Source organism: Pan troglodytes, chromosome 7, assembly GCF_028858775.2.
Source record: "Pan troglodytes isolate AG18354 chromosome 7, NHGRI_mPanTro3-v2.0_pri, whole genome shotgun sequence".
Lineage (NCBI taxonomy): Eukaryota > Metazoa > Chordata > Mammalia > Primates > Hominidae > Pan > Pan troglodytes.
In genome coordinates this window covers 74,146,782-74,218,870 of record NC_072405.2, presented here as the reverse complement: position 1 = coordinate 74,218,870, position 72,089 = coordinate 74,146,782, and the positions used below count along the sequence as shown (strand labels likewise).

At 40.6% G+C, this 72,089-nt stretch overlaps 1 long non-coding RNA gene across 1 annotated transcript; it reads left to right on the top strand.

Moving 5' to 3' along the window:
* Positions 1-12,929: 12,929 nt before the first annotated feature.
* LOC107976505 (uncharacterized) lies at positions 12,930-49,046 on the top strand. Its single transcript, XR_001720550.3, has 6 exons — positions 12,930-12,990; positions 40,763-40,899; positions 42,508-44,217; positions 45,015-45,048; positions 47,986-48,297; positions 48,579-49,046. It is a non-coding gene; the product is annotated as an uncharacterized LOC107976505 (long non-coding RNA).
* Positions 49,047-72,089: the final 23,043 nt, after the last annotated feature.

The window sequence follows — 72,089 nt, the reverse complement described above, 5'->3', positions numbered from 1 at the left end:
CGGCCAGGCACAGTGGCTCACACCTGTAATCCCAGCACTTTGGGAGGCCAAGGCGGGCAGATCGCTTGAGGCCAGGAGTTTGAGACCAGCCTGGCCAACATGGTGAAACCCCGTCTCTACTAAAAATACAAAAATTAGCCGGGTGTGGTGGTGCATGCCTGTAATCCCAGCTACTTGGGAGGCTGAGGCAGGAGAATCACTTGAACCCAGGAGGCAGAGGTTGCAGTGAGCCTAGATTATGCCACTTCACTCCAGCCTGGGTGACAGCGAGACTCTCTCAAAACAAAACAAAAACACAAGAAACCAAAAACAAGCTGTCAAACCAAATTCAACCGCATATAAAAAGATAATGCATCGAGACAATTTGGGATTTATGCCAGGGATGCAAAGATAGCTTAACATATGCAAATCACTATTTTTTATTTTTAGATTTTTAATTAAAAACTTTTTTTTAGAGAGGATCTCTCTCTCTCACCCAGGCTGGAGTGGAATGGCATGATCATGGCTCACTTTAGCCTCAACCTCTTGAGCTCAAGTGATCCTTCTGCCTCAGTCTCCTGAGTAGCTGAGACTACAGATGCACACCACCATGCCCAACTAAATAAAAAAAAATGTAGAGACAGGTTCTTGCTCTGTTGCCTAGGCTGGTCTTGAACTCCAGGACTCAAGAATTCCTCCTGTCTTAGCCGCCTAAGGTGCTGGGTGTGAGCTACCGTGCCCAGGTGCAAATAAATAAACGTGATACATCTCATCAACAGAATCAAAGAAAAACTAATCATTTCAATAGATGCAGAAAAGCATTTAGTAAAATTCAACATTATTTCATGATAAAATGCTCAACAATGTAGATATAGGAGGAACATACCTCAAATAATAAAGACCATGTATTACAAACCCACAGCTAATGTCTTAGTGAATGGGGAAAAGTTGAAAGCCTTTCTTCTAAGAACTGGAACAAGACAAAGATGCTTACTTTCACCACCCCTGTTCAACATAGTTCTGGAAGTCTTAGCCAGAGCAATCAGCAAGAGAAAGAAATAAAAGGCATCTATGTTAGTCCATTCTTTCATTGCTATAAAGAAATACCTGAGGCTGGGTAATTGATAAAGAAAAGAGGTTTAATTGTCTCATGGTTTGCAATCTGTACAGGAAGCATGTTGCCAACATCTGCTCCTGGTGAGGGTCTCAGGAAGCTTTCAATAGTGGTGGAAGGCGAAGCGGGAGCAGACGTATCACATGGTGAGACAAGAAGCAAGAAGAGGAGGGAGATCCCAGGTTTCTAAGCAACCAGATCTCATGTGAACTAACTGAGCAAGAACTCACTCATCACCAAGGGGATGGTGCTAAGCCATTCATGAGGGATCTGCCTCCATGATCCAAACACCTTCCACCAGGCCCCACCTCCAAAATTAGGGATTATATTTCAACATTAGATTTGGACAAACATCCAAACCATATCAGCATCCAAATTGGGAAAAGAGGAAATCAGCCAGGTGCAGTGGCTCACACCTATAATCCCAGCACTTTGGGAGGCTGAGGTGGGCAGATCATGAGGTCAGGAGATCAAGACCATCCTGGCTAACACGATGAAATCCCGTCTCTACTAAAAATACAAAAAATTTGCCGGGCATGGAGGTGTGTGCCTGTAGTCCCAGATAATGGGGAGGCTGAGGCAGGAGAATCACTTGAACCCAGGAGGCAGAGGTTGCAGTGAGCCGCGATCATGCCACTGCACTCTACCCTGGGCAACAGAGTGAGACTCTGTCTCAAAAAAAAAAAAAAGAAAGAAATCAAATTGCCCCTCTTTGTAGATGACATGATCTTATATTCAGAAAAACCGAAAGATTCCACCAAAAACCTCTTAGAACTGATGAACAAATACAGAAAAGTTTCAGTACACAAAATCAACATATAGTGTGTCTGTAATTTCAGTTACTTGGGAGGCTGAAGTGAGAGAATCGCTTGAGGCTAGGAGTTGCAGATGAAGTCAACATTACAAAAATCAATAGCATTTCTTTATTTTTAAAATTCTAAAAAATCCAATGGTTGTTTTAGAGACATCAGTAGTACTTCTATACACCAATAATGAAATAGCCAAAAAAGGAATCAAGAAGGCAATCTCATTTACAATAGCTACAAAAAAAGCCTGAAAGTAAATTTAACCAAGAAGGTGAAAGCCCTCTACAAGGAGAACAACAAAACACTGATGAAAGAAATTAAAGAGGACACAAGCAAATGGAAAGACATTCCATGTTCGTGGACTGGAAATTACCACATCGACCAATTAATAAAATGACTATATTGCCTAAAACAATCTACAGATTCAATGCAATCCCTATGAAAATACCAAAGTCACTTTTCACCGAATTAGAAAAAAATAATTAGAAAATTCATATGGAACAACAACAACAGAAAGAGCCCAAATAACTAAAGCAATCCTGAGCAAAAAGAACAAAGCTGGAACATCATACCACCTGACTTCAAAAATATATTACAAGGCTACAGTAACCAAAACAGCATGTTATTGGTATAAAAATAGATACACAGATCAATGGAGCAGAATAGAGAACCCAGAAATAAAGCCACATATTTACAGCCAACTGATCTTTGACAAAAGCACCAGGAACATGCACTGGGGAAATGACCCCCCCTTCAATAAATGGTGCTGGAAAAAATGGATATCCATATGCAAATGAATAAAGCTAGACCCCTCTCATCACATACGAAAAAATCTACCAAGATGGATTTAAGACTTAAACATAAGACTTGAATCTATAAAACGAATAGAAGAAAACATAGGGAAAGTACTTCAGGATACTGGCCTATGCAAAGATTTTGTGATTAAGACAAAAAGAAGACAAAACAGAGACAACTAAAACAAAAATAGACAAATGGGACTTAATTAAACTAAAAAGCTTCTGCCAGCAAAGGAAACAGTCATAGAATGTACAACCTGTAGAATGGGAGAAAATATTTGCAAACTGTTCATCTGATAAGGGACTAATATCCAGAATATACAAGGAATTCAAGAAACTCAATAATAATAATATCCCATTAAAAACTGGGCAAATACATGAATAGATAATTCTCAAAAGAAGACATACAAATGGACAACAGGTATATGAAAAAATGTTCAACATCACTAGTCATCAGGGAAATTCAAATCAAAGCCACCATGAGATATCAGCTTATCCTGTTAGAATGGCTATTACTAAAAAGTAAGAAAATAATAGATGATGGTGAGGATGTGGAGAAAAGGGCATTCTCATACACTGTTAGTGGGGATGTAAATTAGTACAACCTCTATGATAAACAGTATGGAAATTTCTCAGCAAACTAAAAATAGAACTACCATAGGTTCCATTAGTCCCACTCCTGGATACCTACCCAAAGGAAAAGAAATTAGTATATCAAAAGGACCTGTTTATTGCAATACTATTCACAATAGCAAAGATATGTAATCAACCTAACTGTCCATCAATGGATAACTGGATAAAGTAAATGTGGTATATATACACAATGAAATACTATTAAACCATGAAAAAATCATGAAATAAGGCTGGGCTTGGTGGCTCACACCTGTAATCCCAGCACTTTGGGAGGCCGAATTGGGAGGCTCACTTGAGCCTGGGAGTTTGAGACCAGCCTGGCCAACATGGTGAAACCCCATCTCTACTAAAAATACAAAACTTAGCCAGATGTGGTGGTGGGCGCCTGTAGTCCCAGCTACTGCGGAGACCAAGAAGCACAATAATTGCTTGAGCCTAGGAGGTGGAGTTTGCAGTGAGCCAAGATTGTGCCACTGCTCTTCAGCCTGGGCAAAAGAGCAAGACGCTGTCTTAAAAAAAAAAAAAAAGAAATCATGTCATTTGCAGCAACATGGTGGAACTGGAGGTCATTATGTTGAATGAAATAAGCCAGGCCTAGAAAGACAAATATTGCATGTTCTCACTCATTTGTGGGAGCTAAAATAGTTGATCTCATAAAGATAGACAGTAGAATGGTAGGTATCAAAGGTGGGTGGGTGCGGTTGGGGTATGAAAAGAGGTAAGTTAAGGGGTACACAAATACAGTTAGATAAAAGGTAGAAGTTCTATTGTTCCACAGCAGAGAAGAGTGATTATCATTAACATCAATGTATTGTATACTTCAAAGTAGCTAGAAGAGAGGACTTGAGTTCTTCCCAATATGTAGAAATGATAAATGCTCAGAGTGATGGACGACACCTCAATACCCTCACCTGACCTGATAATTACACATTCTATGCATGTTACAAAATATCACATGTACCCCATTGATTTTTAAATATTATATATCAATAAAAAAATAAGCCGGGCGTGGTGGCTCACACCTTCAATCCTAGCACTTTGGGAGGTCTGGGTGGGAGAATCACTTGAGCCCAGAGTTCAGGACCAGCCTGGGCAACATGGTGAAACCCTGTCTCTACAAAAAATTAGCCAGGCATGGTGGAGTGAGCCTGTAATCCCAGCTACTTGAGAGACTGAAGTGGGAAGATCGCCTGAGCCCGGGGGATCGAGGCTGCAGTGAGCGAAGATTGTGCCACTGCACTCTAGCCTGGGTGACACAGTGAGACTCTGTTTCAAAAAACAAAAATAAAATAAATAAGCCAGGTACAGCCAGTACCTGTAATGCCAGCTACCTAGTAGGTTGAGGCAGGAGGATTGCTTGAGCCCAGAAGTTGGAAACTGCAGTGAGCTATGATCATGCCACTGCATGGGCGACACAGCCTGGGCGACACAGTGAGATCCTATCTCTAAAACAAACAAACAAATAAACAAGTTAGAAATAAATACAGCATTTAAATTATTAGCATTATGAAATTTAAATATATAGTCTTATTATGTAAACATGTAATATTATTTAACACTGAGTCAGTAGGATTGGAACAGCAGAGAAGGACATATACTCCTGCTTCACTAAACCTGTGCCTTTGAAGGAGAATGCTTCCTATTTGGCTGATGACTTTTTTGTAATTTCTCAAATTCTTCTCAGAGTTCTAGTGTGGCTTTTTAAATTCTTGTTGAGAAAAAAATAATTCTTCTTGGCCATCTCACTAAGTTCTTTCAGCCTCCTAATCTATGATTTGTAGAATGAAGTCCATTCCGACATTGAAGACGTTCTTTTTTTTTTTTAATACTTTAAGTTTTAGGGTACATGTGCAGGTTTGTTACATATGTATACATGTGCCATGTTGGTGTGCTGCACCCATTAACTCGTCATTTAACATTAGGTGTATCTCCTAATGCTATCCCTCCCCCATCTCCCCACCCCACAACAGGCCCCGGTGTATGATGTTCCCCTTCCTGTGTCCATGTGTTCTCATTGTTCGATTCCCACCTATGAGTGAGAACATGCGGTGTTTGGTTTTCTGTCCTTGCGATAGTTTGCTGAGAATGATGGTTTCCAGCTTCATCCATGTCCCTACAAAGGACATGAACTCATCACTTTTTATGGCTGCACAGTATTCCATGGTGTGTATGTGCCACATTTTCCTAATCCAGTCTATCATTGTTGGACATTTAGGTTGGTTCCAAGTCTTTGCTATTGTGAATAGTGCCACAATAAACATATGTGTGCATGTGTCTTTATAGCAGCATGATTTATAATCCTTTGGGTATATACCCAGTAATGGGATGGCTGGGTCAAATGGTATCTCTAGTTCTAGATCCCTGAGGAATCACCACACTGTCTTCCACAATGGTTGAACTAGTTTACAGTCCCACCAACAGTGTGAAAGTGTTCCTATTTCTCCACATCCTCTCCAGCACCTGTTGTTTCCTGACTTTTTAATGATTGCCATTCTAACTGGTGTGAGATGGTATCTCATTGTGGTTTTGATTTGCATAGATGTTCTTTTTATACCTTCTAACTTCGTGTTCCAGCCACAGAGCTGCCATCTGGGCATTTCTTCTCATTGCACTCCCTGGGTTGGTGTCATTTTTTTCAGATGCTATGTAATTTTTCCAGAAGGGTGTGTCAAAATAGTACTTTTATATCTATAAAGCGTTTTTTCCTCACACTTGATTTTGTTGCTGCTGTGAACGGTAGCTTACTTTCAGTTATCTTTTCTAAATGATGAGTGCAGAACAACACTATTGATAAGTTGATCTTTTAGTTGGGAACTTTGCTAAACTCTCTTATTAGGTCTAAGAGTTAACTGCTTTGGAGATAAAAGCATCTACAAATAATCAGTTTGATCTTTTTCCTTCCAGTCCTTATTTTTTTTTTTTTTGTCGCATTGGTCAGAACGTCCAGTACTATGTGGGATAGAATTGTAGGTCCATACGATTTTTTTTCTTCCTAATTTTAAAGACATTGTCTTCTAATATTCAGGGACCCTGTTGAGAAATCTAATATTACGTAAAATTCCATTCTTCTGTAGGGAAACTGTTTTTAGTCTAGAAGCTTTAGGATGTTCACCTTTTCCTTGGAGTCCTGTAGTTCTATAAGGATACACTTAGGTATAAATCTTTTTATTTATCCTAATGGCATTTTGTGCTGTACACTTACATCTTTTTAGCTCTAAGAATTTTCTTCTATTTTCTCCCAGTTAGTTGTCTCTTTTTTCCTCCTGTAATGACTATTTGACTAATATTAGGCTTCCTCAGTTGATCTCCATTCTCCAACTTTTTTCTTGTATTTTCCATGGTTTCATCTTTCTGGTTTACATTCTGAGACATTTTCCCAACTTTCTCTTCTAGGCCTTTTATTGAAATTTTAATTGAGGAAACGATACTTTTGATTTTAAGGAATCTTTCTGGCACTTAGTCCTGTTTTTTAGAGGGGCATATCTCACCTATTGTCTCAGATATTCCTAAGTATACTAATGATATCAACTTCTTTTAATTGCAAGTGATAGAAAATCACTTCCTAAACTGCATAAGGAAAGAAGGAACTTAATGCTCACAAATCTAAAAAGTTCAGTAGTAGGGCTTACTTTGGGTATAGTTTAGTTTGATATAGGAGCTTAAATGATGTCACAAGGACCTGATTTCCATGTTCATCTTACCTTTGCTTGTTGTAGCTCCATTCTCACTCTCCCTTCATGGTAGCAATAGGCAGCAGCAGGCTCAACCCACACAAGCTAATATTCCATGAGAATGAGTGAAGTCCTCTTCCTAGAGTTCCCAGTAGGGGTCTCATTGCAGTGTGCTGTCTCTGACTGGACACATTCCTAAACAAATTCCAGTTGCTGTGGGAATGGAAGTGGGAAGGTGTACACTAGTGCAGCCATAGTCATCTTTCTTCCATTAGGGAAGAGCCTGTCTGACCATAGAGTTTTGGCCTAGGTTGCAGAGTAGATTCAAACACAAAGGCTGACTGTAGCAGGACATGGCCAAACAGAGCAAAATGGGGTAACCTCAGGACAGGGAGTCCTAGCCATAACACATAACAAATACTTTCTGCAATAATATAATATAGATAAATATTGGGCGTTTTGAATAAGTAGGGGCAAAAGGTAAATGAGTATTGGGCATTTTACTGAGATGGAGGGTAGTAAACCGGAGAGTGGTAAGTATGTACCTTAAAAATTGTCCAGAGGTCCCTTATATCTCACTGTTACAGATGTATGTGAGTATGTGTGGAGGGGTAGGCAGAGAAATAAACCTTTTGTGTGTGTGTGTGTGTGTGTGTGTGTGTGTGTGTGTGTTTGAGACAGTGTCTTGCTCTGTTGCCCAGGCTGGAGTGCAGTGGTGCAAACACAGCTCACTGCAGCCTTGATCTCCTGGGCTCAAGCCGTCCTCCCACCTCAACCTCCCAAAGAGCTGAGATTACAGATGTGAGCTTCTGCATCCAGCCTAAACCCTTGATGATTAAAAGTATGTCTGTGTTTATATCTGAAATTTCACCAGTTTTTTTAGAACAGGGAGGTGCTACTGGGTGGATTGAGAAGGTTGAAAACTATTAATCACTCACATTTTATTGAGAATGGTCTTAATCAATTTTTCTATTTCTAGAAGAGATCAGCCTATGCTATACTTACACATATGGGAACATGGGAGAGAGAGAGAAGACTTTCTCAACATGACATCAAGGACTTCAAAGAGGAAGATGGCCTAGGGAAAGGGAGATTGGAAGAACTGGAACTAAGAGGAAAATGAAGACATATCCTCTACTACTTTGATGCCATTTTCTCCTTTTCTCAGAGACTGGATCTCAGCTCTATTCTTTCCTTTTCCCCCTCTTTATTCTTTTAAGTTAACGTAACAAGTAGGACTTTTAGCATAAATAACTAACATGAGTAGTTTATCAGTCCATGTCTACCCTCTACCTGCTTCTGTGAACTGTCAACACAATGTGAATTTTCCTGGTTAGTTTGTATCAAAGTCCAGAGATTAGCCTTTAGAAGCAACTATATGAGGACAAAGGATGGGATGAGTAGATTTTATTTGCTGAATAGGGTGGAAGCATCACCTCCGATGTTAATAATTTTTTTTCCTTTACTTTCCTAAGCTCACTCTGCATGTTACTTTGGTTGGAGTGTTAGTTCCAATTTAGGCAGCAGGCTTTCTTGTAACTCTTTTTATAATTCTCTCTGCTTTAATAGTTTTGGTCGCTGGAAGGATGAATTAATAAATTATTTGGAAACTGAGATATGGGCCAAACCATCTTCATTGTTAGACCTCACCTAAGGAAGCAGCAGCTAGGAAAAACTCTAGATGAAGTTTGTAGACTAGGAGTCAGCTGCTTTGATGACTGCTGGCTGGGGGATGGCAGGCTTCTGTTTCATAAAACGCACATGCTAGATGAGATCTCCAAGGTTATTACCAGCTTTGACATTTTATTATCTGGCAGACAATGTATAGGTTCTGATGTTTACCAAGAATCAGTGCAGACAGTTCTAGTCTATTTCTTTTAAATAAATCTCTTCACCTGATAGTCACATCTCATTAGTGATGAGACCAGGCACTGTAGGCTTTACTGGGGGGCAGGGGAGAGGGGAGAGGACAGGATGAAATCCCCATTTCCTTTATATTTCTATTTATATCACATGTTCGCCATCTCTTTTTGTCTCTTTCCTCTACTAGACTGTGAGCTTCTTGGGAACAGGGGCTGTGCCTTGTTCATCTTCTTCCCCATGTCCAGCATGGATGGTGCCTATCTAACATGGTGCTTACCAAATATCTGAATGCCTAAACTAGATAATTCCACCAACCTTCAATTGTACCGTTAAATTATAACCTTGATATAATTTGCCTTGTTTTTTCCCCATAATATTTGGAAAACCTCTTACTCAGTGTATTCTTATGCTATTTTATCTTTTTATAATTTAATTAAAAAAATTATTTTGTAAAGAAAGGGTTTGCCCAGGCTGGTCTCAAACTTCTGAGCTGAAGCAATCCTCCTGCCTGGGCTTCCCAAAGTGCTGGGATTACAGGTGTGAGCCACCACGCTGCTATTTTATCTTAATGATTAAAAAATAACTTTATGTTAGAAAGAGATCCAGTCTATTTTTCCTAGTTGCAATATCCATTTTCTTTAACTGGCATCAACAGTACTTTGGGGAAGGAGAAAATTTATATGGGGTTACTAGATAAAATTCAGGATGTCCATTAGACATTTGACTTTCAGATAAATAACAAGGATCTTTTTAGGGTAAATATGTCCCAATTGTTTGTTGTGTTTCTGAAATTTTAATTGAACTGGGTGTTCTATTTTTTCCCCCTAAATCTACCAATCCCAGGCTCTACTCTTGGAGTATCCAATATTCCATGTCGAAGCCTTCCAAACGTAGGTTCTAGAATATAATGGAGAAATAGAATCTTGGAGGCCAGGATCTAGCTCAGAAGACATGATCTGTTAGGCCAACACCCTTTTCTTACCACAGAACCATCTAAATTACAACCAAAGGTAAAGAAATATCCAACTGAGAGCACACAGCAGCAGCGCTCTGCTTTCCCCCCCTTTTTTTTTCTTTTTGAGATGGAGTTTCGCTCTCGTTGCCCAGGCTGGAGTGCAATGGTGTGATCTCGTCTCACTGCAACCCCCACCTCTGGGGTTCAAGTGATTCTCCGGCCTCAGTCTCCTGAGTAGCTGGGATTACAGGCGCCTGCCACCACGCTTGGCTAATTTTTTGTGTTTTTAGTAGAGATGGGGTTTCACCAAGTTGGCCAGGCTGGTCTCAAACTCCTAACCTCAGGTGATCCACCCGCCTCAGCTTCCCAAAGTGCTGAGATTACAGACGTCAGCCACTGCACCTGGCCTCCCATCTTTCTTTAAAAGGGATTTATTGTATATATTATGCCTGAGTAGCAACCCGCTCAAAGGTGGTAGTGGGACAATGGGTGTAGAAATACTGAATGGGCAGAAACTGGAAGCATTCCCTTTGAAAACTGGCACAAGACAGGGATGCCCTCTCTCACCACTCCTATTCACCATAGTGTTGGAAGTTTTGGTCAGGGCAATCAGGCAGGAGAAAGAAATAAAGGGTATTTAATTAGGAAAAGAGGAAGGCAAATTGTCCCTGTTTGCAGATGACATGATTGTATATTTAGAAAACCCCATTGTCTCAGCCCAAAATCTCCTTAAGCTGATAAGCAACTTCAGCAAAGTCTCAGGATACAAAATCAATGTGCAAAAATCACAAGCATTCTTATACACCAATAACAGACAAACAGAGAGCCAGATCATGAATGAACTCCCATTCACAATTGCTTCAAAGAGAATAAAATACCTAGGAATCCAACTTAAAAGGGATGTGAAGGACCTCTTCAAGGAGAACTACAAAACACTGCTCAATGAAATAAAAGAGGACACAAACAAATGGAAGAACATTCCATGCTCATGGATAGGAAGAATCAATGTTGTGAAAATGGCCATACTGCCCAAGGTAATTTATAGATTCAGTGCCATCCCCATCAAGCTACTTTAAAATTCAAAAAACTACTTTAAAGTTCATATGGAACCAAAAAAGAGCCCACATTGCCAAGACAATCCTAAGCCAAAAGAACAAAGCTGGAGGCATCATGCTACCTGACTTCAAACTATACTACAAGGCTACAGTAACCAAAACAGCATGGTACTGGTACCAAAACATAGATATAGACCAATGGAACAGAACAGAGCCGTCAGAAATAATACCACACATCTACAACTATCTGATCTTTGACAAACGTGACAAAAACAAGCAATGGGGAAAGGATTCCCTATTTAATAAAATGGTGCTGGGAAAACTGGCTAGCCATATGTAGAAAGCTGAAACTGGATCCCTTCCTTACACCTTATACAAAAATTAATTCAAGATGGATTAAAGACTTAAATGCTAGACCTAAAACCATAAAAACCCTAGAAGAAAACCTAGGCAATACCATTCAGGACATAGGCATGGGCAAGGACTTCATGTCTAAAACACCAAAAACAATGGCAACAAAAGCCAAAATTGACAAATGGGATCTAATTAAACTAAAGAGCTTCTGTACAGCAAAATAAACTACCGTCAGAGTGAACAGGCAACCTACAGAATGGGAGAAAATTTTTGCAATCTACTCATTTGACAAAGGGCTAATATCCAGAATCTACAAAGAACTCAAACGAATTTACAAGAAAAAACCCCATCAAAAAGTGGGCTAAGGATATGAACAGACACTTCTCAAAAGAAGACATTTATGCAGTCAACAGACACATCAAAAAATGCTCATCATCACTGGCCATCAGAGAAATGCAAATCAAAACCACAATGAGATACCATCTCACACCAGTTAGAATTGCAATCATTAAAAAGTCAGGAAACAACAGGTGCTGGAGAGGATGTGGAGAAATAGGAACACTTTTACACTGTTGGTGGGACTGTAAACTAGATCAACCATTGTGGGAGACAGTGTGGCGATTCCTCAGGGATCTAGAACTAGAGATACCATTTGACCCAGCCATCCCATTACTGGGTATATACCCAAAGGATTATAAATCATGCTGCTATAAAGACACATGCACACATATGTTTATTGTGGCACTATTCACAATAGCAAAGACTTGGAACCAACCCAAATGTCCAACAATGATAGACTGGATTAGGAAAATGTGGCACATACACACCATGGAACACTGTGCAGCCATAAAAAATGATGAGTTCATGTCCTTTGTAGGGACATGGATGCAGCTGGCAACCATCATTCTCAGCAAACTATCGCAAGGACAGAAAACCACACACCGCATGTTCTCACTCATAGGTGGGAATTGAACAATGAGAACACATGGACACAGGAAGGGGAACATCACACATGGGGGCCTGTTGTGGGGTGGGGGGATGGGGGAGGGATAGCATTAGGAGATATACCTAATGCTAAATGATGAGTTAATGGGTGCAGCACACCAACATGGCACATGTATACATATGTAACAAACCTGCACGTTGTGCAGATGTACCCTAGAACTTAAAGTATATATAAAAAAAGAAATACAAGTCTTAGATCTTGTTCATGGGCTTCTGAAGAACAAACTTGAAGTGTCTCAAAAAGATTTAAAATTTCTCATATAGAATTGAAAATTCTTTCCAAATGGAAAATTTTTATACATTTCTGATTTATTACGGAAATAATTGAGGGGGTAGGTAGACAAAATTTTTTTCCAGTTTTTTTCCTTGATTCTCCAATGCATGCATTATGACTGACAAGGGTTTCTACTTTTTCCCCCCTTTATTCCTTTCTGGGTTTATTGCTGACTCTAAAACTTGGTTACTCCAAGGAGTACCTGAAGATCCAGGAACGGTTTGGAAAGTGCTGCATGAATCATTAACACTGCTTGATAGTGGGTGTGACAGCCACTTATTAAACATATCCCCTGTCATCACAGTAGCATTTGCTACTGGGACCATGTTCAGAATCTGACCAGGGATGGCCCCTTTCCCATCCTTCTCTGGTCCCAGCCTTTGCAGAGGAGAGCATCTGTGAAGTCGAGATAATGCCACCATTGTGTATTGTGCATTGTGAACACCCTTCTCTTCCCACAGAACCATCTAAATTACAACCAAAGGTAAAGCAGTGCCCTGTTTCCTATCTTTTTTTTTTTTTTTGAGACGGAGTTTCGCTCTTGTCTCCTAGGCTGGAGTGCAATGGTGTGATCTCGTTACTTTTAGTGATTATTGCATAGAGATATAATGTCTTTTGTAGTAATTATTGCTTATGCAATGGCAAAAGCATTTTGTTTTCTCTATCAAGGTTAACAACATTTAAAAGTGAAAGGATCTTAAACCTTGTTCTTAGGATGAGGTTTAATATGTTATATGTAGCATGCTATATACATTAAGTTATGTTGTGTTCTGTCAAATAAATGACTAAGTAATCAATATGACTTTTCACATCCGGTAAAATTTTAGTGGGAAGGACTTTAGATTTGCCTTTGCCTTTGAGTACATTACCTAAATAATCCACGAGATGGCAGCAGAGAAATGTTCATTTAAATTTATCATCTATGGAGAGGTTGCTACAAGTGCACTTTAACAAAAAATAGACTAACCTTTGTAATTTGGTCCTTTCTAAACATAGAGTAACCAGTTAGAATTTTTAAGTCATTTCTCATGTGTTTTATAAGAGACGTAATGAGAGTTTTATTTTATTTTAATTTTTATTGGTCTTAAAGTTGTTTTCCTTGCTCACTACATTTTGCAGCAAGAACCAGGTCTAAATGCCTGGAAATGTACTTGCCGGGCTATGTTTTTCTTTCACAGTGAGCATTCTCATAAGTAACCTTGGAAAAGCTGGGAACAATAAATTTTGGGACATCACTAAGAGTGTTCTTTGTGGTGATTTACAACCTGATGCCACCATCCTTTAGGAACAAACAAGAAAGTGAAAAGAGATGGTTTTCAGGTATTGGAGCCTGAGTTTAGGTGGGGGAGTGGGTGGTGATTGGGGTAAGAAGAGAGGGAGTGTGTGGGGAAAAAGGATATTTCCATAGAGACTGCAGTTTTCACCTAAATTTGTATTATATTTACATTATCAGCTACGTTTTCACTTATTTGTTAGAGGGAGTAATTGGAGTTAACAATAGATAGTTGCAGGTGCTTTTTATTCAGAAGAAAAATTGTTTTCCTATAAATGACCTCAATTTTCTAATTTTAGTGTCATGTATTTCTTATGAAGTGATAAAAGGCACAATATAAGTCTGTTCTATAGATATAATTAATAATAAATTAATTACCACTACTCTGTATCATTTATTACTTTGGATTTCATTATGCCTGAAGCTTGGAAACTTAATTACACACACACACATGCGCACACACACAAGCACACACACACACACACCACATACGCATGCTTGAATGTGCTTTTTGTTTATATAAATAGGACATGCTTGTTGCAAACTTTTAAATCATACAGGAATATATGAAATAGAAAATGAAGAGTCCCACAATCCCTTGAGGTAGTTTGTGAATATTCTTGCAGATATTTCTCTAAGGAAAGATGAACACATTTACATATTTTAACAAATGAGATCATACAGCACTGATACTGCGTTGCAACTTAGGTTTCAAATTTACTCTATAATGGACATCTTTCCATGTTTGGTTTTTATAAGCCACAGATTATTCCATTACATGTTCGTGACATAATGTTTTAAATTAACTCTATTGATGGATATTGTTTTCCATGTTTTTTGTTGCTATAATTACAATGCTGCACGGAGCAATTTTGTATGTTTCTCTGTGAGTATTTAAAATCTAAACTTTTGACCAAATAGCATTTTCAGAAGTGGAACACCACAATTGAAATTAGTAATAAAATCCTATGATGACACCCATATGGGCAGAGCTGGTACATTACACGTGGGAACATGTTGGTGAAGCTCTCTTCTTTTTGAGAGCACTAGGAGGAAGCCTGTGTGTGAACAGCGGCAGCGCGCGCCCGCTCTAGGCTTGCACCAGGCACTCCGTGGCCACGGCTTCCCCAGAGCTTGGCCCTCCGCTGCGGTCTTCACACCTGTGAGGCCCCGATAGTACTGGCTCCAGGCGCACCTCGCTGCGCCAGCAGGTGTTAGCTTTTATCTATTCAGCCAGGCAGGAATGAAATGCGCTGTCCCTGGGGACCCTCTTTCTCTTCGATTCCTCCACGGTGCCAGAGATCAAGGAGGGGAAGGTCTGAAGGCTGGGAAGCCAGGGGCAGGGCATTGTCAAGGAGGGCAGGACTCTGGAATGCGCTCCGCCCGGGTCCAGCAGGGCCGGGACTGTTTGCCTTCGGGGCACAACGGAGGCCCCATCTGTTTGCTCCAGCGTTTTCCTGAGTGGTCGCCTTATGGCGGCCCCCTCACCCGCAGGCCCGCCGAGCTGCGGAGATCATCTCATCATCTCTGCCACTTCACACGGAGGGGCGAACGCTGGCAAAGTATTGTTTTATGACAGAATTTCTCAGCCAAGGGATTCAGACTCATTTATTTCATGAAAAGGAAGGAAAACATTTTATACAAATAATGGAAATTCAAATTTAAGACAACAGGTGTAACATTTCACATTCAGAACTCCTTTTCAAGCCCCAAGAGTGTTTTTTAATCGAATCTTGTATCCCAGTCGTTATATTATCTGGCCTTTTTGAGGGGTCTGGAGGGTGTCTCTGGGATTGCAGCAATGGATGATCTCAACCTTTATCAACTAGGTGATATTTAAAAATATCCTGGGTAACTAGGATCTTGAAAAAGATCCGGACTCTTCCATTTATAAGGTCCTAGGATTTGTAAACAAGACCATTAGACACAACTTTTTCTTACCATATAAGGCAGCCATTTTTCTCATTATTTCTATATTTTATTTTTTATTTTTTTGAGACGAAGTCTCACTCCGTTGCCCAAGCTGGAGTGCAGTGGCTTGATCTCGGCTCATTGCAACCTCTGTCTCCCAGGTTCAAGTGATTCTCCTGCCTCAGCCTCCTGAGTAGCTGGGACTACAGGCACGTGCCACCATGTCCGGCTAATTTTTGTATTTTTAGTAGAGATGGGGTTTCAGGATGTTGGCCAGGCTGGTCTTGAACTCCTGACCTCATGATCCGCCCGCTTCAGCTTCCCAACGTGCTGGGATTACAGGCGTGAGCCACCGAGCCTGGCCCTCATTATTCTTTTACAATAATGTCTGCCTCTTCTTCCTCCATTTTGAACTGCGTCTAGTTTTGTAGACTGGACTCCTAGATGTGGGTCTAGTGTTTAAGAGGCACCCTTTAGGTTCTGAAGGCAGCAAATGCATTGTTGGTGACTACAGAAAAAAAAAAGCAATATGGTTTTGCTGCTTATGAGCAAAACATTGGAAAGTTAAAGCATTGCATGTGCCCTCTGCACTGCAGAGGCTGTGTTTTATATGTTCTGTATCTCTGTGAAGTTTGAATAGTAACAATGGCCAAATAGTAACAATGGCCAAATGTTCTGTATCTCTATGAAGTTTGAATAGTAACAATGGCCAAATAGAAAACTTGTAGTAAATTAATATTTTGAGTTCATTCATTCAACAAGTTTGCATTGAGAAATTGCTGTATGCCAGCTATTGTTCTTGTCACTGTTTTATGAGCAAAAGAGATAAAACTTCTTGCCCTCGGGGTACTCAATTTTTAGTACATAGGGACAGTAAGCAAATTAACCATTCTTAGTATATGAGGTGGTGATCAGTGCCAAGGAGAAAAACAAAGCATGGAAAGGGGATGAATTGCATTGTTAGGTGGGATGTCAGGGTAGGCTTTACTCATGGATGAGTGGGATGGCATTTGAACAATGACCCGAAGGAATGGATGGAAGGGAAAGCAGTGCCCCAAGCAGGACGGATGGCAAATGCCTGGCAAGTATGAGGCCAGGCCTTTGTGGTGGGAGTGGATTGCAGAAGGAGAGAGTATGATGCCAGCTCAGGGAGGGAAGAGGGCTGGACTACATGGGCCTGTGTGGTCTGGACAGGACTTTGCCTTTACTATGAGTAACCTGGGGGAACCATTTTGGATTTTAAGTGGAGGAGTAAAGTGATTTGATTTGATTTTTGAAAAGGTTATTGGAGCTGCTGTATTGAGGACAGACAGAGGGGCAGGAAGGGAGACCTATAGAACTGATTGCTGCAGTCCTAGAAAGACATGACCGTGGCCTGTCCCGGGGGTAGCAGTGGAAATAGAGATTGTGCCTGTATTTTGAAGGTGATGCTGACCTTCCAAATCAATTTTTCCTGATAGTCCAGGATCTACCTAGCAAGCCTCCAAGGAAGGAGAGAATTTCTAAAACAATTTAAGTGAATGGAGAAGCAGAAGAAAAAACTTAAAAGAGCAGAGTGGGGTGGGATCATTAAGGAGATAATCCTGTCAAGGGAGGGAGAGTTTTGGGAGGAGGCTAAGAATTCAGGTAATTCCTAGCATCTTGATGAAGCACACGGTAAAGACTTTTGATGTGATCGAAAGGCCTGTGCGATTCCATTATGGTTTAAGAGTGAAATAGCCCCCAATTTATAGCAGAACGTGGAGAAAATACCTTCGTCAGCAGTAATAAGGCTAGTCTAAAGGCAAAGAGTGTTGGAAAAATATAAGAAACTCAACAAAGCTGTAGTGAGCGAGGGATAGAAGGGAAGGGGTAGTTATGAAAAATTTGTTACAGAAAACATTGGCAGAACTTGGCAACTAATTTAGCATTCTGAGTATGGGCTAGGAGATGAATTCAATACTATTCCAACGTTTCTACTTTGTAGCTTTGAAGAGATGCTGGCAGTCTTTCCAATACTTGGAAACTAGAACCAGGGAAGGGCCACGCATGAAGAGTAGGTAATGTGTCTCTTGAGAAATGCTTAATATAACAGTTCTTATAGAAAAAGCACTAGGCAGAGTACATAAACTCATGGTATGAAAATTCAGGATAAAGGAGATTGGGGGGTTTAGTGGGGTCAGGCGAAGTAATAGCCAAAGAGCAAATGATTTTCTCTTATCCTAATTAGAAAAAGGAAATGGTCATTGCAGTGCTCTTAGATGATAAAAAGCTTCCGGGAGAGGACAGAAAGGCTGAGGGAGGCCGCGATCCAGGCCAAAGTTTCACTGGGAACCAGCTCAAACAGGATGCTGAGAGGCTGATGGTGCCCTGTGGTGTCACAAGTTACAGAGAAGTTTGATGTGGGGTCTCTGGACCATGGGCCATAACAACCCAATTGGCAAGGAAGCTAGACTTTTGTCTTGTCCTCCGAGGATACCAGCAGGATTGGAGATTATTTTATTTTTTTCAGTATTGCTGGGAACAAGTTTTGGGCAGAAAAGAAAAAGAGAAAGATGCAAGTGTGAATTAACATGAGAGAAGAGACCTCCATCAAGTTCCTATCTATTTTTGTATTTTTATAAATAGCCAAGTGATGAATAAAACTGACTAAGTGTTTGCTATAACAGGTCATACAATTGACATTACTGCTATATTTTCACAAAGAAAAGAACTCTGTGCCTTCAGTAACTGCTTGCCTAAAATCCATAATTCCTTATTTGACAAAACTCACATGGCTCTGGTTCTGTGTCATTTGTCAAATTAGATTCTAAGAATACAAAATTGCCAGGCGCGGTGGCTCACGCCTGTAATCCTAGCACTTTGGGAGGCCGAGGCAGGTGGATCACGAGGTCAGGAGATCGAGACCATCCTGGCTAATATGGTGAAACCCCATCTCTACTAAAAAATACAAAAAATCAGCCGGGCGTGGTGGCAGGCGCCTGTAGACCCAGCTACTCGGGAGGCCGAGGCAGCAGAATGGCATGAACCCGGGAGGCGGAGCTTGCAGTGAGCCGAGATCACACCACTGCACTCCAGCCTGGGCAACAGAGTGAGACTCCGTCTCAAAAAAAAAAAAAAAAAAAAAAATTCAAAATTGAGCAAGATATGAATCTTATCCAAAAGATCCTTACAGTTTAACTTGGGAGAGAGAGACATTCAAACAAGCAATTGCAACACGGTGTGATAAGGTCAACAAAGTAAAAAAAAAATGGCTTGGGCTTTGTAGTCGCACAGATAAGCTGCGTCACCGCTGCCTTCCTTGTGTAAACTTGAGAAGTTTACCTCTGATTTTCAGTCTCCTTATTTGAAAATGGATATAACTTTTGCCTTCCATTTTGGGGGAACAATATAGGCCACAAAACAGCATGGACAGTAAGAAGTTTGAGAAAATCAGATATGAGGTTTTCTGAAAGTAAATTTTTACAGTAGGGAATCAGGGAAAGTAGACAGAGGAAAGAGGCCTTTGATCTTTTAAATTTGGTAATGTCTTTATGAAAAATACTGCTATCTGCTAAATACATTACTACATATCATTCCAGGCCCTGGCTTTATAAGACAAGTAGAAATCTCACATTTCAAGCAACTTGACTCTTTCCTGTAGTCTTTATTTCAGCCAGACTGCTACTGTTTCCCTACATGCCTTGCTCTTTCCAGCTTTGGATCTTTTATTTGGCTGTTGTCACCGTACCACTTCCTTGCAAATATCCCATTCATCATTTGAAGCCCATTTCAAATGCCACACAATCTAGGAGAATTTTCTTCGCCCCCAGCCGTCTGAGCCCTCTCACCCCTTTGACCTTCCTTAGCAATTTTCTGCTTAGTGGACTTTCCCTACCATAATTTGCATGCCCGTAGCCCTGGATGAAAAGTTCCTTGGGATCAAGAATGATGTCTTATCTATCTTTGCATGCCCTCAGACCTTAGCTTCTTGTCTTACACATCTCACACATAGTCGATGACATCTAAATATTTGTGAAATTGAGTTTGGTTAGTGAAACAATTTCTTATAGCCACAGAAAAAGAGCTAATCCATAGTTGTAAGAGGTTCCGGATCATTGAATGAAAGCTGCTCGTTCAGCAGATCATATTTGTGAAAAACTGTTAAGTGTATACTTTTGATGAACAGGTTTTGCTGTGTTGCTGAGTTCATGTTGCCATGACAACCTTAACTTTTGGCACTTTCTGAATTTAGTGTCCTACTTAATTTCCTGTATTTGGCTCTGAGAGCCTTATTGTTCTGTCCCTTGTGCTTGCCTATATGAATCTTTAAACTGAGAGTCATTTATGAATGTATCTTATTTTGCTTTATTAGGTAATACATTCTTTAAGATTGGGAACTTGGTCTTATCCTTATGATCCTGACAATACCCAAGTGTGCCTTGTACATTTTAGATAGTCAATCTGTCAATACGTATTTTAGATGAATTGAGAAATCATTGATGTAGTAGGCTGTTACAGTGGCCACCCAAAGATGTTCATGCCCTGATGCTTGAGACCCATGAATATGTCATCTTATATAGTAAAGGGGACTTTGCAGATATGGTCAAGAATTTTAAGATGAGATTATTCTGGATTATCCAGATGAGCCAATATCATTGCAGGGGTCTTTATAAGAGGGAGGCAGGAGGACCTGAACCAGTAGTAGGAGATATGATGATGGAAGCAAGAAGTTGAAGTGATGTGAGAAGGGGACCACGAGTCAAGGAAAGCAGGTGCTTCTAGAAGTCCTGCAAGGAAAAGGAAATAAACTGTACCCTGATACCTCCAGAGGGAGCATAGCCCTGCTGACACCTCGATTTTAGACTTGTGACCTCCAGAACTGTGAGAGGTTACATTTGGTTGTTTTAAGCCAGGTAGTTTTTGGTAATTTGCTATAACAGCAGTAGAACATGAATACAATTGGGCCACTCATTTTAATAAGTTTCAAAGACCCCTGAGAGGAGTTGTTAAGCACCAGTCCAGTTAGAGGTATTATTTTGGTCAGGCTCTAGATAATACTACTTCTAATAGTACAAAAGGATGAAGTGAGAAAGAAGCATAGAGATTATCTTGCTAATTTGAACGTAGTCACTGTCAGAATTCCAATAATATATAAAATAGATATAGAGTTATCTACAACTAACCCACAAAGTTTGAAAATGCCATTTATTCAAAAAACTTACACTGAGTGTCAAATGAGTGCCTTGCATTGTGCTAGAATACTGGACCTATTCAGCACCCAGGTCAGATCTCACAGAAGTCTTGATGGAGATTTTCTGTGGTTAGAGAGGACTTGTACCTTCTGGCCACCAATGGCCTAGTACGTACATATGGCTTCAGGGAGGAATGAATAAGATTTGGTTTATTATGGAGTAGAAATTATTAGGTCAAACCACGTGTCAAAATCCAGAATGGATGGTGTCTTCAGAATCCATGTGAACTTTCCATAGCAGTTTTTCTCAATGTTGACTGGACGTCAAAGTCTTCGATGTGTGTGTCAGGAGGTACCAGTCCATGAGTGGGGAACTGCAGTGATCTTAAACTCACTTGTGATTCATCAATTCACAAACAAATAAACAGATGTCACAGTATTTTTCTAACCAAGACAGCGAAAAATGGGACACTTCCTCAAATGAGCAGTACCTAATTAAAGACCCTTAATATTACTGAAAAAAAAAAGTATAAGTTTTGGCCGGGTGCTTTGGCTTATGCCTGTAATCCTAGCACTTTGAGAGGCCAAGGCAGGCAGATCACCTCAGGTCAGAAGTTTGAGACCAGCCTGGCCAACATGGTGAAACCCTGTCTCTACTAAAAAGACAAAAAAATTAGCCGGGCATGGTGGTGTGTGCCTGTAATCGCAACTACTCGGAGGCTGAGGCAAGAGAATCGCTTGAACCTGGGAGGCGGAGGTTGTAGTGAGCTGAGATGGCACCACAGCACTCCAGCCTGGGCGACAGAGCGGGCCATCAAAAAAAAAAAAAAAAAAGTGTAAGTTTTAACAATCACAGAATCACACAACTTCTATCAGGTGGTAATCCCTATATTGGTCCCGGATGGGAGGCTGCTGTTCACGCAGTACTCACTGCTGACCACATACCCTGCATGCTTTCTCTCATTTCCATTGATGGCTACTCATATTACCACTACCGTTTTAAAGATTAAAAAAAAGAGGCACAGAGGTTAAATGGCTTGGCTGAGATAAAATACCTATCATTTCCACATCTGTTGTTCCATGGAATACTGTGTTTTATGTGCAGTGCATCATTTAATCCCTCTACAAAATGTACAGGGGAGGAATTAATGTGAGTAAACTTGTCTCAAGTCTCAGCTCATATATGACAAATCTGAGACTGTCTCCACAGATGCATCCTCCCCACGACTAGGGCACCCCACTTTTGTCTTCTTTGGGTTGGTAGGGAAAGGAAAAGTGTTTTGTGTTTCAACAAATGGTGGCAAAACAATCGGACATTCACATACCAAAAAATGAACCTAGACACAGACCTTCACCTCTTCGTGAAAATTAACTCAAAATGTATCATAGACCTAAATGTACAATACAAAACTATAAAACTACTAGCAGGTAACAGGAGAAAAATCTTGATGACCTTGGGTTTGATGAAGACTTTTTAGATAGAACACCAAAGGCATGATCCATGAAAGAAAGAATTGATGAGCTGGACTTCGTTAAAATGAATAATTTTGGCTGGGCGCAGTGGCTCATACCTGTAATCCCAATACTTTGCGAGGCTGAGGCAGGATGATCACTTTAGCCCAGGAGTTTGAGACCAGCCTGGGCAACATCAGGGACCCTGTCTCTACAAATAACAACAAAAAATAGCTAGGTGTGGTGGCACATGCCTGTAGTACCAGCTACATGGGAGGCTGAGGTGGGAGAGTTGCTTGAGCCCCAGAGGTCTAGGCTGCAGTGAGCCATGATTGCATCATTGCACTCTAACCTGGGTGACAGAGTGAGGCCCCATCCCCAAAAAGAAAAAAAAAAAAAGAATATCTGCTCTGCAAAAGACAGTAGACAGTGTCAAAAGAATGAAAAGATAAGCCACAAACTGGAAGAAAATATTTGCAAAAGACATATGTGGTGAAGGACTGCAATCCAAAATATAAAAAGAGCTCTTAAAAACTTAACAACCCAATTAAGCAACCTGATTAAACAGCCCAATTAAAAAATGGGCAACAGATCTGAACACACACCTCACCAAAAAAGACATACAGATGGCAAATAAACATATGAATTGATGCTCCACATTACATCTCCTTAGGGAAAGGCAAACTAAAAATAACAATGCGATATCACTTCATGCCTATTAGAATGGCCAAAATCCAGAACACTGACAACACCAAATGCTGGTGAGGATGTGAAGCAACAGGAACTCTCATTCGTTGCTGGTGGGAATGCAAAATGGTACCCCAACTTTGGAAGGCAAGTTGACAGTTTCTTACAAAATGAAACACACTCTTACCATATGATCCAGCAATTGCACTCCTTGGTATTTCCTAAAGGAACTGAAAACTTAGGTCCACACAAAAACCTACACACATATGTTTATTAAACCTTTATTCGTAATTGTCAAAACTTGGCAACAACCAAGATATACACCCAATCAATGGAATATTATTCAGTGCTAAAAAGAAATGAGCTATGAAGCCATGAAAAGACATGGAGGGAACTGACATGCATATTACTAAGTAAAAGAAGCTGTATGATTCCAATTAGATGAAATTCTTGAAAAGGTGAAACTATGGAGACTGTACAAAAAAGTCATGGGTGCTAGGGGTTTGGAGGAGCACCAGGTGGAGCACAGAGGATATTTAGGGCAGTGAAACTGTTCTTTATGATACTACAGTGGTGGACATATGTCATTACATTTGTCCAAACTCATAGAATGCACAACACCCAGTCTAAACTATAAACCTTGGTTGATAATGATATGTCAATGTAGGTTCCTCAGTTCTAACAAATGTTAGAACTATTAGAACCATTCTGGTGGAGGATGTTGATAGTGGGGGAGGCTGTGCATGGGTGGGGGCAGGGATATATAGAAAATCTCTGCACTTTCCACCCAATTTTGCTATGAATCTGTAACTGCTTTAAAAAATGATACCTATTAATAAAACTTTTTGTGAATGATAGCTTCACATTATTCTTTAAAATGAGGCTTGAAGATTCACATGTAGAAAGCTGTACATAATCAGATACAACTCTTTAGTAAACAACAAAGCTGCCTCTGCCTGTCTATTTGTCTGTCATTTAATCTATCAGTCTCTAGCTGGTGAAAATAGTTCAAGATCACTCAATAGAAATAAAAACAAAACCAGAAAACAATTGATAGAGGGGCTAATGTGAAAACCAAGAAACATAAAAATTAGCTTATCCTATCACCTCTGATTTCTTAACCCACATGCATGGGACCATTTGCTGAGCTAGGAATCTGGCAGTAAGTCTCAAGTTTCTTCTTACATATTTGTCCCATCATTAGTAAATATCTATCAAAAACATATATATATATAAAATATATATACACACACACCCATATATACACACACATATATATACACACATATATATATCTGTATAGCCAAAAAATTTATACTCACTTGGCTGAGTTACAAATACAATTATAAATCAGTTATTCATTCCCGGTGTTGCCACCAATACTGCATAAGGGCTGAGCTTTGGAAGTTATGAAGATGATATCCCTTTCCATGTGATTTTTATACATCTTCTGTGTTGAAAACCTTTCTTCTCCAACTCAGTAATATGATTAGTATCAAAATGTGCAGGTCTGAACTATGTTACCATTTGCCACTGGTTCTTATTATGCATGGAAACCCCAGATGATTTCAGTAGGTTTCCTACATGCGGCTCTACCTCCTTGCATTCATTCTTCACTGTTCCTGCCAAAATAGTTTCCTCTGTTTACTGTTTTGATTTGAGAAATGCATTCATTATCTATTGCTGGGTAACAAGTTACCACAAATTTAGAGGCTTAAAACAGCACCCACTTATTAGCCCACAGTTCTGTAAGTCAAAGTCCAGCATGGCAAGGTGGGGTTCTCTGTGTAGGATGAACTCAAGGCCAAAATCAGGGTGTCACTTGGGCTGAGTTCTTGTCTGGAGGCTCTAGAGAAAAATCAACTTTTCAGTTTATGCTTGTTGTTAGCAGAATTCCCTTGGTTGCAGTTGCAGGACTAGGATTTCTACCTCCTTGCTGGTTGTCAGCTGGGGCTGCTCTCAGCAACCAGATCCTGCTCACATTCCCTGCCACGTAGCCCCTCCATTTGCAGACCTGCAATGATGAAGCAAATCCCTCTGATTCTCCCAGTTTCTAATCTTCCCTTCTGCCACTAGCTAGAGAAAACTCCCTGCTTTTAAGGCTTTCAGGTCATTGGGTTATGTACATCTCAATAATCCTTCTTTCTTACAGTCACCTGTGCCATATTACATAATGGAATCACAGGGGAAACATTCATCACATTAACAGTACTGGGGATCCTGCAGGGTGTGTACAGAGAGGGGGGTGAGGAGGCAGGAAATCTTGGTGACCATTTTAGCATGTTGCCTGCTGCCCCACACACAACCCTATGGTGCATTGAATCTGTGAGCTTTAAAAGTCTCTCCAGAGTACCATAGACAGCCTACATTCCTCTGGGCCCTGGTCTGCCTCTGCTATGTCATCATTCTTCTATTCTCAAGCCTCTCTCAAGGAAACACCTCATGGTGCAGTTCCCCAAATGTCCCCAAATGTTCACTAAGCTCCATCACACCAGTCCTTAGAAACTCCAGCTGCTCCAATTCAGATCCGTGGGGATCTTTGGCTTGTACACAAATCCGTGTTGTCAGACACAGGGGAGAGCCCTGCCAATTTTCTCCAAGGATGGCCTATGAATATTGAGATATGTTACAATGATTAAAAACAACACAAAACAACACAACAACCACAAAACTGAAGACAGCACAGTTCTCAAACCTCAGAGCTTATAGTCACTTAACTGAATTACTTAAAATCTTAAGAGCTGACAGTCCTCAAATTTCTACTAAGAGACCAGAAATTAAGTTCTTCCAATCTGCCATCTGGGCCCTGAATGAAAGAGAAAATTGCATCTAATCCTGATTCCAGTTTTGTTCAGAGATTTAAAAAAAAGAAGAAAATAAAAAAGTAAAAAAGGTCTTTTGCAGGCAGAACCTGAGAAATCGTATGGTGTCTTGTTCTAAATTATCATACTTGCTCATTTGTCACAGAGTCTGGGTGGCCTGGTGATGATTACTATATAAAATTATAAGCCAAAAAATGCTTTATTTAGTCTTTGACAATGTGCTTCTTGATTAGAGTTTTAATATTTTTTTTTCTGGATCTGTTAGATCTTTATTAGTTAGCACTTTATGTTGTTATAAATAACTGAAAACTGGCCAGGCATGGTGGCTCATGCTTGTCCTCTCAGCACTTTGGGAGGCTGAGGTGGGAGGATCACCTGAGGTCAGGAGTTCGAGACCAGCCTGACCAACGTGGCGGGACCCCCCGTCTCTACCAAAAATACAAAAATTAGGCAGGTGTGGTGGTGGGCGCCTGCAATCCCAGCTACTCGTGAGGCTGAGGCAGGAGAATCACTTGAATCTGGGAGGCGGAAGTTGCAGTGAGTCAAGACAGTGCCATTGCACTACAGCCTGGGCGACAGAGGCTTCTCAAAACAAACAAACAAACAAACAAACCTAAAAAACTGAAAGCCTGTCTTAAATTACCTTATTATTAAGAGGGGCCAATTAGTTTATGTTGCTGTAAAACAAAGCTAAGTTGGGCTTCAGAACGTGGTGTCGAGGCTCAATAATATTATCAAGGGGGGGGCCATTGTTTTTCTTCCCTCTACTTTGCCCTTTAAGTTGTCAGCTTTATCCCAAGTCTGATTCTCCCTAGTGCTTGCAAGATAACGTCCAGTAACTCTTAGTGCTGTGTGTTTTTACAATTTATTTTAATGGGGAAAAGAATACATCTGAACCAATATTCTGAATTTCATGTTTACTGTCTCTTGTAAAGGCCCATGGTCATCCCTGAACAATGACATATGCAGGAAAATAGAATATGTTGGTTGTTGACGTCAACATAGGATACCTGGAGAGGAGTAAGTTACCTGAAAAAAAAAAAAAATTGTAGTCTTGGCCAGGTGCGGTGGCTCACGCCTGTAATCCCAGCACTTTGGGAGGCCAAGGCGGGCAGATCACGAGGACAGGAATTTGAGACCAGCCTGACCAACATGGTGACACCCCGCCTCTACTGAAAATACAAAAATTTGCCGGGTTTGGCAGTGCACGCCTGTAATCCCAGCTACTCGGGAGGCTAAGGCAGGAGAATCTCTTGAACCCAGGAGGCGGAGGTGATAGTGAGCCGAGATCATGCCATTGCACTCCAACCTGGGTGACAGAGCAAGATTCCGTCTCAAAAAAAAAGAAATATATATATAGTCTTATGTACAAGATACTAAATACTATATAATAAAATTTCTGTATTCAAAAAAAATCTGTAAAAGCATCTTTTTATACTTTTAAGGATTTTGGCATATTGTCACCTCAGCAGCAGTCAGATGAGTCATTTTGGGCATTTGTATACTTTGTAAGGTTTTTATTGGGTTTATATCTGGTTGAAAATCTAAGGAGCTTCATGTGCTACCTGTACTTTTGACCACTTTTTCTAAGTGGTGGGTGATACCAAAATGTTGCAGAAATAATTTCACATTCCCTTAGTAAGAGGCATGAAGATGCTGCCCACAGATAATATCCCAGGAGCATCCACTTAAAAGGCAGACATTCCTCTGGTTGGAAGTAAAGACAGCAGTGGAGTAGAAGGGCTCAACACTGTTGAGAAGCAGTGGGAGAAGAGAGGAGCGCAGCTGTTTGCTCTCTAAGTTAAGGGTTGGATATTTTCAAACTAATACAAATAACTGAGTATTCTCAAAATGTCTCAGCAAGTTGATTCTAATACCAGAGAGTAACTTTTAATAAGCAGAAGAAATTGTAATGGATTTCAAATGTGTTTGTTCCCCAAATGGCAAAATTAGGCCTTCCTTTACCTAGAAATGGGAGTTCCACTTCTGCTCTCAGGATTCTCATTACTAGGAGATATTAATGTAAGTGCTATAATTGCTTAGAATGTATAATTTGGTAAAGAAATAAGGCCAACACCTGAGATAGAGTTGGAACAGGATCTATATGAAAAGGTCCTTTCATGACAGCAGGTGTCTCTCTTTCTTTCTGATTCACACACATCCAGAAACCTTTAAACTACTGTTTGGTGACACCTGACAGAGAGCAAGACCTTTCCTTCCTCTAAAACATAGCTATCAATTTAAATGTTAAAAAAATACCTAAACTTATCTCATCTATGCTCTTTACAAAGCTGCAAAAGGGAATTTTCTGACCAAATACCTGGGCTTTGGTGTAGTTACATTTTTTTCTCTAAATGATATTAACTTCTTTATTTCTCTTTAATGCCTGTACTGCCCCCATCCCTCTGCATGGTGCCAGTGTAGCTCAGTGGACTCTGCAGCCAAATAATGGCCAAGTAACGGCTGTGACTTCTCACCCAGGGCTGACAAACCACAATGTCAAGGGTACGTATTCAATGAGAGAAGATGATTTCTCAACATCTTGCCCTCAAATTCTAGAACTTCCTCCTCAATACTTCTTGGAGATCTTATAAAAAATGTATCTAATCTATTCCCTCCAGTGGGATATTTTACCTTGGTTATTATCACAACTATTTTGCTACGTGCAATGAAATTAGCAGAGATTCCATTTGCTGAAATCATATGTAGAAAGAAGTGCTCTCTGCCTTATTACCAAATGAGTACAGCGTGCCCTTCAATAATTCTTTAAACTCTCAAATGCCTTGGAAGTAATATGCTGGAATATTACTGAGCTGTGACTGAAGCACCATTTGTGCTAAATATGACAGTGCACAAATGATATTCCTCTATAAAAGTTCAAACTACATTAATCTTTTAGGGAGGCTCATTGACTGGGAAGATGGCTTAGATATAAAATAAAGACACCGAGGGCTCATTGAGGAGAGCTTTTCTGGTCAGGATTTCTAGGAACAAGGTAAGGTGAGGCCCATAGTTTAACCCTTTATGATTAGGATGTGAGCAAATGAATGCAATTCCCAGGGGAGAGATGGAAATGATAATGAACTCTTCTCAACATGAGGGAAGACAGGCTTTCAGGTCAGAGAAATAGAAATTAAACGGTATTAAACAGCTGAGCCAAATAGACAATATTATTGGTGCTGGGAATCTGAACAAAAATGTGATGAGTATTCCCAAGTTTATGTTAATAGTTCCAGCCCTTAACCATATTGCCGTTTAGAAGAATGGCAGATTCTTCCTATGTAGTCTCTCCAATGTCATTTTTTTCAGTCATTTTCACTTATCTTAGGGCTGCATAAACAAGAAACAATTGCACAAATGTCTTCTTTTCTTGGATTCTAGATGTGGCCAATCAGTCAGTAGGGTTGTAGTGCATATCAAGAGGGAGGAATGGGTAGAAGATTTAATTAGCATTAACAAAGGTAGCTTCAATGTAAATATGTAATACTGTTCAGGTTTTTAGTATTAGTTTTACTAAAATATATAAAACATATAAAAAACAACATTGCTGTTTTTAAAAATTATAGAAATAGGCCAGGGGCGGTGGCTCATGCCTGTAATCCCAGCAGGTTGGGAGGCCAAGACGGGTGCTTCACCTGAGGTTGGGGGTTTGAGACCAGCCTGGCCAACATGGAGAAACCCCATCTCTACTAAAAATACAAAAATTAGCCGGGTGTGGTGGTGGGCGCCTATAACCGCAGCTACTTGGGAGGCTGAGGCAGGAGGATCGCTTGAACCCGGGAGGTGGAGGTTGCAGTGAGTGGAGATCAAGCCACTTCACTGCAGCCTGGGTGAAAGAGCAAAACTCCATCTCAAAAAAATTTATAGAAATAATATATATTCAATGCATAAGACATGTAGTAGTGTAGAAAAATGCAAATGGAAAATCACCTGTTATCACAATGTCCAGAGAAAATCATCTCTAACTTGTTATTGTGTATCTTGTAGTCTCTCTTCTCTAAATACAGATGTGGTATAAAATGATAGATTGCTTTTTCACTAAACAATGTCATATATTTCCCCATGTCAATAAATAAGTAGGGCAAGGCTTTCCCCTAATGCAACAGCTTATTAATAACCTTTTTATTATAAAATTATTTTACTATTTTTTATAAATGTAATATACAGTTTTACAAAGAAAAAGTAAGCAATGAAAGTGTCTAAAAATTAAAATTTACTGGCATTCCTATCATCCAGATAAGATAAGCCAGAAAAGATATTAGAAAGATATGGATGAGGCAAAATCAACATGATTTGATGATAGAATGGATGGTGGAGGAAGGAGGAGTCTATGATAATGCCTACATTTCTGACTTGAGTCCTGGTGTGGGAAACAGAAAAGAAACTGACTTTGTTGCTGCAGCTCTACCTCTTACTTGGCCACAGTAGCCAACAAGGGCTTCCTTGCTGTTCCTGGAATAAGCCAGGCACACTCCTGGATTTGGGCATTTGCTCTGGCTATTTCCCCTGCCTGGGATGCTCTTCCCACAGCTATCTGCTTGGTCAACTCTTCCTCCTCCAAGTCTGCTTAGCTCTCTTCTTCTCCATAAGGACTCCCTGGTCCAATGAGCTAACTAACCTCTCACACTACCGTACTGATCCTCCTTACCTTCCTTTACTTTGCCTTTTTTTTTTCACAGCACTTATCACTTTCTAAGATACTATTTAATTTATTTACTTACTATGTTTCTTGTTTGCCCATCTCCCCTCAGTAGAATGTAAACTCGAGGACAGGAAGTTTTGTCTGCTTGGTTCTGAAGTACCTAGAATAATGTCTGCCACATAAGTAGCTGCTCAATTAATGTATGTTAGATGGATTAATTAAATAGTATCAGAGAGTTTGAAGACTGCTGAAGGATGAGATACTGAGAGTGGCAATGGGTAAGAAGAGAGGAAAATTTGAAAGCTATAAGACTTAGAGAAGAAATGAACCAGAGATGCCTTTAAGATCCTGCATGAAAATGATTTCCTGCCTTTTTACATTGAATGATCCTGTCCATTTTTTACATTGAATGATCCTGTCCATTTTTTCCAAATAACTTATAGACATAGCCTACTAACTTAGAGAGATTCACGGAACTAAGTTAAAAGAGTCTATTATTTTTAGGTTAAATATATATTGAATACTTGGCGCCAGAACCGGTTGACCTATTGATTAGAGACAAGACAGAGAGTCCATTTATCTGTCAAGTTCTGATTTTCTATGTCAGAAGAATCTTTACAACATTGATTAGCTGTTTCTGGCAACTATAAGTATATTTCAGCACTGGATGTTTCTAAGTAAGGATTAAAGTAGAAATGGTAACTTTTAGCTAACAATTAAAGCAATGATAACGGAGACCAATATTGTAAATAAAGATTTTCTATTACACGAGCTTATGGGACAGGATATTGATTTTGTCGTTAAGACTCACATATTACAGGGAAGTCACTTAATTTCCCCCCAAAACATTTCTGTTTGCCTTTGAGTCTTGCCTGTGGCATGAAGATGGTAAAGAACATCCCTGCCTAGACTCTTCGCTGTCATCAATATGTGGTGTGACAGCGCTAATAAGCTACTTCATGATGCATAAATATTTTGTAATTTTTTTCTGACTTACATATGAAAGATCTATTCAGCTTCAATCTGCAAGCTTCACTTTCACCCTGCCCACTGAAACCCCAAATACTTGCTCTTGGATACTCAAAAAAAGAAGCCAACAGATCAAACCCTAAATGTTGATACTCACTGTAGAGGGGTGAGTCCCACACAGCTGGAAACTCCTTTGGCATGGCTCAAATACCTGACACTTGATACACCTTTTCTTTTTATTAAAAAAAAACTTGGAAATAGATTTTTATTATTTAGAACTTTAATTTCCATTCAAAAGAAGTAAAATATAAATTCAATAAGTTGGTTAAAATATTCCTAAAATGACTCCACATTTATATTTTATCCCTCTGAATTACATGTCAAAATCCTATCTTTTTCACAGGATATCAGTCTCTGGACCATCAAGATCATCAATAATGCAGCATTTCTTTTTATTTTTCTTTCTTTTTCTTTTTTTTTTTTTTTAATTTGAGACAGGTTTTGCTCTGTCACTCAGGCTGGAATGCAGTGGCATGATCACAACTCACTGCAGTCTCTATCTCCTGGGCTCCTATCTCAGTCTCCCCCCGAGCAGCTGGGACTACAGGTACAGGCCATCACGCTGTGCTAATTTTTATTTCTTATTTTTAGTAAAAACACGGTCTCTCTATGTTGCCCAGGCTGGTCTTGAACTCCTGAGCTAAGGCAATCTTACCATCTTGACCTTCCAAAGTGTTGGGATTGCAGGCATGAGCCACCGTGCCCAGGAGCATTTTTTTTCTTTTTTAAACAAATTTTTAAATGTACAACACAGTATTGTTAACTACAAGAACAACTTTGTGCAGCAGATCTCTAGAACTTATTCATCTTGCATAACTGAAACTTTACATCCATTGAACATCTCTCCATTTTCCCCTCCCTGCAGACCCTGGCATCCACCATTCTGCTCTGTGCTTCTGTGAACTTGACTACTTTAAATACCTCATATAAATAGAATCATTCAGTATTTGTCCTTCTGTGACTTGCTTATTTTTCTTAGCATAACATCCTTAAGGTTCATCCATGTTGTTGCATTTCACAGATTTTCCTTTAGTTAACGGCTGAATAATATCCCAGTCAGTGTATATAACAAAATTAAAAATAGAATTACAATATGATTCAGCAATCCCACTTCTGGGTATTTCTACAAAAGAATTAAAATTGGGATCTTGAAGGGACACTTGTACCCCCATATTCATTGCAGCATTGTTCACAATAGTCAAGATATATAGGAAACAATCTAAATGTCCACTGATGGATGAATTGACCCACATTTTCTTACTTACATTGTCAGTCAGTAATACCTTCTTCAACAATAATGTTTTCCTGAGGAGGTTTGTTTTCCCTCCTTAAACTTCCATTCTTCCTACTTCCCCCTAATTTTCCACATCACAGTAAAAGGTATCACATACCCCTGATTACTTCAGCCAGAAATAAAGCAATTATTCAAGATTCCACCATTATTCTCATTGACCATATCCAGTCCAATTAGAAACTCTATCTGTAAATATCTTTTAAGTTTTACTTCTTTACATCTTCAATATGACCCCCTTTATCCCTCTAACTGCCTTCAAAAAAATCTTACCTCTTTAGCCTTTGATCCCTTTAACTCACTCTCTACCCAGCAGAAAAGTAATCTCACAACATAAATTGGATTGGATCAATCTCTGTTTAAGCCCTTCAGTGACTTTTTTTATGTGCACCCCCTTTAGAATATAGCCTGTATAAGACAAAGACCTTTCTTATGTGCCATTGTATTTTTGGGGCTTTGGACAGTGCCTGGTACATAGTTTGTGCTCAGTAAATACTTTTAGAATTAAAGAAGTTTGATGACTTCCTTGTTTTTTTAAAAACGTGAGGTCTTCACCTTTTTTGGAATCATAGCAGTAAGAGTTTAACTGGACCTTAGAGGTTATCTGGTTCAATTCTCCTTTTGTATTAAATTCTACAGTATGCTCCTGGGTCAACATTTTGGAGTTATTTTGGTGCTAGTCCCTGCTTCAGGCTTCTATCTGGTCAGTTTCCAGTGTCTGCTGATTCACTATGGACAGTATCATTTAGATGGGGTTCTCTCTCATTGTTTGCAAAACTGTAGACCTTTCCAGTTTTCATCCCTGTGTGTTCAAATTATCGAGGTAATACTGTAACTCAGTTTCCTTTCGGTTCATTTTCTTGGATTTTTTTTTGTTAATAGATTAAATTTTCTCAGATATTTGTTAGTCTGCTATTCTTCTACTGAAGAATTTACCTGCCTGATCAAATCTGAGTTCCTTCGCTTTACACTAGGGGAGACCGACCAGCTTATTGCCTCTGTACCTATGCATGCCATTCCTCTGTCATGGCCTCTTCTTTTCAGGCAAGGCTTACGATAAAGAGGTGCTTGTTCCCACCTTTGTTTGAGGTATTGCCCTGACACCTTCTTCATGATTAAGGTCAAGACTTATTGTCTCAAAGACTTAATTTCTAACTAATTCACTTCATATACTTACTTGCATTTCTTTAGCTATTTCTTATGAAACAAGGGCATGGATGAGGCCTAATCGGCAAGTATGTCTTTAAGAAATCTGGGATAACAGTGCTAATAGCAGACAACTTATTCCCATAACAGGACTAGGAGTCCTAGAGTCTCCTAGGTCTTCTGCAGTGAAGACAGCTTGTGGGCTTATTGTTGGGCCCCTGAGAGACCTGAGATAAATATATCTCTATGAAGAGGAGAAGCAAAGGTTACTTTGTTAAAAAAATTTAAAAAGGGCCTGCCCTGGCAAGAAAGAGGGTTGTTTAAGGTCATGCATGCTGTGTGAAATTAGGTCTTGACTGGCCTCAGGGCAATGCATTTGTCACATTTTTCCAAATAAGGAATAAAATTCAGGAAAATTTAAAGTGTGTAATCATCTCTTTAAAAATCTTCTACAAATGTTTATATGTATGAAAGCATAACATGGGCATTGGCTGTGTGGAAGCAACTCCCCAGTTTGTACATTTGCTGGAGTGTGGAGTCAAGAACATTGTGAAACTGTCATTTGGAGGCATCTGAGTTGCAAAAGAAAGACCTTAATACATATTTGTTACGTGAATGAATTGGCCTCATTTTCCAAGGAATAAACCTCTTGAAAATTAGCCAGGCGTGATGGTGGGTGCCTGTAATCCCAGCTACTCGGGAGGCTGAGGCAGGGGAATGGCTTGAACCCTGGAGGCAGATGTTGCAGTGAGCCAAGATCGCGCCATTGTACTCCAGCCTGGGAGACAAGAACAAAACTCCGTCTCAAAAAAAAAAAAAAAAAAAAAATCCTCAAAAACCCCCCACAATCTATTGCTAGTCTGTGCTACTGTTCTAGAATGTTCTTAAGAGACGGAAGTTCACAGGATGTGTCCCTTGGGATTTGTGACTATACTATTATGGGTTTGATCACTATGCTTACCATGCCAGTTTGCTAGTGGAGACATTTTGGTCTAAAGAGATACTGATAATTGGACTTGGATATTCTTTACACTCATGGCCTTGGTGCTTCTTTATTACATAGCCATTTTGAGGGTTGCTCCTGTTAAAACTGATGGTAGTCCTCCCGATATGGGGAAATATGTTTTCTCTCTCTCTCTCTCACTTTTAAAAAGCAATAGGAATCTGAATCAGCCAAGCGTGGTGGCTCATGCCTGTAATCCCAGAACTTTGGGAGGCTGAGGTGGGTGGATGACTTGAGGCCAGGATTTCGAGACTAGCCTGGCCAACATGGCAAAACCCCGTCTCTACTAAAAATAGAAAAATTAGCCATGTGTGGACGCACGTACCTGTAGTTCCAGCTACTCAGGAGGCTGAGGTATGATAGCTGCTTGAACCTGGGAGGTGGAGGCTGCAGTGAACCGAGATTGCGCCACTGCACTCCAGCCCGGGTGACAAAGCAAGACTGTCTCAAAAAAAAAAAAAAAAAAAGGATCTGAATCATTCTTTGCAATAAAATAATTTCCTGCTTTGAGAAGTCTGTAATTACTCTCTGAACCATATAAACAGCAATACACAATTCCCAGCTGGCATGTGGAAATTCTCGGTTGTCTCTTGAAATATTTCAAAATGGTCTTCTGTTGTAATACTGGACTAAATTTTTCTAAACAGCATGCTCTTATCCATAGTATTTCACAGAAATGTGACTTAAAATGCCAGCATCTCAGCACATTTAGGCGTATCTGTCCATTGCCTGGGCAAAATAATCACTTTCTTTAATCTTTAAAACCAGCTGTTCACAGACATTAATTGCCATGTCACTTACACTCCTTGAAACATTATCATTCGACAAAGACACACATTTTAATTTGTTTGCTGCGTCTGGTCCTATTACACTTGATATTCAGCCATTGTTGGTGGTGAGAGTTTCAGCAACTGTGGGTGGCTGGCATTGTTGTGCAAAATGTAATGATTGCAAATAGGACGTTTTGTGAATAATTGCATTCATAGGCTATTAGTTTGGAATATAAGTCTTTTCTTAGTCAAAATCATCGGATTTTCAATGAGTGCACAAAAGAACTCAGTGCTGACTTGCTTTTTTGCAGCTGGATGCATTTATTTTTGGAGTCAGGTGGTGACGTGGAGGGCTCTGTATCTTCAGCTGACTTGCCTTCATAATCCACTGACGTTTCTTTTTTTTTTTGAGACAGTCTAGCTCTGTTGCCCAGGCTGGAGTGCAGTGGCATGATCTCGGCTCACTGCAACCTCCACCTCCTAGGTTCAAGCCATCCTCCTGCCTCAGCCTCCTGAGTAGCTGGGATTACAAGCATGCACCACCTGCCCTGCTGATTTTTGTATTTTTAGTGGAGATAGGGTTTCACCATGTTGCCCAGGCTGGTCTCGAACTCCTGGCCTCAAGTGATCCACCCGCCTTGGCCTCCCAAAGTGCTGAGATTACAGGTGGGAGCCACCGTGCCCGGCCTGCACTGACATTTCTTTAAGAAAATAACTAGTAGCATACCCAATGGTTGGGTCAGCATATTTTTCCATTTTCTTTTCTTTCATTAAGATTTTGAGAAACATTCAATAAAGAAGCTATTTCTTATTAAACTATTATCTTTAGACACTTTCACATAAAAATACATAATGTATGTAAACCTATATCAACTCGAATTATAAAAAAATTCTATAGAGCCTAACAACTGATTGATGAATTGATTCGTTTTTTCAAGCATTTATTTATTTTACATTTATAGAGTAGCTACTCTTTTCCAGGCAGTGTGCTAGACTCCAGGAGTATAAATAGAAGTAACATATTTCTATGCTCTATAACCTCAAGAGCTAAAATGGAGAAAAATGTGTAAAGATGTAATTATAATACAGTAGCAGTGAGACAGAAAAATGCAGTCAAAACATTATGGGAACTCAGAATATCTAATGATTAATTCTACCTGAGAGTTCAAGGATTGACTTAACGACAACCTCACAGTCAGAATTCATATTGTTTGTAACTTCTTTCCTCCTATCTTGACTCTAAAGGCAGAGAACAACTTACCTCTGAAGGTCTGGTGACCTGGGTTGAGAAGCGGGTCTTTTTTTTTGTTTTTTGAGACGGAGTCTCACTCTGTTGCCCAGGCTGGAGTGCAGTGGCATGCTCTCGGCTCACTGCAACCTCTGTCTCCTGGGCACAAGCGATTCTCCTGCCTCAGCCTCCTGAGTAGCTGGGCCTACAGGCGCTATGCCTGTAGCCACCATGCCTGGCTAATTTTTTGTTTTTTGAAACAGAGTCTTGCTCTGTCGTCCAGGCTGGAGTGCAGTGGTGTGATCTTGGCTCACTGCAACCTCCCTTTCTTGGGTTCAAGCGATTCTCCTGCCTCAGCCTTCCAAGTACCTGTGACAACAGGCATGCACCACTATGCTTGACTAATTTTTAGTTTTTATTTTTTGTATTTTTAGTAGAGACGGGGTTTCCCCGTGTTGCCCAGGCTGGTCTTGAACTCCTGACCTCAGGTAATCCACCAGCCTCAGCCTCCCAAAGTGCTGGGATTACAGGTGTGAGCCACTGCCCCCAGCCTAGAAAAGGATCTTTTATAGCCCTCTTGGGTTGCTGCAGCCCAGGGAGCGAAGGTGCTGCAGAACACAGGAGCCTTGCTTCCCTCTGCGGGAGCCCAGGTCGTCTAATTCTGTGTTCATCTGTGTTCAACGCTCTCCGCCATTCTCACTTCCTGTCACTTTGTTGGCCTGTTCCTATTTATTTTGGGCTCCAGTGTTTTCTCCATAGATGCTTTCCCTGGCTTCTTAATCTAAATTACTGTCATTTCAAACTGTTCATCAAACTCTTTAACTTTCCTCCATAGCCTTTATCACAGTTTATGATGATAGATTTATTTGAATGTCTACCTGTCCACATGGCAAGAACTGCATTTGTTACTGTGTCATTTTCAGTACCCATCAGATGGTGTGGTATGTAGTAGGTGTTCAATAAGTACTTGTGGGATGAAGTATTTGTGGTGTATACAGCAACACAGTCCGAGGTATAAAGTACCCCAAAATGGAGAACTTACTTCTCTGTTTTAGCCCATTTTCTGTTGCTTATAACAGAATACCCGAGACTGGGTAAATTACAAATTAAAGAAATTTATTTCTTGTATTACGGAGGCTGAGAAATCCAAGGTCAAGGGGCTACATCTGGTGAGGGCTTTCTGCTGGTGGGGACTCTGTGCAGAGTCTCAAGGTAGTGCAGAGCATCGCACGGTGAGGGGCCGAGAGTGCTGGTTCTTGTCTCTCTTCTTCTTCCTATAAAGCCACCAGTCCTACTTCCATGATGCCCATTAATCCATGAATGGACAAGTCCATTCATGACAGCAGACCCCTCATGGCTCAGTTACCTCTTAAAGGCCCAACCTGATAATACTGCCAATTGGAGATTAAATTTTAACATGAGTTTTCGGAGGTGACAAATATTCAAATCTTAGCACCCTCTGAAGTTGCAAACACTGCTTCTTAAATTTTTTGCTGTTTTTTACTTTTTGCCAAGGGGTTTTTTGTTCCGTCATTGCTCTTTGAACTGAGTTAATTCTGGACCTAGTCAATAATGAGGGTCCACACTCCAGGACACACACTATGTAGCCTTCCCCGTTCTTTTTTTTTTGTTTTTTTTGGAGACGGAGCTCACTCTGTCGCCCAGACTGGAGTGCAGTGGCACGATCTCAGCTCACTACAACCTCTGCCTCCTGGGTACAAGCAATTTTCCTGCCTCAGCCTCCTGAGTAGCTGGGATTACAGGCGTCCGCCACCACGCTAGGCTAATTTTTTGTATTTTTAGTAGAGATGGGGTTTCACCATGTTGACCAGGCTGGTCTTAAACTCCTGACCTCAAATGATCCTCCCGCCTTGGCCTCCCAAAGTGCTGGGATTACAGGAGTGAGCCACTGCACCTGGCTGTCTTCCCTGTTCTTCACCTAACAGCCTGAATTCTTAGCTCCTGTGGGTAATGACACCAACACTGTTCATTGTGTCACTTAATTCTCCTTTACAATAGTGTATGTTTCTGATCTTAAGAACGTGGGAATTATACTTTAAATTGAAAGTGTTCAAGGAGTGCTATAGTTGTGTTACTGGGAAAAGGTGCTAGTCCAGACCCCAGGAGAGGGTTCTTGGATCTCATGCAAGAAAGAATTTGAGGCAAGTCCATAAAGTGAAAGTAAGTTTATTAAGAAAGTAAAGGAATAAAAGAATGGGTACTTCATAGGCAGAGCAGCTTGAGTGCTGCAGGTTGCCCTTTTTTTTTTTTTTTGAAATGGAGTCTCGCACTGTCGCCTGGGCTGGAGTTCAGTGGTGTGACCTTGGCTCACTGCAACCTCCGCCTCCCAGGTTCAAGTGATTCTCCTGCCTCACCCTCCTGAGTAGCTGGGATTACAGGCACCCACGACCACGCCCGGCTAATTTTTGTATTTTTAGTAGAGATGGGGTTTCACCGTGTTGGCCAGGCTGGTCTGAAACTCCTGACCTCAGGTGATCTGCCTGCCTCAGCCTCCCAACCTGCGAGATTACAGGTGTGAGCCACCGTGCCTGGCCCAGGTTGCCCATTTTTATGGTTATTTCTTTATTATATGTTAAACAAGGGGTGGATTACTTATGCCTCCCTTTTTAGGTCATATAGGGTGACTTCTTGTTGTTGCCATGGCATTTGTAAACTGTCATGGCGCTAGTGGGAGTATGCAGCAGTGAGGAGAGCAGAGGTCACTCTCATTGCCATCTTGGTTTTGGTGGGTTTTGGCCAGCTTCTTTACTGCAACCTGTTTTATCAGAAGGTCTTCACGACCTGTATCTTGTGCCGACCTCCTACCTTATCCTGTGACTTAGGATGTTTAACCCTCTGGGAATGTAGCCCAGTAGGTCTCAGCCTTAATTTACCCAGCCCATATTCAAGATGGAGTTGCTCTTGTTCGAACGCCTCTGACAGTTAGACTGATGATACAAATATTCTTGTAGTTTACTTTCATTAGCAGTAGTGATTGCCACTAACATTTTGTAGCAACTGTTTGCTTAGAAGATGTTGTCTGTCATAAGCACTGGTTGCCCCAGGAAAAAGTGGTAGGGGAAAGGAATCAGATCAGTGAAGTTGAAGGGATTAAATTAAAGCATCAATACGAGGGAGGTAAGGGTCACCAGAAAAAGATAGTCCTTGATAAAAGATCAAATTAAAATAAATCAGAGTCAGGATCTTGGAAATGAGGTTTCAAGAAGAAAGTCAGTGGTACAATAATTTGATTATTGGGTCCTTTTAAAAACTCTTATGCCATCTTCTTTTTGCAACCATAGAACAGTGGCTTAAAGCAGCAGTACTTGTGTTCTGTGGTCTACACAGAATACTTCTCTGGTTATTGTCTCAGCTCATCCTTGTTGTCAGTCTTCACAGTCTTCCTGCCCACTTGCTTAAACCATTATCCTTTAGTTCTCTGGAAAGAATGGACTTTCCCTCCTGGTTGTGAATGGGCCTTTCCCTCCTTGTTATAAATGGGCCCCTCCCTCCTGATGAAGTGCCCCTCCCTCCTGGTTGTGAATGGGCCCCTCTCTCCTGGTGATGAATGCACCCCTCTCTCCTGGTTGTGAATGGACCCCTCTGGCTATGAATGGGCTTCTCCCTGCTGGTTGTGAAAGGATCCCTCTCTCCTGGTTGTGAATGGGCTCCTCCCTCCTGTTGGAGGGCACCTCTCTCTTCACATCAGGAAGGCCATCGCCCGGCACTTTCCCTACCACAACATTTGCTACCCATTATTGTGAGCACAATATCTAGTGTCTACTTTCTCTTCCATGCATTCTGTGAGAGAAGGCATGATTTTGTTCTTGTTTACCTCTATATTCCCAAGGTCTGATCAAAGGATGGCACCCAATACATGTGCTGAATGACTGAGTAGGGGCAGAGTCCCTTCCTGGTCCTGAAACGTGGAAATTGATTATAGCACCATGCAGGAGTTTCCCCACCCAGTGAGGTGGGGCAGAAGAGGTGAGTTACTACTAGATTCAGGGTTTGGTGGGCCCCTGGGTAAGCACATCCCTTGCTCAGTGTCTTAGTGAGAATCAGGCCAGGGCTTATTTATTTAATCCTGGCATCATGGGTCATCCAAGCTGAATGGCCTTCTGCCATTGTCCTTGGTTCCTAGTCCACACTCTAGTACCTCATGGAGGCCTGACTTTCAATCCCATTCCCATTAGCTTTAAGCTTTGCCCAATTGTCTAGTTTATTTCAAATCTACCACCTCCCTCTACCCTGTCCCGTGTTGCTGCCACTTAGCTGTCTGAGCTTGGGAAAATTGCCTTACTACTCTAAATACATCTTTTTTATCTCTAAAATGAGAATGGTGGTATGCACATCCCATGTTTGCTGTGAGGGTATCCACATCCCATGTTTGCTGTGAGGGTTATATGAGTTCATGTATATAAAGTATTTGGCACAATACCTGAGACATAATATCTTTCCTGGAGACATGATTAATACTGCACCCATAGCTGAGCCTTCTCAAAGATCTAATATGAAAAATGTCTACGTCTTTGTGATCTGACGGGGTGAGCCTGGCATTTTCTTTTATTTTCTTTTCTTTTTTGAGACAGGTTCTCACTCTGTCACCCAGGCCGGAGTGCAGTGGTGCAGTCTTAGCTTACCTCTGCCTCCTGGGCTCAAGTGATCCTTGCACCTCAGCCCCTTGACCGCTGTACTTGGCCCCCTGAACCCTGTACTCGGCCCCTTGACCTCTGTATTTGGCCTGCTGACCCCTGTACTTGGACCCCCGTCCTCTGTACTCGGGCCCCTGTTCTCGGGGGTCGGGGGCTGAGGTGAGATTCTCACTTGGGGCTACAGGTGTGCATCACCGTGCCCAGATAAGTTTTGTATTTTTTGTAGAGATGGGGTTTCGCCATGTTGCCCAGGCTGGTGTCGAATTCCTGGGCTCAAGCGATCCACCTGCCTTGGCCTCCTAAAGTGCTGGGATTATAGGTGTGAGCCACCGTGCCCAGCTGAGCCTGGCATTTCTAAGCCTAAATCTGAACTAGCTGCTGTAGAGACTGCTCATTGTCCTGCAAAGTCCGTTCCCTCCTTCTTCCTTCAGTTAAAAAAACCCTATATACCTCTTAATTTCAGTGAGCACAGGCTGTCCAGCTAGGGACTATATTTCCCAACCTCTGGCCAGTGGGGGGTGAGCAGAAGTGAAATGTGCTACCTCCACTTTCTCCTTCCTCCTTTTGCAGGCCATGGTGGTGGTTAGCTAGCTTTGAAAATGGGTTTGTAAACAGCAACTTTTGGATACAGTGGGGACAAGAAGGTAGAAAGAATGTGGGTCCCTGCATGATCTCAGGGAGCAGAGCTGCTGACTCTCAGCACTGTCCATCATCAGGCTGTGTGAGAGAGAGAGAGGAAAAAAAGAGTTGTGTTTAGGAGTCTCTATGCTAAACAGCTGAGCCTGAAACTATTAATAACAAACCAGCCCAATAAGAAAATCTGGGAGTGTGAATGGGTCAGATTCAAGGAGAGAGAAGATGAAGCAGAGAAGAGGGCAAGAAAAACAATAGATGTATCTGATGCCTGTATTTCTTTTCTTTTCTTTTTTTTTGGAAACAGGGTCTCACTTTGTCACCCAGGCTGGAATGCAGTGGCACAATGTCGGTTCACTTCAACCTCAATCTCCCAGGCTCAACTGATCCTCCCACCTCAGTCTCCCAAGTAGCTGAAATTACAGGAGCCTACCACCACGTCTGGCTAATTTTTGTATTTTTAGTAGAGATGGGGTTTCACTATGTTGGCCAGGCTGGTTTTCAACTCCTGACCTTAGGTGATCCACCTGCCTCAGCCTCCCAAAGTGCCGGGATAAAAGGCGTGAGCCACCGCGCCTGGCCTGATGCCTGTGTGTCATTCTCTTCTTTTCTTTTATAGTCATGTTAACAAAAGGAGATGCACAGAATAGCAATTTTCAGTGAGACTCTACCGAATTGTTGTAGGGCTTGGTAAAAAGTCCCATGTGGGAGAACCTTGAGTGTCCAGTGAGATGAAACACAGATTACTGAACCAGTAATCTGTGTTTTTTATTGGGCAATACTAGTACAGACTTAACCTAGACACAAGACTGTTATAATTCTAGAAATTTACAGTATGATTGTTATAATAGCAGGTAGAAACCACGTTCCTTGGCGCTAGTATCGAGTACAGTTGAATAACTTTAAAGTGAAAGTTAAAATTTCCAATCTAGATTTTGTTATCATGGGGAAAATAATGATTGTGATTGAACAAATCAATGCTCGCATACAAAATTTTAGGTGGACTTTTCTGAGATCTTGTAGAAAAAAAATAAATTGGGTTTTTATTGTCTAACCACAGATAGAGTAGAGTTTTGTTTTCTGGATCTGTCTAGTAGATTACTAAGCTTCCTTGTCCAGTGTGAATAAATAAGTTTGTGGGGGCATGGGTGATGCAGACAGTTTTAGCAGGACTTGTGTATTTTACTGGGTATGAGAGTAGACTTAGCATAAAGTGCTTGCAATTTCTCTCCACAATTGCTGTGCTGACTGATTCATATTCTGGGAATTAATTTACTACTGAATTCCTGGTTGGTGTTAAGATAATGGCTTAACTTCTAATGATAAAGCTGAGAAAATAAGGACTTTCTTAACTGAAATGTGTCCTCCTCAGTCTTGTTCTTGTACCGTGCTCTGTCTCTCCATCCATCCTAAGCTCTCTCTAGTCACAACACTTACTCATTCTTCCATAAATAGACTTGTGCCCAAAAGGGGACAGACAAAAGAAGCATGGCAACATGTCTTACAGATTAGCTTTCTCTTTTCTTCCTCTGTCTTCTTTTTTCTGCAATTCTCAACTACTTCCCTGGCTTCAGGAATAATCTCTTATGATGATCATTCTCAAATCAGTTTCTCCAGCCTCTACCTTTCTTTTACATTTCAGTTCTCCATTCTCATTTTGTAGGTATCTCAAACACAACATATCTAAAATCAATTTCATTCCCTGCTATTCCCCTGCTCCTCCACCTTTCAATCCCTCTCCCACCCTGCTCCCACTCCTGAAATTCCATTTTCATGTAAAGGCTTCACCACCCGCCTCCTCACTCTACTCAACCTTTTGTAAAACCTCTCTCATCTCCATTTCCAGTTAGTTTCCAAGTCCAGTCAATTTTACATGATATCCTACATGGACTAGTTCACTGAGCTTAATTATTATTAGCAAACATTAACGCATATTGTGTTATTTCTACAGAAATCAGCAAAAGGTCCCGGGGTATCCTCTGTGTGGAAAATAACCATGATGCATCTTCAGTGTTGTGTGAGTTTTCATGACATACATGAGGGACACTTGGAAGCATGAGTGTTCTTCAAGGGAGATAGTTTGGAATGCTCCCCCACCTGGGCAGCTCCGGCACCTGGGCACCACCTGTGCAGAGGCACAGCGGGTGGTTCTGGGAGAGAAGTGGCAGTTCTTACTGCCCCAGAGAGAAATATGTCAGAATAGATAGAGGAGGGGAAATTGACCTGAATGTGCCAGTTATAATTTAGCAGAAGCCCACCTCTAAAGTAATTCACCTCCAAAGCTAATGGAGTGTTAACTGAGGGAAACATTTTTTTGTGTGTTCTTGAGCGTGACTACCATGAACTGAGTCACTGACTGAGGCAGCTGAGAGGGAGCAGGAAGGAGAGGCCTTGAAGTGGACCCTGCAGAAAAACTCAGAGCGAGGACAGGTCTGGCCTAAAGGTTGATCTTAACAGAACAAGAAGGTCTCTAGCCTGGTTAAGTTAATACAATCTTATGTAGGTTGGAGAGAAATAAGTGTTAGTGACAGAATTGATGCTCTGGAAGCTGTCGGAATCCTGTCCAGAAATGACAGGGAGCTTTTGTGGCTGAGTCAGCCAGTGACTGTAACTGACAGAGGGGACAGTAGGAAAGACAGCCTTAATGAAACCGGCTAACCAGAGTCTGTGAGAATAGACTTAGTTTCCCGGAAAGTGCTCGCAATTGCCCTCTACAAATGCTATGTTGACTATTTCTTTATCCAGTAATGAATTTAATACTAAATGTCTTGACAATTTTAAAATAATTTTAACCTTTTTTTTTTTTTGAGACAGAGTCTCACTCTATCACCCAGGCTGGAGTGCAGTGGTGAGATCTCAGTTCACTTTACCTCTGCCTCCCGGGGCTCAAATAATCCTCCTAATGCAGCCTCCTGAGTAGCTGGGACCATAGGCATGTGCCACCATGCCCTGCTAATTTTTGTGTTTTTTATAGAGACAGGGTTTTGACATGTTTCCCAGACTGGTCTTAAACTCTTGGGCTCAAGTGATCCGCCTCCTTCAGCCTCCCAAAATGCTGGGATTACAGGCATGAGCCACCATGCTCAGCTATTTTAACTTTCAATGATTGGCAAAATTCTGTTTCTTACTTAGAATACCCCAGTACATCAACTTTACACAAACCTCAGGGATGATGGGTTGCTCAGTTACAGCTACCAAATGACTTGGCACCTGGAACCATCTAGTAGAACTTATGTCCTGGACTAAGGTGTTAAAATCTTAGTTAAGGAGGATTCTGTTGAGAATGTCATCACAAGAGAAATAGCAACTGAAAGCACACTATGTAGATTAGCATATATATATTTAAATCCAAGCTGGAAGGACTTAATATAAAACATGGGGTATTTAGGCATCTTTTTGTGACGACTAATACAAAATCATGTTCTAAAGCCTTATTTTTATACAAAACTTCTGTAGACATGATTTCATTTGATTATCATGGGAACCTAGTGGTGGGTGTTATTGTCAAAATCTTGTCTGCTTCCTGAGGCTGGGCTTCTTGGGCACGAGCAGGTGCCGTGGCAGGAATGGTGTCTGCAGTAGGAAGTCCACGTCCAAGGCAGTGGGGAGGGGTGGAGTGAAGGAGCTGCAGAAACTGAATGAATGAGCCAGGCCCAGACTCTTAAGGGATGTTCAAGTCAAAAAAAATCCACAGAGGATTTTGGAGAGTCCAGAAAAATCCAAGAGGGCTGGAGAGATGGCAGCTTCAATAATGGAGGGAGCCCACTAATGAATGAATGGTGGGGTCAGGTATGCGGGTTGTGTATGTCCAGCCTGACAGACCAGGGCTTCCTTGTCCTCACTGACAGATAAGACTCATGGAAGTTCCCCAGCTTAAATGAGTTTTCCAACTCACACAAAGCAGCAAAAGTGAAATTTGCATTGACTTAGGCTGATTCCTACATCAATTTTCATCAATTTTGCTTTCTCTCTCTCTCTCTCTCTATATATATATATACACACACACACACACATAAATACATGTATATACACACACATATATACACAAATTAGTTTTTATTTTATTTTTTTGAGGCAGGGTCTTGCTATTGCCCAGGCTGGAGTGTGGTGGCGTGATCACAGCTCACTGCCTCGAATTCCTGGGCTCAAGTGATCCTTCTGCCTCAGCCTCTTGAGTAGCTGGGACTACAGGTGCATACCACCACACCTGGCTAATTTTTGAATTTTGTAGAGACTTGCCCCAAACTCCTGGGCTAAAGCGATCCTCCAGCTTCAGCCTCCCAAAGTGCTGGGATTATAGGTGTGAGCCACCACGCCTGGCATGCTTTTAATATATTATATGATATTTTAAAATAGTTACTGATTTGTACTTTTGCACTTATTTAAATGTAAGAGTTTTGATCAAATAATCACCTTGTCCACAGGTTTTAAGTAAAATATCCTTGTAAATTTTAACTTCCTAACTGATGATTCTTAGCTAACATTTTGTAATTAGATCCGACCAAATATAAGTGAACAGTTGCATAAAATTTTAAGTTAGCAGCAGATATGTGAATTAACAATTGTAATCATAGTATCCCCGAGTCCTCCAGCCTTCCTATTTTTCTTTAACATCTGTTCCAAACAGCGTAACTGAAGCTTTCATCTCATCGCATGTTGTCTGTCTAGTGCCCTCCCCAGTACTTTCTAGGATTCTTGTTAGAGCTTCTGTTCTCTCCTGCCTTTTTAACTCATAATTCGTATTAGCTCTTTTATTTCATTTTCTCCTCACCAATCTCCTGTCCTTTGGCTCCTGGCTTTTTCCTGCCCACATGACCCCAGATCGGCCCCAGTGCCTGCTTCCTCGTTGCCTCATGCACCACCGACAAGGCAATGCATACAACAGACTGTTAGGAAGGTTGTAGGGGCTGGGTGTGGTGGCTCATGCCTGTAATCCCAGCACTTTGGGAGTCCAAGGCAGGCAGATCACTTGAGGTCAGGAGTTTGAGACCAGCCTGGCCAACATGGTGAAACCTCATCTCTACTAAAAATACAAAAATTAGGCCGGGTGTGGTGGCTCATGCCTGTAATCCCAGCACTTTGGGAGGCCGAGTTCTTGAATTCCTGAGGCCAGGAGTTCAAGACCAGCCTGCCCAATGTGGTGAAACACCGTCTCTACTAAAATAAAATAAAAATAAAAAAATTAGCTGGGCGTGGTGGAAATGTGATATGAAGAACTGGTAAAAGCTTTGATTTTTGGAGAAAGAAAATCAAATTCTTGATGATCATTTTTTTTTCCCCTTTGGATATAGAGTCTCACTCTGTCACCTAGGCTGGAGTGCAGTGGCATGATCGTGACTCACTGCAACTTTGAACTCCTGGGCTCACGGGATCCTCCCACTTTAGCCGCTTGAGTAGGTAGGACTACAGACCACCTACCTGTAGCACCACCACACCTGGCTAATTTTTAAATTTTTTGTAGAGGCAGAGTCTTCTATATTGCCCAGACTGTGATCAAATTCTTAAGCAGTTTTTTTTCCTACTCACAGTTTGTTAGTGAAGGGGTGCAGTTTAAAATTTATTCTCCCCACTTCAAGAGTGATGATTGATTTTTATATTGCTGCTGCTTTTTCTTCCTCTTACATAATAATAATACAAATAATTATTTATTAGCATACTTCATAAATTCTTATCAAACATTTTACTGTGTATGGGCACAGAACTTAGAGCTATAGTTGCACCTACTGCATTTAACCTTTACAAACATCATGAGAAGTAACTACTGCTATTACACTCCATTTTCCAGTGGCTGGAGGTGAAGTTCAGAGATACGGTGTCTTTCCTGAGTTGTGCAGCTCATGCATGGAGGGATCAGGATGGGAACTGAAGCCTGCATGGCTCAAAGTCTTTGCTTTGAAGTGCTGCAAATATGGCTTCCTGAGGAGGACTGCCCTGGACTGCAAATTTGTATTACACAGACAATACCTTTTCCCAGTGCCTTCTTCTGGACTTATGTCTATGTATTTAGTAAATAACTTATGAGTTTGTTTTTAAAAAACCTATTGAGGGCTGGGCGTGGTGGCTCATGCCTGTAATCCAAGCACTTTGGGAGGCCGAGGTGGGCGGATCACGAGGTCAGGAGTTCGAGACCAACCCCCGTCTCTACTAAAAATATAAAAATTAGCTGGGTGTGGTGGCGGATGCCTGTAATCCCTGCTACTCAGGAGGCTGAGGCAGGAGAATCACTTGAACCTGGGAGGCAGAGGTTGCAGTGAGCCGAGATCGCGCTACTGCACTCTAGCCTGACAACAGAGCTAGACTCCATCTAAAAAAAAAAAAACCTATTGAGCCCAGGTGCCTTGACTCATGCCTGTAATCCCAGCACTTTGGGAGGCCGAGGCGGGTGATCACTTGAGGTCAGTAGTTCGAGACCCACCTGGCCAACATAGTGAAACCCTGTCTCTACTAAGAATATAAAAATTAGCTGGGTATGGTGGCACACGCCTGTAATCCCAGCTACTCAGGAGGCTGAGGCAGGAGAATCACTTGAAGCCAGGAGGCGGAGGTTGCAGTGAGCCGAGATCGTGCCACTGCACTCCAGCCTGGGCGACAGAGTGACTCTGTCTCAAAAAAACAAAACAAAACAAAAAAGCAAAAAACAAAACAAAACAAAAAAAACCATTGAAATGTTTTACAGGGAGAGGAATAGGAGATTAAGGGGAAATGCTACTTGCTGGAGGCCAGTGGAGAGGTAAAGAGGTTGGTTACAATGGCTCAGCAACCTCACTTGGTTTGCCTGGCCTGCAATTACTGGGAACATAGAATGAGGTAACTCATCATAGAGAACAACTGTTAAATGGACAAGGATGAGGGGAAAACATCTGTTGTACAAAATTACTTGTTGTGAAATACTTGTAATAAATTACTTGTTGTGAAATACTTGTAATAAATTTATAAAATAACCTTTGGGTAATGAAAACAAACTTTGTTGCAATGAAGCTTTCTTGGTAATGTAAAATTACTTGAAGTTATCTTTAATTTTATTTGGAACAGTTTTAAACGTTATTTGCCAAGCTTGCTGTTACTTGACACTTTTTGATGGTTTTCTGTATTTGCCTATTCCTATCTAGTTAGCATGTCCAGTGCCAGGATCCCTTTTCAGTAATTATGGTGCCTTAAATTCCTGAGGTAGCTTTAGAAAACAGACAAACAAACAAACAAACAAGCAACAAAAACAAAAAATGAAGGGCAGCTTTGGCTCCCAGGAATTTAGGGGTTGCCGCTGATGTAGTGGTGCCATGTAAGGAAGAATATGAAAATCTTTAACTTGCTTCTGAAGCAGACATCTAAAAAGGCTTATGTAAGAAAGAGACGGGGATAATGGTTCACAACTGTGGGAATGCACTTAATACCACTGAACCGTACTTAAAAATAGTTAAGATGGTAAATTTTATCTATGTTATGTTACCAAAATAAAAAAGAATAATAATTGGCAGGGGTTGGGGGAAGAAAAAAAGAAAAAAGAGAAAAACTGCAATCCTAATGTTGCCATTCTTACCTTCCCCTGTTATTCAGAGATGTTTCTCCTGGTAGACTTCTAGGAATGTCCAGCGCTCTGAGCCCTGGTGAATCTTGACTTTTAAAAACATCTTGATGCTCTAGTCCCCCTCATATCCAGGAAACACAGATAAAAGACATACACAGAATTACAGGAGTTCTCAGTGGAGGGAAGAGAGGGATACATGGAAGTATAAGATAAGGGTCATGTTCTCAAAAAGATGACAGTTGGGCTGGAAAAAGAATTTGCAAATGTACCCACACACTTACACATGTACAGCTAAGGTACCATACAAGGCCTTTAAGTGGTAAGTGGTTAATGCTGACTGTAAGGGTTTAGGAGGTGGGCAATGGTGAGAATCCCTGAGTACTAAGTCCGTGAGGGAAGAATTCATGAAAAAGATGAAACATGCGTTGGAGCTTCAAAGAGCAGTAAGAATCAGGATTGTTGTAGAATTCTTCACAATATGAGAGACAAATTATGGTTGTATCCAATAATGAGTTATCATTTTCTTCCTTAAGATAACTCCATTCTCCATCTTCATTGTTTTCATAAAAACATCTGTATTTCTTCATTTATGAATCATCCAATAACTCATTTCTGAGCACTATGTGACTTGCACACAGCCTGACTCTCTCATGCATGCATTGGGGGTACACTGTGAACAAAATGGACAAAATTTCTGTCCCTACCGAGCTTACACTCTAGTGAGGGAGAAAGAAGATGAATAAAATACAGGAGTCAAATATAGTTCTAGTGATAACCGCAAAAACTCAAAGAGGAAAAAGATGTAAATTGCTGGGGAATATTGAACTAAGATAAGGTGGCCAGGGGAGGCCTCACTAAGAAGGTACATTTTGAATAAAGATATGGATAAAGTGAGGGAGCTGTCTCAGAGAAGGACATCCCAGGCAGAGGACCAAGCAAGCATCTAGGTCCTGATGTGGAAACGTGCCTGAGGGGTTCAGGGAAGTGCAGAGGGCCAGTGTGGTTGGAGGGAGGATGAGTGGCAGAGAGGAGACATGTGAGGTAATGGAGAGCCATACCATGTAGGATCTTTTAAGTAATGGTAAAGACTTTGAGCGAGCTGGATCAGTTTGCAGGTTTTCAGCATGAAAGTAATATGATGTGTCTGGGTTGAAAAAAGGCTGATTTGACAGGGGCTAAAGGAGAGAGACTAGTTAGGAGGTTACTGAACTAATCCAGAAGGGAGACGACTGTTGCATCAAAATGGAGACTGTGGGGATAACGAAAAGTACTTGAGCTTTTGATGAATTTTATTTTGAAGATACTACTGATAGGATTTGCAGATGGTAGGACCAGATGTAGGAGTTGGGAAAAAAAGGGGGGAGGTGAGTTTTTAGGCTAGAGTGATTGGAAGGATAGAGTTACTTTCAATGAGATGCAGAAGACTATAGGTGAAGGAATTGTTTTGGAAGAATCTCAAGAGCTCATTTTGGACATATTGACCTTGAGATGCTTATTAGGCATCGATTGTTGATATCAAGTAGGCAACTGGATATACAGGTTTGGAGTTCAGGGGAGAGGTTCAGGTTATAGATATACATTTGGGGCAAAAGGATATATTTAAGATCATGTGACCAGATGAGAGAAAATAGAGAATGAATATAGATAGAATAAGACCAAAAACGGAGCTCTAGGGCTTTCCAACATTCCAAGATTGGGAGATTGAAATCTCTAGAGTTTCCTTAGAATAGGAGAGTTGAGTAAAAAAAAATATCTGGGACAAAAGAGATTTATTTTTTTAATTTTAAATTGTATTTATTTTCTAATTGACAAAAATTGCACGTATTTGTGGTATACTACATGATGTTTTAATTTATGTATACATTGTGGAAAGGCTAAATCAAGCTAATTAACACATCCATTACCTCACATGTTTCTCATTTATTGTGGTGAGAACATTTAAAATCTACTCCTAGCAATTTTTAGGTATATAATACATTATTATGAATTATAGTCATTATTTGTACAATAGATCTTCCTAATCCATCTAGCCCCCAGGCTCTGATAACTATCATTCTACTCTGTGCTTCCTTGAGTTTGAATTTTTGGAGTCCACATATAAGTAAGATAATGCAGGAATTGTCTTTCTGTGCCTGGCTTATTTCACCTAACAATGTCTGGCAGGTTTATCCATGTTGTCATCAATGATAGGATTTCCTTCTTTTTGAAGGCTGACTAGTACTCCATTTTGTATATATGCCGCATTTTCTTTATTCATTCATCTGTTGATGGACACTTAGATTGATTTCATATATTGGCTATTGTGAACAATGCTGAAATGAACGAAGGAGTGCAGACATCTCTTTGATATGCTGATTTTTATAGTTTTTGAATATACACCTAGCAGTAGGATTGCTGGGTTTTATGATAGTGCTGTTTTCAATTTTTTTGAGGAAACTCCCTACTGAGTTGCATAAGGATTGTACTAATTTACATTCCCACTAACAGTGTACAAGTGTTCCCTTTACTCCACATCCTCACCAACACTTGTTATGTATCTTTTATCTGCAAAAGAAATTTAGAAGAAACAGTCAAAAGCGGGGGTAAAACCTGGAGCATGTGGTGTTTGAATCACTGGTGACGTTAAATAGTTTCAGTGAATCAGTAGGAGTGAAAACTGGTATGTACTCAAGAGAAAATGAGAATGGAGAAATAGGAAGAAACAGAGTACTATCATCAAAAATAGCAACCAGAGAGGGTGACTTTCTAAAAGAAAATAATGTCTATTTGGGAATGGGCATTGCAAGGCATATGCATACTTCAGTAAACTATGTGTGTATTCAGGGAGGTAAAGAAAGAGAAAGCTTTTTAAAAGAAAAAAAGAGGAGGATTATATAATTCCTCTGAGATAATTATCTTTGGCTGCAAAGATCAATAGCAAGGGTGGTGTCAGCCCAATGTTGGACAGGCAGTTGCTGGACATATGTCCTCGAAGAAGTATTTTTTATGTGTTAGATTGTGATGGACTTTGTGCAAGGTTGTGTTTTTTTCAGTCTTTGGTGGTAGTTTTGTTATCAGGCATTTGTGCATAAGAACTCTCCCTTCATGACCTTTCCTGGCTGTTTTTCAGGTTTTTTTTTTTTTTTACACAAGTGACTCCATTTTGATTCTGACAACTTTCACAGTACCAACAACTATTTCAAGAAGTTTTACTATAAATAGAAGGAAAGAAAAATAGTAGCAGCTGAAAAAGAGAATTGAAGTCAAAAGAAATTAAAAGAATAAAGGAGAAATATCTGCAGGTTTGCATGGTGATGGAAATAATCTAGTAGGAAACATCTAGGGAATATTGATGATGCAGGAGAGAGGGAAATACTTGCTGCAGAAATAACTGTGTATGAAACATGAACTTGGGCTTAGGGAACAGACGTAATTTGAAGAAACCTGAGAGAAGTTAGAGCACATATGAACACATGAAAGTAAGCGGGAAGATGTGATCATGGCAGTTTGCACATATATCTCAAGGCATCTTTTTTTTTTTTTGAGACGAAGTTTCGCTCTTGTTGCCCAGGCTGGAGTGCAATGGCGCGATCTCACTTCACCACAACCTCTGCCTTCTGGGTTCAAGCAATTCTGCCTCAGCCTCCTGAATAGCTAGGATTACAGGCATGCGCCACCATGCCCAGCTAATTTTGTATTTTTAGTAGAGATAGGGTTTCTCCATGTTGGTCAGTCTGGTCTTGATCTCCCGACCTCAGGTGATCTGCTCGCCTCCACCTCCCCAAGTGCTGAGATTACAGACGTGAGCCACCATGCCCGGCCATCTCAAGGCATCTTAACATTTATTTTCTGTTTATTTAGAAAAGTCCTTTATGAACCTCCTTAAAGACAAAGATTATCACTGCATTTTTGTACATGATCCCGTGCCTAATTTATAATAGCCATTCAACAAATGTTTCTTGAATGAATGAATAAAAATGAAAAACTCAATATTTATGGCTTTGAATATACACAAACTAAAAACTAGATTTTAAGCATGATAAGAAACAAAATGAAATCTCATATTTTTAGTCCTTTATGAAGGTTAGAAGTTGTTAGCAAGATATAATGAAAGTTTTATTCTCGAAATAAAAGTTTTTATGATCACCAAAGAACATTTTGATAAGCATTAACTTTTAAAAAAATAACAGCTTTGTTGAAATATGTTGGCCAGGTGCGGTGGCTTATGCCTGTAATCCCAGCACTTTGGGAGGCCGAGGAGGGCGGATCACGAGGTCAGGAGTTCAAGACCAGCCTGGCCAATATGGTGAAACCCTGCCTCTACTAAAAATACAAAAATTAGCTGAGTGTGGTGGCCCACGCCTGTAGTCCCAGCTACTTTGGAGGCTGAGGCAGGAGAATCGCTTGAACCTGGGAGGCGGAGGTTGTAGTCAGCTGAGATCACGCCACTGTACTCGAGCCTGGGCAACAGAGTGAGACTCCATCTCAAAAAAAAAAAAAAAAAAAGAAATAGGTCATATACCATAAAGTGTACCCTTTTAAATATACAATTCAATGGTTTGTAGTATTTTCACAGAGCTGTGCATCCATTATCTCTATCTAATCCAGAATATTTTCATAATCTCAAAAAGAAACCCCATAGCCATAGCAGTCATTCACCTTCCCCTAGCCCCTGGCAACCACCAATCTACTCTCTATCTCTACGTGTTTGCATATTCTGGAAATTTCACAAAAATGAAATTATACACTATGTGGCTTTTTGTGTATGGCTTCTTTAACTTAGCATAACATTTCTAAAGTTCACCCATGTTGTACCCATTTTTGCGAGGACATATGTCTTTAATTCTCAGCTCATTATAGCATCACCCCAAACTCCACAACCTCATCTACATCTTATTAGCTCAACCATTCTAAATTTGATTATCTAAATAATCTAAATCAGGTATGGGTGAGGGTCTGGTGGTAATCCATCCTGGGGAAAAATTAATCTCCACCTATCGACCTGTTAAACTAGAAAACAAATGATCTGCACACAAGATGCAATAGTGGGACTGGCATAGGATAGCAGTTTTAGACATTTCTGTTCAAAAAGAGAAGCCATGGAATAAAAAAAAGGAGCCACTAGACCCAAGTAATTAAAAAATTCAACGAGTTGGGTGGATCACGAGGTCAGGAGATCGAGACCATCCTGGCTAACACGGTGAAACCCCGTCTCTACTAAAAATACAACAAATTAGCAGGGCGTGGTGGGTGCCTGTAGTCCCAGCTACTCCGGAGGCTGAGGCAGGAGAATCACTTGAACCTGGGAGGCAGAGGTTGCAGTAAGCTGAGATCAAGCCACTGCACTCCATCCTGGGCAACAGAGCAAGACACCATCTCAAAAAAAAAAACAAAAAAAAAAACAAAAGAAATTCAATGAGAAAACTTTATTGGGTTTCAAGGCCTGAGAATACCTGTCTGTAGCTTGGGTCCTACTCTCTAGGCTCTCAGCTCTGAGTTACCTCTTCTTTTTCAGAAAAAGTAGCACATTTTTGCAACTGAGTAGTTTTATCAGTTTCCTGCCTGTAGACTTTTGGCTGTCCAACAGCCATCTTTCATTTTGTACTCTATTTGTCCTTTTAGATCTAAGATGGCAATGTTTCTGCTAGTATTTAAAATTCTCAAGAACCTTGTAGGTCTCCAGTATATGTCACATGCACTGGAGATTCACTCCATTAGACAAGAGGTCCTCCAAAATCTTTCTTAGACAATCTCATCTTTATTTTTGGCTTCTCCTGAGAGGGCTGAAGAGATGTATTAGTCACACACTTAATCTTTTTTGTGACATATGACTAAATATCTTGACCTTTTGATGGTTTTGAGGTATTAGCAAAAGTTTATGCATCCACATGCTCAGCTTTTTTTTCTCTCCTGCCAGTGAAAGTCTTAAATTTTAGCATCAATTGCAATCCAGAAAGGCTGAGAATCCCCCAAACCAGCAAGTCCTGGTTAACTGGTTACATTTTTGCTGAACAGTTTTTCCTCTAAACCTACCAACAGTCTGTTAATGATTACTGAGCGACTTTCTTTTCTTTTCTTTTTTTTTTTTTGAGACGGAGTCTCGCTCTGTCGCCTGGGCTGGAGTGCAATGGCACGATCTTGGCTTACTGCAACCTTCGCCTCTGGGTTCAAGTGATTCTTCTGCCTCAACCTCCTGAGTAACTGGGATTACAGGCACCTGCCATCATGTCCTGCTACTTTTTATACTTTTCTAGTGGTGAGGTTTCACCATGTTAGCCAGGCCTATATTGAACTCCTGACCTCAGATGATCCACCTGCCTCGGCCTCCTGAAGTGCTGGGATAACAGGCGTGAGCCACTGTGCCCAGCCTCCTGAGCAACTTTCTAAGGTGATACATGCTTTCTCTACCATGCTCCCCTATTTCCTTCTCAGGCTTCATTGACAGCGTCATTAATGTCCATATTTCTTGAACAGACTCTCATCTGTTCATGGCAATCTAGGATTTTTCTATCGTTCTCCTCAAAATGTTTCCAGCCTTTGTCCACTGCCCAAGCCAAAAGTCACTTCCACACTTTCAGGTATTTGTTACATCAGCACCTCACTCTCATTACCAAAATCTGTAATTGGCTTTTAAAAAATGTAAAAGATTGCTTTAATCATTTTTGTATTGATTCCTTATTGAAATAATATTTTTGATATATTGGGTAAAATACAAAATATATGTATATTTTTTGAGATGAGGTCTCACTCTGTTGCCCAGGCTGGAGTGCAGTGGAACAGATCACAGCTCCCTGTGGCCTCGACCTCCCTGACTCAGGTGATCCTCCCACCTCAGCCTCCTGAGTATCTGAGATCACAGGTGTGCACCACCATGCCTGGTTAATTTTTGTATTTTTTGTAGAGACTGGGTTTCACCATGTTGCCCAGGCTGGTCTCCAACTCCTGGGCTCAAGTGATCTGCCTGCTTCAGCTTCCCAGAGTGCTGGGCTTACAGGTGTGAGCCCTGCCATAAAATATATTAGCAAAATTAATTTTACTTTTTACTTAAATTTTTTTTACTGATACATAATGATTGTACATATTAATGGGGTACACATGATCTTTTGACACATACATGTAATGTGTAGTGATCAAATCAGGGTATTTGGGATATCCATCACCTCAGATGCTTATTATTTCTTTGAGTTGGGAACATTTCACATCTTCTAGCTATTTTGAAATATATAATGAATTATTGTTAACTATCGTCACCCTACTGTGCTATTGAATAGAACTTATGCCTTTTATTTAACTATATGTTGGTACCCATTAACCAACTCACATCCTTCCCAGCCTCTGGTAAGCATCATTCTACTCTTTACTTCCATGAGATCAGCTTTTTCAGCTCCCACATATGAGTGAGAACATGTGATGTTTGTCTTTCTGTGCCTGGCTTATTCACAACAGGTTTTCTGTTGTTGCTGTAATGGGTTACCACACACTTAGCGGTGTAAAACAATACAAATTTATCATCTGTGGGTCTGAAGGTTAGGCGTCTGACACAGGTCTCATTGGGCTGTAATAAGTGTCAGCAGCCTGACAGGGCTTATGGGAGAATCTGTTTCCTTGCATTTTTTTCAGCCTCTAGAGGCTGCCCACATTCCTTGGCTTTTGGCTTCTTTCTTTCACCATCAAAGCCAACAACAGGAGGTTGAGTTCTCACATTACATCACTCTGACCACTTCTTTTGTTCTCCTTCTTGCTTTTAAGAACTTTTATAATTATGTTGTTTCATGTAATTCAGGAAAATGTATTTTAAAGTCTTGGTCTATTAAGTCTAACATCTGGGCTTCCTTAGGAAGAGCATCTATTACTAATTTTTAAAAACGTATGTCATACTTTCCCATTCTTTGCATATCTTGTAGCTTTTTGTTGTTGTTGTTGAAATCTGGCAATTGAAATTATATAATGCAACAACTTTGGAAATCACATTCCTCTTCACTCCTCTCCCATCCCCCAAGAGTTTTTGTTGTTCCTATTGGTTTGTTTATTAACTGATGTTTCTGGGCTAGTATTCTGTAAAGTCTGTGTAAAGTCTATAAGGGTGTATGTGGCCACTGAAGTCTTTGCTTGATTAGCTTAGTGATCAGCTAATGATTAGACAGATTTACTTAATTACTTTGAGCCAATAAGGCTCTCAGCCTTTGCTGAAGAACTCTCTTTGTGTGTGTGTGTGTGTGTATTTGTGTTTGAACACACCCTCGATGCCATGAAAGGTTATTTACAAGTCTGCCTTAGCCTTCACTTTCTGCATGAGGAGGGCTTCAATGTCAGCAGGGGTGAGAGATCATGGTCTTCTTAGATCTTTCTGGGCATGTGTGCAGTCCTGGTTTATGCACATAGACCTGCTCATTTACATGACTTTCTTGACTCTCAGGAATATTTTACGCTTACAAAGTCTGTATGGGCATCTCATTTCCTGATTTTTCCTTTTACGTTTTCTTGGTCAGCCTCTTTTTAGCCACAGTTGCAATGCTGCCTCAGGCAGCCACTATGTTAAACAATTGTCATTGATTGTTTTTGACAAATGCCTCGTAGATAGGGCTGCTTGCACAGAGTGAGCTCTGAGTCATGTCAAATAAAGAAAGCCCAAGAGTGGAGCTTTTCAGTCAGCTCTCAGAAGGTCAAATAGTGACAAGTGTCTGGGGATGAAGCTTTTGTGGGAGTTCCAAGCACACATTGCTTCCTCCAGTGGCTGCAAGATTGCTGTTTTTCATTTTTCACAGCTAGCATGGAGTTTTTATTCTCATGATTTCCATCTTGCAGCTTTCTTTAAGAATTAGAGAGGGGCTAAAAAGTGAAATTGTCGTTTATTATCTTAAGGAAAAAAACAATAAAAAGGAGAGATTATGTCTCCTTAAAAATGAGGACTTGTTCACAAAGAATTTTATTAAAAACAGAAAGGTTAAGTGCCATCTGTCACTTCCACTCACCACCAAAAACAATGGTGATTTCTCCACAGTGTTGGGAAAATGACTCTCCATGAATTTCAGAGGATCCTTGTTCAGGCAGATCCAACTCCCTTCATGTTGATTCAGGCACAGAAATTGTCTAGATTCATTTTATTTCATAACAGCACTTAGGTTTGCTCTACAGTAGGTAAGTTAAATGCCTTAAACTGAGATTAACTTGCTATTCCTGAATTGGAAATTACAAAAGTAGCCTGAGTATGCCAGAGGGCCCCTGCAACTGGATTTTTATCTTTGCCATGTAAATTTGGTTATGCCAACCTCTAGGTTCTAGGCTGTAGAGCAAAATTTTCAGCCATCATCATCCTTGCATTTTCTGAAACTCAGTAGAGAACAAAAAAAAAAAACACACAACAGAAGACAAGCAAGAGACAGCTGTGGTGGCTCACACCTGTAATTCCAGTACCTTGGGAGGCTAAGGTGAGGGATCATTTGAGGCCAGGAGTTTGAGACCAGCCTGGGCAACATAGCAAGACCCTGTCTATAAAAAGTAAATAAATAAATAATCCACGTGTGCTGGCACATGCCTGTAGTCCCAGCTACTTGGGACAATGACATGGGAGGATTGCTTGACCCAGGAGTCTGAGGCTGCAGTGAAGTATGTAACTGTGACACTGCACTCCAGCCTGGGCAACAGAGCCAGGTCCTAGCAAAAAAACCAAACAAATAAACAAACAACCCCCCCCCCCCAATATATATCAACCGAAAAGCCACAAGGATAGAAATGTGAATTTTATAAAAATAAAGCTAGAATTACCAATAATTCCTTTTATTCTAGTGCTAGTTTCATGGAACTTGGGATTTAATTCAAAATAATATGATTCAATTTTTCATGTTTTCTCATATATAATATATATATATATTTTTTTCTTTTCTTTATATTTAAATGTGAATGGCCCACTTAGTTGAATAGAAGATAGTGTCATTGAATGCCTGGTATCTTGAGTTGAATATGATATCTCAGCTTTAATCAGTGATTAAACTTTTTAGTTGGTCAAAGCCAAAAGAAATTATATCCATAATTTCAATATTATTTCAGACTTTTTTAAACATGAGGAAAATAAACTGATTGTTTTGCTTATTTTCCTTTGTCTATTCCTTTGGTGTTACTTAAAATCTTTTAAGATTAGAATGTCTGAGTATTAATAAAAAGTTTCCTTGATGGAGTTACTGATAAATAGTAACATGGTTGAAAATTGGCATTTTTGGTAGAAAGAAGGAGTCACAATCTCTTCGACTATCTAATCCAATCTGGGGCCTAGGCAGCCAGTTATGTTTCATTGTCCTAGGAACCTTAGCAGATCTAAAGGCTAAAGCAGGTTTTTAAAAAATTTACTGTCACACAGGGATTTGTCCCACTGAAGCTTGGAGTTTCTTTCTCATTCTTGGTGCAGCTTTGTACAAAACTCACTACCCGATCAGATAAATATTTGCCTATGTATTAAGGTGACCAGCACTTTAGAAATATATAAGTCTACTTGGTTTACATGGCAGTGTATCACCATCAGTGTTGATGGTAGTTTTGGTTATGTAGAAAACCATACATACATGTTCTCCTCCCCAGCCTCTCTGTAGGAAGCACATGAATGTGGTGGCTGGTTTATGGAGTGGGGAATATCCATTAGTCTCTGGTGGCTTGAGACAACATAAATGATTCCTTAGAGCAGTGAGATGGAAAACTAGAAATCTAACTAGCTATACTCCAGACAGGTACTAGACCTCCTCCTGTAATTAACGTGCAAGGGGGAAGCATTGCTCCTTGTGAGGTTTGATGGCCTCTCTGCATCACTAGTTCATTGGGTGTGAATGATGTCTGCTTGTTTATCTGGAAATCTGGAGGTTTGCCTTTGTCTTATCTTTACACCTCATTGCCCCTCCATCTCTTTTTCAAATCTCATTTAAAAGGTATTTAGATATTTTCTCCTTGCCCATCTTTCTTAATTTTACTCTGCCTCTTGATGGCCTTGTGATTCCAATGTCTAACATTATTTTTTCCAGGGTGTCTGCCACTCTTCTTCAACTCAAACCTCGCTATAAAACATCTGCAAATTTTGCTCATGAAACTCAGCCTAGTGCATGGGAATGTAGTTGCCTAAATTAGTCCAGGACAGTGAATTATTTCTAGAATATAAATTGGTCACTTATGAAATTGCATTAATTCAGTTACTGATAGGCTTATAAGCTAAACTATTAGCCCGGTGTATCAATGCACTTAGAACTTAGGGAATATTTATAGAATAAAATACAGAAATGTTCTGAAATAAAATTATCATTTAAGAGAATGCTCCCTCTTTTTATAGTAAGAAGTTATTTTAGCCAGAAGAGTATGTAAGCACTAAAGAGATCTAGGATTTTGGAGGATTGCTGGTTACCTAGAAGGGTGAAAAGGGGTTTAGAAAATTATAAGATTTCCTGGCACAAAATTGAAGGGAGTATAACAGTACTTGACAATATTTAAATCTCTTGTAAGGCCGGGTGTGGTGGCTCAGGCCTGTAATCCCAACACTTTGGGAGTCTGAGGCGGGTGGATCAACTGAGGTCAGGAGTTCAAGACCACCTTGGCCAACATGGTGAAACCCTGTCTCTACTAAAAATATAAAAATTAGCTGGGCATGGTGGTGTGTGCCTATATTCTCAGCTTATCCGGAGGCTGAGGCAGGAGAATTGCTTGAACCAGGGAGGCAGAAGTTGCAGTGGGCTAAGATTGCACCACTGTACTCCAGCCTGGGTGACAGAGTGAGACTCTGTCTCAAAACAAAAAACAAAAAAACAAAATTCTTGTAGCTTCTGTATATTTCCTTTCCTTGCTAAAAAGACTGAGGGACAGGTATTCAGGAAGGGGACCATAAGCAGTCACACCTCCACTCTCTGTAGCCCAAGGGCATTTGGAAGTTTGCTGAGATAAACTTCATGTCAGCTTTATCAAGTGTCTGAATTCCACTGGATCTAGACTCAGGGCAGTCAATTAGTTTCAGTTGACCTACTGGAGATCCTTTTCCTTAGTGCTGAGCTTCAGTCACAAAGTAGAACAGAGACACTGGCAGGATCTACACCAGCATCATTGGCATCGTCGGGAGGTACACTTCTAAGTAGGATATGATTTTGCCCAAGTCTGCAATTCTTACGTATGAACGACTTTTTTTTTTCAAAGAAAGTATTATTTCTTGTGCCAGCCTTTTCTCACCAATAGTGGTCTAGCTAGACCTCTCAGATATGTGGTAGTTAATCTAGACCAAAAAGTAGGGGAGCATGTCTTTTTCTGTTGTGAGTGGGCTGAGCATCTCAGTTTCTGGGCTACCTTCAAAGTTTGTGAATGCCAACATGTTTGTCTGTATTATTCTTGGCAATATTGGTCCTGGAGAGAGCATTTCTTGGATGGATGCTGCACTGCAGGAAATGAAGGTTTCTGGCCAATGTGATACCATTCCAAGGAGCTCTGCCTTCCAGGGAGAGGCTTTCTGTGAAATGCACCATGCCACTGCTTTGAGATATGTGTATCAGTCTCTCAAGGAGTCTGATCGTGATCAAGTGGCTAGAAGCAAAGCTTTAAGGGCAGATGACAGAGCACAACAGATTTTCCTCCACATCCATACCATTTGCAAAAATGTTTCAGAACTTAGGATCTGGAAGCTTGTCTATCAATATTCCCCAGAGAAAGAAGGCACAGCTTTAAGTTAGGCTTGCTTCAAATTGTCTTTTCTTTGATGCTTAGATTTTCTTTAGATCTAAAGATATGCTGTCATGGCTTCCCAAATCTGTTGAGCTCCAGGATGCTACGAGGCCTCCCTAAGGGTTTCTGGAATGACGGTTTGCCAGGACTGATACTGAATCTTTGCCTACTCCATTATCTGTAGATCTTACCCTCATCGCTGTTTTCAGGGAAGGGATTTTAAGTCATAACTCCCTACCTTCAGAATAACACAATAAATTGAGCTGGATATATTTGTTCTTTTCCTCTTTTGGTCAACATTTACTAAGGCCTATTGTGTGAAAATAGAAGTACATGAATTTTCTTCTGCCTGCCTGATAGAGTGTTTTGTGCTTTTAATAAGTCAGTCACCCATTGGTACCTGGGTTTGCTTCAGAAAGGGGAAGGTCATTTTCCTCACAGCAATGGTGTAAAGGGCTCATCCTTTAAGAGAACCTAGTTGCTGGGCCATAGCTGCTTTCTCATGCTGCTTCATCTAGGGTGGTTTTTCCCTTATAAATGGGATAAGCTTTCATGAGTTAAAACTATTTCCCAATGGTCTGCCTTGTCTCCTCAGAGTATCTTTCAGTTCAGTGCCCTTAGGTGATGATGACTATGCCTGGATATGAAAGTTTTTGGTTGAGGCTGAATAAGCTCACTCTAAGACAGATGATCAGTCTGTAGAAATGTAATAGAAAATCCATTCAGTGCCTCATCAGCCTCAGGTTGATGATGTGATTCCACTTCAGGTGCTTTGTCTTCAATGTAAACTTTTTCACCTGTTACTTTGAAGACGGAATGATGGTTTCAAATTGGATTTAGGATGCTGATGGAAACCAGCACCTACTTCATTGCTCCTGGAGGTCTGCACACTTGTTATTCTTGTCAGCTTGAGAAAAGGCTATCTTTTACCTCCTCGAGCCCCTTTTTGGTGAAGATTTCCCTTCTAGTCACTGTTGATTCCTTTTCCTTAAGGTCCACAGTGCTAAATCCTTTAGTTGTTGTGATAGGTCAGGGCTATTTCTGAACTCGTCTCTTCCTTCTTTTCCTTTCTTGCCCTCCCACCTTCCTCATTGTGTTCTGAGGGGAAGACCTCAGGTGTATTTGATCAGCAACTGCATTTTCTTTTCTTTCTTTTCTTTTTTTTTTTTTCTTTTTTGGCTTCTGCTTCTTCTTCTTCTCCTTCTCCTTCTTCTTTCTTCTTTCTTCTTCTTTTTTTTAAGTAGCAACAGGGTCTTGCTATATTGCCTAGGCTGGTCTTGAACTACTGAGCTCAAGCAATCCTCCCACCTTGGCCTCCCAAAATGCTGGGATTACAGATGTGAGCCACTGCACTTGGCCAGCATCTACATTTTCAATGTGAGTCACCAGTATCCTTTTAAAATGCTCCTTTTAAAATGGATGTTTCCATATAGATAGGTGCAAAGCTGATGTGCAGCCAGTATACACAGGTATGTCCAAACTAGTGGTTAAAATATTGAAAAATGTCTGGATTGATCGGTAAGTGGTCCCTTTCTTGAGACCCTGGGTACCCACTCTGCTGCCTAGGCTAATTTGGCCCCTAACCCAAAACCTTTCTTGGAACTCCCTACAAAGGGAGCTCGGACCCTGCTTCAGGGCGGTGACATCCGGAATCCGTAGTGGTTGGCCAGTGCCTAGTTATTAACTATTTGGAACATCACCCTTGGTTATGAGTCAGATTTTACTGGCAGAGCTTTCTAGTCCTTCATGCCTATACTTCTTCTGGGGACTAAAATACTTGGTTGAGAAGCTTGACTTTCAGGATTAGATGTCTACTGACTTCTGGAAATGAAGGTAAGTGTCATATTAGAAAATAAAATTCGAATCCATGTAAATCCCATAGTAACCCAAAACAATTTCCCAGTCCTGGGCTAAAATCTTCATGATTTGCTTGATGTGTTCCAATCTCCCTTTTCCCCAAGGCAGTATTTGGAGTCAACTCAGCTTTTGTAAGTTTTGGGAAATGAATGATTGCATATTTAAGAATATTTACCTCCAGGTCATTAATAAAAAGTCCTAATCTTCTTGAGTGCTTTTTTTTTTTTTTTTGGTGGTGTTGGGGGAAGGCTTTTCAGTTATCACCTCTTTGTTTAGTGGTTTGGCAGGAGGAGATAGACTTAACCAGCTTCCAGGAATTAACATTTGTCTTTTCAAATTAAAAAATTTGTCCTCTGTTTGGTATTTTAAAAATGTGTTTCAACTTGTACTGTACATAGGAGCTCTGGAGTGAAATTTTTAGAGCTCTGAAGACAAATGGAATGAACTTGCTTTTGTGTGTCAATATGTGGGTATATGGACAGGAATGGATGGGCGCATGCCCGTGGCAGGCCCATTCATTTCTCTCATGTTTGAAAGCTTCACTCTGAAATGCCTTTAATGGAAGATGATTGTGTAATATAGAGGTGGTTGTTCACTGTACCAGCACTGATGTGCTGCATTTTGACCAAATGACTAACTTTGCAAATAGACTATTTATGTTGAGTAGGAGCAAAGCTTCTCTACCAAAGTGCATTTTTAATGATCTACTTTAAGAGTAAGTGGGTTTAGAAGTAGCTGCCCAGGAATCTGATTGGCTGGCACCAATGCCACTTCCCATAATTACCCAGTAAACCATAAGGGCTTTGTTGGCACATTTGTTCAAGTCTGTCATGTCTGACCAGCTGCCACCCAGCATTCTAAGTCCACTTCTAATATCCTCTTTAAAATCTTTGTGGAGAAATTTGGTGCCTACACACCTTTGAAAAATCTTAGTGGAGAAATTTGGTATTGATGCACTACAAATTTCATAATGAAACGCTGTGCTATTTTTTTGTAAGTTGGTAATGTTTTCCCTAAATAGCTAAAATTATAAAAATCAAGATCTGGAGTAAGCTATATCAAGTTTTGAAAAATGCTTCACTTCTTAGTACATTTAGGATTTTCACTGAAAATATAGATGTTATCTAACCTAAAAGATCCAAATCACAAATTCTATCTTAAAACTAATGCTTGAAACTTGTGGAAACAATACACTTAAAAAATTAAAGAAATAAAAAAAAGGTAAATTGTGTCCCAGAGGTAGGAAGTAACCTGCTCAGTTTCTATGGTTAAAAAACCGTATAACCATATAACTAATTTTATAAAATTATATAACCAATTTCATAATGTAAAAAATTAGAAAAGTATACACTAAGTACAATCACAGTGTTTTCTAATTTCTATATGAAGCATTTCAATTGTATTACAGACCAAGGATATTATAAACGGTTCTTACCCCATTTTGTGAGAAGAAAGAGGAAACTGTTGAAACTATAGTAAATATAGTGCATTCGGGAAAAAGCATTTCATTACACAGGAGTATAGAGATTTTGGATCTTTCAGTCATACCTGAAGATCTTTCTATTAAGATCTTAGGTGTATTTTTTATTGACTGGAGGGTGAGTAAATGACATTGTCTGTGGGTTCTGCCACTTGTTGTTGACAGCTACAGTAATTTAACTTATTTTCCCAGAATACAGTGTCACTGTCTACATTATCATGTAATTAAGTGTAACATGGGAACAGTGAGATACTGAATAAAGAATGTTGCTATACACTGGAAAGCTAAAAGAAATCAGCTCTTACAATGGCTTTGTGGGCCTTCCAGAAAGGAATAGCTTCACTTTCAAGAAACTATCACAGAGTGAATCTTTGTATCAGTGTAAAATATTTCTGCAGCAGAATATTGACTCTATGGGGAAGAAAATATTGGCAATGAGCTAAAATGAAATAGAAGAAATTAAATGCACTTGACAGAAATTGGCTGAAGAAAATTCAGGAGATGCGATAGCAACAGAGCACAAGAAAATAACACAATTAAGGACACATTAGCCATATGCCTCTATTATATTGAGAACACAGCAATATAAATGACCAGGTGATGACCTTCAACCTAAACTGGAAGGTGTCTGACAAAGTCCATGTTGGTTTGGAAACTAAAGGTGGAAAATGAGATTAAATACTAAAGGGCATGGGATGGTAGTGATCTGCAACTTGGCGCTGATGTGAGGATTTGATAAGTTAAAGCTCAATAGGATGCAATGCTGGAAAAGATGGTTTGGGTATATCATATGGATCTTTTGCCATCTGTACTTTATGTCAGCAAATATTTATTTATTTATTTATTTATTTATTTATTTATTTATTTTGAGACGGAGTCTCACTCTGTCGCCAGGCTGGAGTGCAGTGGTGCGATCTCAGCTCACTGCAACCTCCACCTCCCAGGTTCAAGCGGTTCTCCTGCCTCAGCCTCTCAAGTAGCTCGGACTACAGGCGTGTGCCGCCAAACCCAGGTAATTTTTGTATTTTTTAGTAGAGATGGGGTTTCATCATGTTGGCCAGGATGGTCTCGATCTCTTGACCTCGTGACCTGCCTGCCTTGGCTTCCCAAAGTGCTGGGATTACAGGCATGAGCCACCGCACCCAGCCTGCCAGCAAATATTTATATGTGGTACACGTTAATACACCAGAATAAGAAAGCCTTTTAAGTCAAGGGTGAACACTCTTCCACAGCCACTGCATCTGGTGCATACTGCAACAACAACCCTAGTCAAATGGCTCTGTAATTATTGGTTTCCATGTCTCTCTCCTGTCCAGCCTCTGATCTTCTACTAGGCAGGCACTGTGTCCTCAGAATCCTGCCTAGTGCCAAGCATACTGTGGTCCCTGAACCAATGGCTCTCACAGTGATTTTGTATCTGAGACTGGGTGACTGAAAAGGCAGATGGTCTGGTTCTTTAGGAGCCTTCTCCACACCTCACATATAGTTTGTTTCTTTTTCATGGGCTTCTCTTAAGGTAGGGTTTGGTCATAAAACTGTGTGGCTTTCTCATACCCACCAGACTCACGTTTGCTCTAAGGTTGTTGCCAAACTGTCCATACAGCTAAAGTAAATATATGGTGAAGAAGGAAAAGAAGGAAGAAAGGATAAATGAAGGCATTTAATTTTAAGAACTAAAATCCCAACAAATATTCTATTAGTAGAGGCAGGGTGAAGAATTTAATTATTAATCTATTTATAAATGTTTATAGAATTATAGGTTAGATAAGTCCTGTAGAAAAATTTAAGACCAGCTTTCTTTTCTGACTGTTTGGATCATCATGGCGGACGGGAGGCAGGACTAGATTACAGCTCTAGACAGAACAGCCTGCGGGGCTCGCATTGTGAATTTTAGCTCCAGATTGACTGCAAGAACAAATCAGCAATCCTAGAGGACCCACAGACCCTCTGAAGGAAGCAGACTGCTCCTGCAGGACCTGGGAGAGCCCCCCAAAACTGTGAGTGCCCCAACTGAGGAAGTGGGAAAGGGAGACCCTCCTCTCCTGAACACACACCCCCACTGGAGAAGCTGAAGTTCTGTTTGTGGGAGAAGTTTCCGATTTTACCTGCAGCTGAGTCAATTTGGAGAGCCGAGTGAAATACAGGGGTAGAGGAAGCAGCAGAAAGGTCCTGGGAGCTCACTGGGTCCCCAAGCAGCCCATTCCTGCCTGGCACCACAGGGATCCAACAGGAGAGGAGCAGGGGGTAAAACTCCACAGGGAGAAGGAAATCTCTAGCTGAACTCTAACAATTTGAACAGGATGAGAAGCCTCTTGGCCAGAACTCGGGGGAGGGTGCAAATCTGGTGTGCAGACTCCACAAGTGGTGGAAGAACCAAGCCCTTTCTTTCACAGCTGGTAGGTGGGTAGCCTGGGGCAGGTTTTCAAGCCTCTGTGGCTCTCCACCTGGAAATGGACTGGAGGCTGTTGGGGGCAGCACGTTGGGAGTGAGACCAGCCCTTTGGTTTGCGTGGGAGCTGGGTGAGGCCTGTGACTGCCAGCATTCTGCCACTTCCCTGTCAACCTGCATGACTCAGCAGAGGCAGCCATAATCTTCCTAGGTACACAACTCCAGTGACCTGGGACTCTCACCTCCATCCCCCACAGCAGCCCCAGCAAGACCTGCCCAAGGAGACTCTGAGTTCAGACATGCCTAGCCCTGCCCCCACCTGATGGTCCTTCCCTACTCACTCTGGTAGCAGAAGTAAAAGAGCACATAATCTTGGGAGTTTTAGGGCACTGCCCGCCGCTGGTTCCTCCTCATACTACCACAGCTGATGCTCTCTAGAAAGTGCCATCTTCTGGCAGGAGGCCAACCAGCACAAAAATAGAGCATTAAACCACCAAAGCTAAGAAACCTCACGGGGACCATTGCACGCACCCCCCTCCACTGGAACAGGTGCTGGCATCCATGGCCAAGAGACCCATAGACAGTTCACATCAGAGGACTCTGTGCAGACAACCCCCAGCACCAGCCTGGAGCTGGGTAGACTCGCTGGGTGGCTAGACTCAGAAGAGAGACAACAATCACTGCAGTTAGGCTCACAGGAAGCCACATCCATAGGACAAGGGGGAGCGTACTACATCAAGGGTACACCTCATGAGACAAAAGAATCTGAACAACAGCCTTCAGCCCTAGACTTTCCCTCTGACAGAGACTACCCAAATGAGAAGGAATCAGAAAACCAACTGTGGTAATATGACAACACGAGGCTCTTCAGCACCCCCCAAAAACCACACTAGTTCACCAGCAGTGGATCCAAACCAAGAAGAAATCCCTTATTTACCTGAAAAAAAAAAAAAAATTCAGGGTGTTAGGTATTAAGCTAATCAGGGAGGGACCAGAGAAAGGCAAAGCCCAATGCAAGGAAATCCAAAAAATGATACAAGAAGTGAAGGGGGAAATATTCAAGGAAATAGATAGCTTAAAGAAAACAATAAAAAATTCAGGAAACTTTGGGCACACTTTTAGAAATGTGAAATGCTCTGGGAAGTCTCAGCAATAGAATTGAACAAGTAGAAGAAAAAACTTCAGAGCTCAAAGACAAGGTCTTCGAATTAACCCAATCCAACAAAGCCAAAGAAAAAAGAATAAGAAAATATAAACAGGGCTGGGCACTGTGGCTCACGCCTGTAATCCCAGCACTATGGGAGGCTGAGGTGGACAGATCACGAGGTCAGGAGTTTGAGACCAGCCTGGCCAATATGGTGAAACCCCGTCTTTACTAAAAATACAAAAATTAGCCGGGCATGGGGGTGCGCACCTGTAGTCCCAGGTACTCAGGAGGCTGAGGCAGAAGAATTGCTTGAACCCGGGAGGTGGAGGTTGCAGTGAGCAGAGATCGTGTCACTGCACTCCAGCCTGGGCGACAGAGCAAGACTCTGTCTCAAAACAAAACGAAAAAAGAAAATATAAACAAAGCCTCCAAGAAGTCTGGGATTATGTTAAACGACCAAACCTAAGAATAATTGGTGTTCCTGAGGAAGAAGAGAATTCTAAAAGCTTAGAAAACATATTTGGGGGAACAATTGAGGAAAACTTCCCTGGCCTTGCTAGAGACCTAGACATCCAAATACAAGAAACACAAAGAACAACTGGGAAATTCATCGCAAAAAGATCTTCACCTAGGCACATTGTCATCAGGTTATCCAAAATTAAGATGAAGAAAAGAATCTTAAGAGCTGCGAGACAGAAGCACCAGGTAACCTCTAAAGGAAAATCTATCAGATTAAGAGCAGATTTCTCGGCAGAAACCCTGCAAGCTAGAAGGTATTGGGGCCCTATCTTCAACTACCTCAAACAAAACAATTATCAGCCAAGAATTTTGTATCCAGTGAAACTAAGCATCATATATGAAAGAAAGATACAGTCTTTTTCAGACAAATGCTGAAAGAATTCTCTATTACCAAGCCACCACTATGAGAACTGTTAAAAGGAGCCCTAAATCTTGAAACAAATCCTGGCAACACATCAAAACAGAATCTCTTTAAAGCGTAAATTACACAGGACCTATAAAACAAAAATACAAGTTAAAAAGCAAAAGCAAAAAAAAAAAAAAAAACCAAAATACACAGGCAACAAAGAGCATGATGAATGCAAAGATACCTCACATTTTAATACTAATATTGAATGTAAATGGCCTAAATGCTCCACTGGATAAGAACTCACCAGCCAACTATCTGCTGCCTTCAGGAGACTCACCTTGCTTAAGGTAACACAAATTTAACTTAAGGTGACATAAACTAGCTTAAGGACTCACATAAACTTAAAGTAAAGGGCAGGGGGAAGGCATTTCATGCAGATGGACATCAAAAGTGAGCAGGGGTAGCTATTCTTATATTAGACAAAACAAACTTTAAAGCAATAGCAGTTAAAAGAGACAAAGAAGAACATTATATAATGGTAAAAGTCCTTGTCCAATAGGAAAATATTACAATGCTAAACATATATGCACCTAACACTGGAGATCCCAAATTTATGAAACAATTACTAATAGACCTAAGAAATGAGATAGGCAGCAACACAATAATAGTGGGGGACTTCAGTACTCCACTGACAGCACTAGATAGGTCATCAAGACAGAAAGTCAACAAAGAAACAATGGATTTAAACTATACCTTGGAACAAATGGACTTAACAGATATATACAGAACATTTCATCCAGCAACTGCAGAATACACATTCTATTCAATAGCACATGGAACTTTCTCCAAGATAGACCATATGATAGGCCATAAAACTAGTCTCAATAAATTTAAGAAAATTGAAATTATATCAAGCACTCTCTCAGACCACTGTGGAATAAAATTGGAAATCAACTCCAAAAGGAACCCTCAAAACTATTAAAATACATGTAAATTAAATAACCTGCTACTGAATGAGCATTGGGTCAAAAACAAAATAAAGATGGAAATTAAAAAATTATTCAAACTGAACTACAATAATGACACAACCTATCAAAACCTCTGGGATACAACAAAGGCGGTGCTAAGAGGAAAGTTCATAGCCCTAAACACCTACTTTAAAAAGACCGAAAGAACCCAAACAGACAATCTAAGGTCACACCTCAAGTAACTAGAGAAACAAGAAGAAACCAAAGCCAAACTCAGCTGAAGAAAAGAAATAACCAAGATCAGAGCAGAATGAAATAGAAACAAAAAGAATATAAAAGATAAATGAAACAAAAAGCTGTTCTTTGAAAAGATAAATAAAATTGATAGACCATTGGCAAGGTTAACCGAGAAAAGAAGAGAGAAAATCCAAATAACCTAACTAAGAAACAAACAGGAGGTATTACAGCTGACACCACTGAAATACAAAAGATCATTCAAGGCTACTATGAACACCTCTATGCACATAAACTAGATAACCTAGAAGAGATGGATAAATTCCTGGAAAAATACAACCCTCCTAGCTTCAATCAAGAAAAATTAGATACCCTGAACAGACCAATAACAAGCAGTGAGATTGAAACGGTAATTTAAAAATTACCAACAAAATTAAGTCCAGGACCACACAGATTCACAGGAGAATTCTACCAGACAGTCAAAGAAGAATTGGTACCAATCCTTTTGAGACTGTTCCACAAGATAGAGAAAGAAAGAACCCTCCCTAATTCATTCTGTGAAGCCAGTATCACCCTAATAACAAAACCAGGAAAGGACATAACCAAAAAAGAAAACTATCTTTGATGAACATAGATGTTAAAATTCTTAACAAAAGCTAAGTGAATCCAACAACATATCAAAAAGATAATCCACCATGATCAAGTGGGTTTCATACCAGGGATGCAGGGGTGGTTTAACATACACAAGTCAAGTCAGTAAATGTG